At 40.4% G+C, this 53846-nt stretch overlaps 2 protein-coding genes and 3 pseudogenes across 3 annotated transcripts; 3 read left to right on the top strand and 2 right to left on the bottom strand.

Moving 5' to 3' along the window:
- Positions 1–1687: 1687 nt before the first annotated feature.
- On the top strand, positions 1688–2554 carry LOC104598557 (14 kDa proline-rich protein DC2.15 pseudogene; annotated as a pseudogene).
- A 4431-nt stretch (positions 2555–6985) lies between these two features.
- On the top strand, positions 6986–8054 carry LOC104598558 (uncharacterized). Its single transcript, XM_010260684.3, has one exon. The coding sequence runs from the start codon at positions 7157–7159 to the stop codon at positions 7832–7834; it is 678 nt and encodes a 225-aa protein (XP_010258986.1). The 5' UTR covers positions 6986–7156; the 3' UTR covers positions 7835–8054.
- Positions 8055–18971: 10917 nt separating this feature from the next.
- Positions 18972–19746, bottom strand: LOC104598559 (14 kDa proline-rich protein DC2.15). Its single transcript, XM_010260685.2, has one exon. It carries the CDS (start codon positions 19635–19637, stop codon positions 19230–19232), a length of 408 nt encoding a protein of 135 aa, XP_010258987.1. The 5' UTR covers positions 19638–19746; the 3' UTR covers positions 18972–19229.
- Positions 19747–26752: 7006 nt separating this feature from the next.
- On the top strand, positions 26753–27556 carry LOC104598560 (14 kDa proline-rich protein DC2.15 pseudogene; annotated as a pseudogene).
- A 3682-nt stretch (positions 27557–31238) lies between these two features.
- On the bottom strand, positions 31239–31947 carry LOC104598561 (14 kDa proline-rich protein DC2.15 pseudogene; annotated as a pseudogene). The gene has a single exon (XR_016077734.1). The product of XR_016077734.1 is annotated as a 14 kDa proline-rich protein DC2.15 pseudogene (transcript).
- Between the last annotated feature and the right edge of the window lie 21899 nt (positions 31948–53846).

Raw genomic sequence — 53846 nt, 5'->3', positions numbered from 1 at the left:
GAATTATACTGAGAATCGTTAGTTAAGTAAAAATATCAACCGATCGAGGGGATAAAGCAGTGCAGATGCATGTGATGAGTCAGCATCACCGTGTCTTGTCCTCCCATGGTACCTCAGACACAGAGAGCTCTTGAAGCAGACAACTTGGACGGTTATGGCGGAGTCGGCATGAACATGGAGACGGGATCTGCTCTTCACACTTGGGCGCCTCACATGCATATACATGATGAGCTTATTTTACTCTTGCCGCATACAGTCATACACCCTTGCCGCGTGGACCCTTGAGCATTCAAGCCGCGTAAATGATTATCACTACGACCTGCAGCTGCTTCAATAATCTCTAATCCAGCGTTATTTGTTTCTCATGTGCTTGCTTCATGAACCCATTAAGCTAGTGTTGTTTTATTTAAATGCAATTATTTGTTTTCTTTGATCGTTCATAATAGATAGGGAAGCTAGGGGAAGCTTCAGCTAGAGATCAGTGCGGCCTTGTTGTAACAAATTAAAGGAATGCAAATAAATGGAGATTTTGTTGATCTGGTTCAATTTTTTTGTTTCTTTAATTGGGCCTACTATGTGGAACATAGTATTCTTTGGTGTTTAATATATGATATTTGGTTCCATCCATGAAAAAAAAATACTCTTCTTTCAACCCATATGACTGTGTGGCCCCCCCTTTGCACATGTGTACAACTGGAACTCTTCCACAATTTGGTCTTTTCATTTTTCTTTTTTTGATTGTGACTCAGTGAAGCGGTCCCTCCCATGATACTACTGCTTCTCCATCACATCTTGTGGGTTTCTTCAGTTGATTGGGATCTAAAGCTTGAAGTTTTCATGATCGCTTCTGATCTCCTTGTTGAGTTTGAGCCTGCTTGAGAATGTTTCCGTGTTTGGGAATATTGACTGATCATTCATTTTATAAAGAATCTCAAAATCAAGCCGGACCCAGACAAAGCCACCGAGCTGATACAATTGAATCTGGTTTACTTGACAAAAAATATTACTAAGGCAGAACAATAGCATTGAGAGAGAGAGACAGAGAGATGAATGCATGGCTCCTCCTGGCGGCCTGGTCCCCGCCCATGTGTTCTTGTTTGATTTGGCCTGACCATTTTATCACAAGGTTGCTGTCCATAAATTCGAAAACTCAGATAAGTATAACAGAGTAGCTGAGTAAGTAAGAACCACCGGTCACCGACAATCACGGTTACATGACCCCCCTGTCAACAACCGCCCTAGAAAGCCATAAACTTAGAACGTCGTGAAGTGATTTTACTGTAGCAATCGCAACCGGCAACTGTACTTGTGAGTCGTAAACAGTGTCTGGACTCTGGATATATACAGGTATTTGGTACTTGTATACTTGATCCATTTGTCACAAGCTAGCATCGGAGTGACTCATACACGGATATAGTAGAAATGAATCGACGATCTATTTAATTTTCTGCATGAAGGTTTAGATTTAAGTGAGTGTTTTGTATTAACAACTGATTGATTACAGTGCAGAGAAGTGCCAAGTGCCAACCAATCAGTCCGGAAAGCTCCAAAGAATGCATTCCTCCCAAGCTGCACAGCCAGCTAGTTGTGAGACTGTGTGCTAATCCTAGCCAAGGTGGTCACATGGGTCTCTTTGGATATTTTAATCCCAAACGAATCACAATTTGCACCTATAAAACCCTAACCCACTTCACCATTCTGATCACCCACCACCTTTGATTAAGCGCACAAGCACCAGTACTGTCTAACAAACCCTGCTTCTGCCTGTGTGTCCCTGAAACTGAGACTGAGATGGCTTCCAAGGCTGCATCCATTGCCCTTCTCCTCGCCTTCAACCTCCTCTTCTTCACTCTGGTCAGCTCTACCTACGTCCCTTGCCCACCACCCCCAAAGAAGCACACCCCAAAGCTCCCCAAGCCAGGGCCCAAGTACCCTCCGGTTTATCCCAGTTGCCCAAGGGACACCCTGAAGCTTGGTGTCTGTGCCAACCTCTTGAACGATTTGGTGCACCTTGTTGTGGGAACCCCACCAAAGTACCCTTGCTGCAGTCTCATTGAGGGTCTTGCTGACCTTGAAGCCGCTGTCTGCCTTTGCACCGCCATCAAGGCCAACATCTTGGGCATTCACCTCAATGTCCCCGTCTCTTTGAGCTTGCTCTTGAATTACTGTGGAAAGAAGGTGCCCTCTGGCTTCCAATGCGCCTAACTGGACTCTCCTCGATCTTGCTCTACTGCTTCTTACTGCATGCATGCTCTCTGGTATCAGCAAGTGTGAATTACCTATTCTATATTATTCCTTCGCCCAAAGGGGTTTTAGTTTCCTTGTAATTCCTGGTGTTCTCTTCTTTCTTTCTTTCTTTCTTTCTTTTTTTCTCTCTCTTTTTTTGGGTAATCAATCTCTTCTTCTTTGTTTTGTTTGGTGGTCATGAGAAGGCTCCTCACCTTCTCTACATTATTCTGTAGCTTTCTGAATTTAATAAGCATACCAGTCTGTACTCTGTGGCAGTAAAACAAGCAAACCCTTCAGAATGAGATGAACTGCAGAGTTTATTAAATGATGCCGGTGTTAATTAAATTGCATGACTTCTTTCTAAGTTAAATGGCATTTATTTTGTTTGTCATTTTTGTGAGGTGCTAGGTCTTGTGGTTACTTTTGAGTTCTTAATTCTTTGAGAGTTAGCTAGGTAGGAATAATCTCATCACATTTAATTTAGTCGATAACCATCGTAATGTATCATGCCCAAAAACATTCCCAACAGACCAGACCATACTTTGTATGTGGAGCAAAATTTTTATCATTTTATGTTACGAAGAAAGAAAAGACCGCTGTAGGTGGGAAAACTTTAGGTGTTAGGGATGTTCTTGGGCATGACATGTTATCATAACTGCGGGGAGGGGAGTAATTGCATTCAATATTCTTTTTGACCAAAAAGATAACTGAATGATTTAACTTATCATGTTTAAAATAATTAATCCATGTATAATTTTAGAAAATATTTTATTCAATAACAAGGCAAAAAAAAAAGGTAAAAAAGAAACATTGTATGGTTAGAGAGGTGAATTATAAAGGAAAAGGTGTGAAACTAAAGGCAATGAGCTGAGCTTTGAGTCCTATTCATTGGCTCGATTATGAAACGAGCTAAGTTCGAGTCTACTAGAGTCGAGCCCGCGTAATAATAATAATAATAAAATTATTAATTATTATAATTCTTTTCTTTTTTAAATATCAAATAAAAATATTTTTATATATAATTTTTTATTTTTATAAAACATTTTTTCTCAAAATTGAGTTTGAGCCAAGCCGGATCAAGCTTATGAATTTTTTACTTGAGTCAAACTCGAACTTAAGGTTTTGGCTCAAGTCGAATTTGAGTTTAAGCCTTGTAAAATAGCATATGGATTTGTACTTCATCAATTCTAATTCTCATGGGGTGTAGTAAGAAATACTTTTGTAAGAGGAATGATAATTATAAACACGGATACTTGTGAGCATAATTAATGCAGAATAAAGCAAAACCAAAGCACAAAGGCTATATTTGGTTTGAAGGAAAAGATAGAGAAAGGAAGGAAATGATAGGATACAAATTTGATAGAGAAAGGAAGGAAATGATAGGATACAAATTTGTAAAGGCTTCCTTGTATAATGGCATTGACATGTGTAACACACATCCTTGGTGCAAATGCAAAGCAAACCTCGCACAACAAAGCAAATGAAGTTCACACCCTTGCACTATCAAGACACATGATAGACACATGCAGGTCCAGGAATGAAACGGGATCTACTCCCATATCTGCACGTGTTAACTGATACTGATCAGTACACTATCATCTAACGAGAACATTTGTCTCGATAAAAGAATGTGTCTTTCACAAAAATGTACACATAAAACATTGAAAGGGAAAAACCAAAAGAGACAAATAAAAAAAAAAAAAATATATATATATATATATAAACTTGAGAAGGGCCAAACCAGATTTTCTGCCCATTATTCTCTACATGCAGTGAATTGCATGTAGGAAATCTGAGTTCCAGAGGACTGGGGCTCGGTGGCCACAAAATGGCTATAAAAGGGAACACAGCCTCAATTTCGAATATTGGAAATGGCAATATTTTCTGGCATTTTGTCCCCAAGCAAGAGGGATTTCAGAAATTACATCTCTTGTTGGCTTGTCATGGATGTGCTTGGCCGGTTTTTAAAGGATCTTTAAAGCATGATTTTCAAAACGCACAGGAAAACTTGGGAATTGGTCAGGTGACTGGTTTTGTTTTACCTTATAACTGTTATTTTTCCAAAAACTGTTGATTTGGTCAGCAAAGCACTGACTTGGGTGGTTGAACCATTTAACGGTTTAGCCGGTTTTTATTTTATTTTTTTTTTAGAATGAACTGTCCATTCGGTTCAAATAGTCGGACCGTTCGAATTGAGAACCAGACCCCTACTTTAAGAACCTTGCTTTATAACATTGCTAAAAACATCTCCATCACCATCGTTCAAAATTTGCAAAGCAACCTTAGAAAGGATAAAACTTAGTTTCGGCTGTAATATTGGGTTAAGCAATATTAAATTTTTGTTGTAAAAAGTAATAAATTTTTGAGTCGTGAATGGGGAGACAGAGAGATGTGTCTCTCCAGACCAAACACCAATTCGAAGAGACACAAATAGATGAGGAAGAGCCCGGCTCTACGCACACATATGTGAAAAGGACCCTCAATTAACCCCTCCCCCCCCTCTCACATGCATGTAGTGGTATATAGTGTTTTTCTTTTATGAATCCCTATGCATAGAGAAAAGAAAAGAGAAGAGAGAAAAGAGAAAAGACAAAAACAAAAAAACAAAAAGAAGGGAAATGAAATTCTTGACATTTTGAATCTCCCTCCAAGAATTTTTCATAAAGACCCAAAGTTCAACTTGAATCCAATATAGTTGAAATTCATCAAATGGGGAAATCCAATTTGCACCTATAATTTATTGGAGCACTAGAGAAGTGTTGAGGTTTGTTTCTTTGTATAACGGGCAAGTTACCATTACATGTAATAAACAGTTCCTTGTACTTTTTAGGGAAACTAGAATGGAAGTTGGCAGCCTTGTAACTTGGTAAACAATGGCATATGTTCATGGCGGTAAATATTCACCTAACAATTTCCCTAGCATATTCTCTATCGTAGGCTACTTACAGTTTCCTGTTCGAGCTCATCAGGTGTGTACTGGCTTAACTTCAGATGTTGGTAAACATTCACAATATGTTCATGGTGTTAGCTCTCTCTCTCTCTCTCTCTCTCCAGTCAGGTCAGTAAAAAAATAAGCCACAACTTCATTGGTTTACTGCAATTGCAAATTTTGATATAAGACCAAAATGAAGCAATACTATTAAAGTGTACTGCCATACTACAATTCTCAGTTAGGAAGGAGTACATGCATATAGAAATATCTAAATTGCAAAACCTTATATTTTATATTATTTTGTATTGTACATATTTGTATTTATACTCTTTTCAAATTGAGCCAAGTTGTTAGAAAATAAAAAACCTATTAAGCAGGGGCGGAGAGAGGGAGACCCAAGTGAGTCATCTCCCCCAATGGTCCAGAATTCTCCACTCTTGAAATAGAGTTTTCTATGTAAAATTCCCCTTCCCAAACTCCCCACCTCCACCCATTGACAGTTATGCCTTGTCAGCAAATCTCCAGACTCCTACGTGATTAAGAACTCATCCTCTCTTTACCTTATCTCTGTTCTGTTATTTTTATCTGCTCCTTTTTATCTTACTTTTAATATTGTATTTATCTATCAGAGTCCATCAAAATCTTGGATCTCTCATTTTTTTATTTTTTTTGTGTGATCAAATTACCCCAACTTAGAATTCTTTCACCACCCATTCCATTCCATTTTAGGTTTTGGCCATCTTCATAAAAAAATTTCTTACTCCCCCTGCTATTAAGCTTTTAGTTATTTATTGATTGAGGTGGTATTACAACCTGCTTGACCAAGTGTTGTAAATGTTTTATCTTCATCATCCTATCAATTTAATATGGTTGTCTCCATAAACTTTCACGTGAAGGGGCATACTAGAAAATAAAATTCAGAAACCTAACGGTTAGTTAAACATGCATGCCCGCCAAAACTACCTCTTTACCATATAATGCTGATGCTTGCTTTATCTTCATGTACATATTACAGTGAGCTCACTTTTGATATAAAAGTGTTGTACCGCAGGGCTAAAGCCGAGAGCCAATAACGCTTTTGATGTATTACAATGGCTCCATCATAACGCGCGTCACTTAATCTAATTCAAAGTGAGCCTTACAATACATCAAAGGCCTTGATCTTTGCAACCTAACCCTACTCTGAATGGTGTACATGTTTTCCCTTGATTTTAACTTTTCTTATAAAACACCAAAAAAAAAAACTTTTTATTAAAAGTTAAAACAAACAAACTTAAAGACAAAAAAGAGAACAGAAAGTTCACGTGTCTCCTTCGATAAAAGGACCCAACCACAAAACAGAACCTCAGATGAGAAACCCTAACTGTTCAAGTCTGATTTGTTGTTCCATCTTCCTGCATCCGACAGCCCACTGATTCACCACTAACCAACTTGCACTCCTTAGGTAGGAGGACCCAAGAGAAAAGAGGCCCAGCCCAAAAATAATATTAATATTATTTAATAATAAAAGAAAAGAAAAAGGAGCCTCACTGTACGTAAATGAAGGAAGAAAATCAACAAAGAAATATGATATGAATCAAGGTATTAACGGGAACGGGAATTGATGAAAAACAGGAAAGAAGACAAGAGAGACCATGGAAATCCGTGCTGAGCGCAAGTTTTGAAATCAAAGACTGTTCACGGATTTAACTAGTCACGGATTGGTTATTGAAGTTCACAACTGGACAAATGATATATACTCCAAATTCTCCAATTTAACCGAAGAAATAAAGAAAATCGTTTATTTTCGGGTGCCTACACAGCACAGCAGAGAGTTTCTAATTCAATAAGTTTTCCTGGTTCTCTCACCCTCGTTCTTGGTGCAGAAACCAGAAAGAAAAATGTCACGGGCTGTTCATACAGTGTTACAATTCATCTATAAATCTTTGCTTCAAACCATTAAGCGAGCAAGCAAAACAACACTTGCAATCCTGAAAGCTTTCGAGTTTAGGATTCATGGGTCCCAGAGTTACAGCAAGCTTCTTCGTTTTCATGATCTTTACGTTACTGGCGTTGCCACCGATATACGCTTGCGGATACTGCTCACCACCTCAGCACCGCCCGAGATCGCCAAAAGCCCCCCATCGCCCACCGTACCGTTCTCACCCACCATCCCCACCGCAGCATGGCAAAGAGAGACGTAAAGTGTCACCGCCGACCAACAACTCGCCAGTGCCGCCAGTTATTGTCCCGCCGATTATCATTTCTCCCCCAGTGATTACTCCACCTGTAACCATTCCACCTCCGTCAACCACGTACCCGCCTTACACTGGTAACCCTCCTTCAGGAGGTAGCAGTGGTGGTGGTCTTACACCACCTTCTGGAGGTGGAAGTGGACTTCCAGGGATAAATCCTCCACCTTCAACCAGTCCGACATGCCCGATCAACGCGCTGAAACTAGGGTTGTGCTTGGATGTTCTTGGCGGGTTGGTGCACGTTGGATTAGGGAACCCAGTGGAAAATACTTGCTGTCCGGTGCTTGGAGGTCTGTTAGAACTTGAAGCAGCTGTTTGCCTCTGCACTGGTATAAGGCTTAAGCTTCTCAACCTGAATATATACATTCCTCTCGCTATTAAAGCCCTTATTACCTGTGGAAAGAACCCTCCACCTGGTTATGTATGTCCTCCTCAGTGAACATTTTGTTCGCAGATTTAGCTGGTTTAATTGTTCTCTTTATTTTTACTTTTTTTTTTTTTTTTTGGGGGGGGGGATTTAGTCTCATTTCTGTTGTTGTATTAGGGTTATTCCTTTCTTCCTTTTTTTTGTGCTTAGAATTACAAGTAGGATTCTAGGGGAATATGGTTCAGGAATGTCTGACTTAATTCTCGGCATTATTATTGGTTAAGATGAAAAATGTGAGATAATGTCTAACCTGATTCTCGCCATTTTATTGGTCGAGTATCATCTCTCTCTCTCTCTCTCATGGTTCCTTTATAATAACCCTTTTGGTTTTATTTAATTTGCTGGAAGTTGCATTTCCATTAATGGGTTATATGAAAGCTTCCTGCTACTTGCTCTCTTACCAAAGAAAAAGAAGTAATGGGAATATACACACACACTTCTAATATACCTCTCGTAAAAACTAAAATATTCCCCTTTACTCCTGTATAGTATGGAAAATTTGCGTGAGTTACAACAATGGATTCATCTCATACATTGCATGCATATATTTTACAAGTGAATATAGATCTACTTTGGTTAAATATTTCCCTTCATTAATTGGGTTTTGATTTGGTGACACCCATTCTATATAATTAAAGGTGGCACACAAAACTATCCTTGGTATTAGTTTTTTATCAATATTGTATAAAGGGGTATCTTTTGTCTTTTCACTTGCGATATACCCTACTTTATCAGACAATATATGTAGCCAACTCAGTCCCCTTTCTATTTCTCTTTTTTTAATCCGATAGATTATTATACATTGTGCAGTTCTTGCTTGCACTTGTTGCTATTCTTGATTCTGCATCTATCTTTTCTCTTGACTCTACATTCTTGATTCTACATTTCCCTTGAATCCCTACCTTTTTCTTTCAAAACAAACACATCCTAAGGGAATCTATGATGCAGTGCCTAGCCACTTGCATATTCTACATTTCTTTAAGGTAAGTTATTTAAACTTCCCTTATGTCTTTTGGATAAATGCGTGAACTTCCCCTCTGGCCACTTTGATCTCTCCAAAATTTTTCCTTGACATTTCAAAGAAATTAACAGACCCCTTTGTTAGTTTGACGTTAAAAACCTAATAAAAATGATAATGCCATACTTTTAATTAAATAATTTAATTTTCAAATTAGCGCATGGATGACAATATTAAGAGTCTATTGACTAAAATACCCTCAAAAGCATTTCCACATATTATATTTCATTGCAAACTTGGCCTTTTAAAAAACAGAGCCAAGTTTAGTTTGAGTGGCTTTGTAAGCTTGGAGAGGCAAGTGGGTTCTGTTTGTTTCTTCGGTACAATCAAAGGGTAAAGTCATAATTTCTCTAAAATTTCATCTTCACCATACCAATGGAAGGCACTTATTTATATAATTTCTCTAAAATTTCGAGGAAAAAAGGTTAAAATTATTATTTTGTCACAAAACACAAGGGTGGTTTGAGTAATTTACCCTTTTTTTATATGGGTAAATTGCTGAAACCTCTCGTAAAGTTTGGTAATTGCAATTACATTCCTGAACTTCTTGACACAGTTGTAAATAGACCCCCTTTATTACTTGAAGCTTTACATTTGAGCTACATTTGAGCGATTGATATGAAAATTTGGAAAATAAATCATTTTCAGAAAAGAGCTTGAAAGGGTTTGAAGTAATGATTGATATGAAGAGAAGTTTTAAAAATAAACATTTTAATTAAAAGTAACTGAATGATATTTTGGACATTTTCATGCCTCTTGTTAGAGGACTCTAACAAAAGAAATCTACTTGCAATTGTATTAAAAAATTAAGAGTAAGTGTTTCAGCAATTTACCCTTTTTATATTATAACATGAAAACTTTCAGCATAATTGCATATATACTTTATCCAATTGTTATTAGTACTTTGCGGCAGGTAGTTGTTTATATAAAGCATAACACAGATTTCTATTGACAATTAGGCATTGGCTAAAAGACAAAAAACATGTTCAATATTTTCAAATTGTAATTGGTGACCTAGGACACAATCAGTCTTCAAATGTTATCTATTTCTTACAAATACTAAGTAAATAAGAAATAGTTGTAAGCCCACATCACATGAAGCAACATGGGAGTGCAGAAAATCAGGATTCTGGAATCATATATATAAATTGGTTCACGAGATGGAGATGGTGGTCAATAAGCACTGTTAGTTCGGCCAAAGTAACATCTTATATTAATAAACGGCCCCAATTATTTTATGACAAGAGAAAAACAGCCTTTGGAAAATATTAAGCATTATTTTATCATTTCTTGACTTTAGCCGGCAGATTTTTTCTTGGGTGTTACATCAACACCTCATTGCGGTTGGCATTTATGCTTTTAATTCCTTGAAAACTTTGAGATCCTCATCCACATAAATATGTTACCCTAATTGTAATTGCAGTCAGGCTGGCATGCAAGGACCGCTGCACCATCGATTCTTCATCAAAAGCTGGGTGCAGCTGAGTACATCGATCTACTGTTCTACGCCAGGCAAGAATACATCGATCACTTTACACTAAGTTGATTACCCAAAATACAAAAAAAGCACACAAGACGGTTGTCTTGCCGATGTATATACAAACTTTTATTCAGTCCCTTATTAAAATCGCCACTGCTAAGCGAGTCTGGCACTATAATCTACCCATGAAATGATTTGAAGCAAACTTTTAAGATATCTGCTGAAATATATAATTATTTACTATTATAAGGGTTTTAAGTGAATAGTATAATATCACATCAATACTTCTTTTCTTACAGAGATGATAATAATAGGATAGGATTTAGGATTCAAAACTGCACCACTACTGAGACAATTCATCTATCACACCAATTTGGTTGTTGCTCAATTGGTATTAAAATAAGTGTGTGTAATAGATTTGGACATCATATATGGCAACCCATCAATTTTTGGAAAGCATCTAATATGGATCATTTTAATGTCCTTTTTGGTCTTCCCCTAGCCCTTTTAAGTCTTTTTTTTCATTTTATCACCCATTAGAACTATCATTCAAATAACTTTATTTTTAATTAACCCTATCCTCTATAATTTTTTCACTCATATGTATTTTTAAATGAATTTCTATCATGCACATTTTTTTTGGACATCTTGGGTTCTTGACTATCTATCCAATACTCTTCTCCTTAAAAGATGATTACTTCTTTATCGACTTATACATGGGTCAACCACATATCTAGTAGGGTTGTGGTAAACATTCATTCCTTAGCCTTAGTGGAATTTTGGATATTGTCTGTAGAAAATAAGCATATCTTAGGAGCTGGTTTGATTAAGATATTATAATACATTTGCTTCAATTACCAAGCTCACTATGTATCTCAAAATTCTTTTTTTTATTGAAAAGAATGAAGAGGTCCCAGATGGAAACTACAAAAAGGATTCAACCAAGATTGAAAATAGCGCATCCCTCCCTTGAGAATGAGAATTCATTCCAGCCAATTGTGATTCCAGACTGAACCAAACAGGTAAAAAAGGAAATAGACCATTCCAATTCTGAATCTAGTTTTGACTGCAAACCCAGTTGAATACTTTTGGACATCAATATTGTTTGTTTTGTAAAGGGGATTAAGCTTCTGCTTTAAATGGAAAACCTTTGTTTGCAAGTGTGTGCGAACTGCGAAGAAACAACAATTCCAATGCTAGAGGTTTCGACCACAACAAGCTAACTTTAGTAGGGAGACAATGCACGATTTCAGCACTACCTTCAGCGTCGAAGGTATCAACAAAACTGAAACAATCTTACCTTTTTGCTTCATTAGAAGACGATGCGGCTTCCAGCCTTCCACTACCATCGCATAAATTATCCACTAGAATGGTATAACCATTTCTTTTTCTTCCTTGCACAAGCAAACAATCTCTATCTCTAGTCCCTCTCTTCTTGCTTAATCATTTTACGTTTTCTCATTTTTATTGCTTGTGTATTTTTTTGTTTAAGTTGGTTTTCTTCAATCTCTACCATCCATATCTCTTCTTTCTTAAATTATATTAACTTGGAGTGAAATCCGAAATCCCATGCATCCAATCAAATTCGAATTGAATTTGAATTGACCACCTATACATCCAATCAAATTCGAATTGAATTATCGAATCAACTCGAATTAATTTATATACATCCGATCCATATCTAATCCGATTATAGAATGTTCCTCATGTGCGTGGCTGAGACATGCTATGAGGTTGGTATGAAGAACGCTATGTGAGCAATGTATCCAAAATTCCAAATTCCTTTTATTTTTCTTTCTTTTTTATTTTATTTAGGTTAGTATGAAATTTACCATCTCTAAACTGTGATAAAGGTCTACCATGGGAGGGTTAATTACATGTCAGAAAGTGCTGCACCAATCACGTAACGTAAGTGGTGATGAAAAACAAAATTGCATGATGAACTGAACATTGCATTGACCGGAATGGCAGTCCTCTGACCGGCTATCCCTTGGATCTGGCCTTTTATATATATATATATATGGAAAATTGTCAAAAACTTAATGAGTTTTCAGAATTTCTCTTAAACTCATCATAACTTTTCAAAATGTCTAAAACTTACCATGTCATTAATTTGACGTTAAAAAGACTAATGGCTGTTAATATATTATTATTTTAATCTTTATAGAAAAATATAAAATATATACATATATTTTAATATTTAGATATGAAAAAAAAAGGAAAAAGTTCAAAAAATATTTTTAAATATAAAATACATAAAAAATAAATTGCAAAAAATATAAATAATTATAGAAATTACGCACAAAATAAAAAAAAATATTTTCAAATTATAGAAACTACAGAAATTGAAAAACAAAATCAGAAAATAAAAATTGTAGAAAAAACACCAAAAATTATAGAAAAATACAGAAATTGCAAATAAATAACAAAAAATACAAAAAATTTTATAGATTGCAGAAAATAGAAAAATGTAAAAAAACATTAGAAATTATAACAAAACACTAAAATGTTAAAAAAAAAAGAAAATTGAAAAATGAAAAAGACCCTTTTTCCTCTAACTCGTGCCATTCAAGGGTGATTTGGTCATAAAAATTGTTATTTATGCTATCATGGACACCTCTATTAAGAAACATTAATGGTGCACTAACGGAAGGTAAGTTTTGGAAAATAAAAACTTATATATATATAAGCTCAACCCCAACCCATGTGTTTTGGTCCCCATCCTAGGCTCCTAGCCTCCCAAACAATTTGTGAAAGAGACCTCTAGAAGCAACTAGTCAACTACAACCATGCAGTTGTTTTTGTTACTGGCTGTGGTAGAGATCAAAAAAAAAAAAAAAGCTACAGATCCAGAAATAGAAGGCTTTAAAATTCAGATATCACCAAAAATACTGGCTGTGTTAATGGAGAATACATCTATCACTCACTCGTTCTCTAAAGTCACCAATTTGAATCGAAGGTTCACATGCATGTTTTTGCATTATCAAATTGTGTTGTGTCATCATTTAGAGTTCCACTTTCCAAATAAAACTTTAGGCTTTGTTTGGATCCATTGTAAAACGTCATCAGTGTAAAAGTACATTGATGATGTTTTACACTGAACCGTATAATAGGTAACCGTCACATTTTGAAAATCGTGATAAAAAAGTGTAAAGTTTTACATCGATAAAATCGATGTAGTTTTACATTGATAATCGAAGTAAAACTTTATGTTTGATGAGGTTTTACATTGATTCATGATGTAAAACTCCACTGCATCCAAACGTCAATAAATCTAAACCAGAATGGAGTTTTACATCAATCTTCATTTATATACGTTCCAAATGCCAACAAAACTGAACCGATGTAAATTTTTACATCATTCTTGATTTACACCGAATCCAAACATAGCCTTAAGTGCATAAATCAAAGGAAACGAATTACAAATTCAAGACATTGTGATAAATCAAGAAAAGGGATTGTTAAAGTTTATTGAATAAATTTGTAATCCTATTCTTTAGGAAGTTAGGTAGTGTTTACCAATTCTTTAAGAAAAAGCCATGAGCTTAGGAGTTGTTAGTCATGGATTAGTTGCTACCTATTTTTCTGCTACGTGCATCTCTGATTTAGTTGAATTTAATGGTTTAAATTCATTAATAAAATTATGCTCTCCAGTAAATAGATTAGCTTTGCCTTTTACGTGAATTCTAAACAATTTTAAGCACTAACATTTGGTATCAGGGCCAACAAGGGTTTTGGGTTTATTTTGTTCTTTTGCAGACAACTAGCAGGTGACAATGGCATCAGATAACAGCTATGTGCAACCAGAAATTCCTCGCTTTGATGGTCATTATGATCATTGGAGTATGTTGATGGAGAATTTTCTGCGATCCAAGGAGTATTGGACTATTGTGGAAACAAGTGTAGCTGAACCAGCTCCTGGAGGAGTATTGGACTATTGTGGAAACAAGTGTGGCTGAACTAGCTCCTAAAGTTGTATTGTCAGAAGCAGAGCAAAAGAAACTAGAAGAATGGAAGTTAAAAGATCTCAAGGCAAAGAATTATTTGTTTCAAGCAATTGATCGTTCCGTTTCGGAAACTATTTTGCAAAAGGATACTTGTAAACAGATCTGGGATTCCATGAAGAAAAGTATTAGGGCACAACAAGGGTGAAAAGGCAGCAGCTTCAAGCTCTTCGCAAAGAGTTTGAGATTCTTCACATGAAGCAAGGAAAGTCTGTTGATGAGTATTTCTCAAGAACCTTGGCAATAGTAAACAAGATGTGTATCCATGGTGAAAAAATTGAAGATGTGGCTGTGGTGAAAAAGATTCTTCGATCAATGGCTCCTAAATTCTCTTATGTGGTTTGTTCTATTGAGGAGTCAAAAGATCTTGATGAACTTTCAATCGATGAACTGCAAAGTTCTTTGCTTGTGCATGAGCAAAGAATGACAACATCAACATGTTCAATCGAAGAACATGCTTTAAAGGCTTCAACTCATGGTGAAATCTCTATAGGGAGAGGATCAAATATAGGTCGTAGTCGAGGCCATGGAAAAGGACGAGGAAGAGAAAGAGGTTCTTATACACCAAATTCTCGGGGCAAAGGTAGAGGACATGATCACCACCAGCAACCTCTCAACAATGACTCAAAGTTTGATAAGTCCAACATCGAGTGCTACCACTGCCACAAGTTTGGTCATTACAAGTCTGAATGCACCGCAAGCTCTAACAATGACAAAGGAGAGCATTCCAACTTTGCAGAGAAAAAGGAACAAGAAACACTCTTGATGGCATCTCACCTCAAGGAGGAGCTTGAACTAGACATATGGTATATAGATACAGGATGCAACAATCATATGTGTGGTAACAAGTCTTTCTTTTCCCATTTAAATGAAAATTTTCATTCTACTATGACCTTTGGTGATCATTCTAAAGTAAATGTTATGGGAAAGGGTGATGTTCAAATTAGGACTAAAAAGGGCAATGTTGAGACTATATCAAATGTTTTTTATATTCCTGATTTGAAAAGCAAGTTATTAAGTATGGGACAACTGCAAGAGAAGGGATATGAGACAACAATCAAAGTAGGTGCTTGTGAAATCTATGATCCAAGAAGAGGAGTAATAGCTCATGTCAAGATGACTTCAAACAAGTTGTTTCCACTTAAAATAGAAAGCATTGAAACATGTTTTAAGGCTGATGTAAATGAGTCCACATGGCTTTGGCATTTGCGATATGCCCATTTGAATTTCAAAGGTCTACGGATTCTTTCTCAGAAGAAAATGGTATTTCGCATCTATGTGTTTGCTCCTACCATGTAAAACTGGATTCTTGGATAGTTTAATGGTTGAACTATTATCACAATATATCCGTATACTCTCCTGCTTGAAACAATGCAACAATTCAAGTATTCTTTTCAACCAAATAGTTTGACACACACAAGAAGTTGCTGCTATAAACTCTGCTTCTATTGTAAACAATGTAACAACTTGTTGTTTCTTTGATGCCCATGAAATAGCCCCTGAACTCATCATAAAGACATGACTAGAAGTTGTTGTTAAGTACATAATATCAACAAACTCAGTGGAAACTCCAATTGAATCAAGTTTGAAGCTCACGAAGGACTATGAAGGAAAGAAGATTAATAGTACTTTATACAAGCAAATTGTTGGAAGTTTGATGTACTTAACAACAACAAGACTTGATACTATGTTTGTTGTAAGTTTAATTAGCAGGTTTATAGAATTTCCAACTGAGCTTCATCTCCTTGTTGCAAAGAGAATCTTATGCTACTTGAAAGTGATTATGCAGGAGACTTAGAAGATAGAAAAAATACTTCTGGTCATGTCTTTATGATGAGTTCAGGGGTTGTTTCATGGGCATCAAAGAAACAACAAGTTGTTACATTGTCTACAACAGAAGCAGAGTTTATAGCAGTAGCTTTTTATGTGTGTCAAACTATTTGGTTGAAAAGAATACTTGAATTGTTGTATTGTTTCAAGCAGGAGAGTATACAAATATATTGTGATAATAGTTCAGCCATTAAACTGTCAAAGAATCCAGTTTACATGGTAGGAACAAACACATAGATGTGAGATACCATTTTGTTCGAGATCTCACAAAATGAGTCATTGAATTGGTTTATTGTCGCAGTGAAGACTAAGTTGCAAATATACTAACCAAGCCTCTCAAATTGGGTGCATTTGTGAAGTTGCATGATTTGCTTGGAGTTGTTTCATTTTCTAGTTTAAACCGAATGCTGATTGTATAACATTCAGTTTAAGGAAGGGTATTAAAGTTTATTATTTTGTTGTTATTCAGCAGAATAAATTTGTAATCCTATTCTTTAGGAAGTTAGGTAGTGTTTACCAATTCTTTAGGAAAAAGCCATAAGCTTAGGAGTTATTAGTCATGGGTTAGTTGCTGCCTATTTTTCTGCTACGTGCATCTTTGATTTAGTTGAATTTAATGATTTAAATTCATCAATAAAATTATGCTTTCCAGTAAATAGATTAGCTTTGCCTTTTACGTGAATTCTAAACAGTTTTAAGCACTAACAGGGATGCAGCAGCTCATTTTATTATATATCATTTCTTCCTATTCAAGATGACAATGTCAAGGATCAAAAAATCGCAACATATTAGGGTGACCCAGTCGATCGATTGGCGTCCATTCAAAATTTAAATATGAAGGAAGGTGCAGGAACAATTTGCATAACTGTAGGCTCTCTCTGACAAGGTCATAGTGGACCTCACATTCACCCTACTCTGTCCCTACCCGTTAATACCCCTTTAATGTATATAAATGTAATATCAAAAATAAAATGCTTGAACATTTTGGATTTGCTAATTTTTTTTTTTTTTATCTGTGCTTAAACTAAACAGGATCCATTAATGTGCTGTATTTCAACCTAATGTACTGATTACAATCACAGCCATGCATTTTTCTTATAGGTTATTTTTTCTTTCAAACAGACCAGAAACTTGAGATCAAATTCTGAATATTCCTTTGTTGTATGGAATGTCTTGATTAATCAAAATTTGCCCCTTATATATATTGGTTCATTCCTTAATATGCAAAAGGAAACAAAAGTGAAAGGCATCCAAAATATTCTTTTAACTTTAAGTCAATATAAAGCAATAATTTCCTTCACCAGCTACATCGATCTGTGGCACTAATATTTCTATACCCAAGTTGCTATAATCCATGATACTTCAACAATTTCGGCAATTGATCCATCACTATCTTCATTCTCATGCCTTTCTTATAGTAGGCGTCTTTTAAACATTCTTGGTGTTTTCTGATATATGGAAGCCCTTACGCCACTTTTGGACCAAGTTCTTGAGCATAATGAGAATTCTGTATTTTACCAACAAATTAAAAAAGAAAAAAAAAGGGTTCGATTATGGTATGGAAAATATATGATATCTGAAAAAACTTTTGACCAGTCAATTGAAATCGTAAACGTGATAGTTAATCAGGTGTTATTTATCAAAATTCATGGGTGGATTTTGATTGGTTAAAATTCTTCCCATACCATATCTTTTCTGTATCATAGATTTTTCCAAAAAAAACGAGAACTTTATATGTATTAACTTTTGTTTACATAAACAGAAACCAAGGTCTTGTAGCTCAGTGTGCCCAGCACGGCAGATAAGTGTTTCACAGAATTACAGTTTCAATCTCTGCAGAGAGAATTAGGTGTGAAGTTGGAATTAAACGTTAATTAAGAGTGGCTGCTGCATTTCTTCTATCACTCAAATGATAATTAGAGACTTTCTGTGGGGGGTGGTGGGATGTTAGACGGGTATGGAACAGAGAAGCAGATCAACTGCCTAAGAAAGTGTTTAGTCCCCTCATGGAGGATATGACCTTACTGCCACTTGGATGTGTTTGTGTACTACCCTACATCAAGGTTTTTGAACCGCCGTTGACTGTTTGGTTGGTTGGACTGTTTGGCCCAGTTCCGTTTTGCCCTAAATTCAGTCTTTTCCCAAAAACCGTTGAAAAAATCAACAATCCATTGATCTGGTGGTCGATTCATTCAACGGTTTTTGACCATTTTTTATTTTTAATTATTTTTTTATTTGTTTGTAATAATGGACTGTCCATTCGAACCAGGCAATCGAGTCAAACAGTTCCATTTTTGATAGTCAGAACAGTTCTATTTTTGAATCATTTTTTAAAATGTTGCCCTACACTGATTAATTAGAAGATACAAATTGTCGGTACCATAACCAATTGAGACATCCCTTTAGAAAAGATCCCAACATATCCAAACTGGATATTTATAATACTCTGCTGAACACTGAAAAAACATCCACCTTGCATGCAGATTTTTTTTTTCTTTTTTTATTTTTTGGATAATTATCTTAAACTTTAATTATATAGCATCTAATCGCACATTGGGAATAATATTTTCTTTACATATATGTTAAATTCATAAGAAAATATTTCTTAATGTATGAATCTACTTGTATAATCTATACGAGTCTGGATCTGCTAGTAATTAACAAACAAAGCTAAGTACATCATAGATATATAACATGCATTCTTACACATGGCAAATTGTAGGAAACAATTAATATTATTTTAACTTTGAGAGTTATAAGGCTTATGAGAGGTGGGGTCTCCATCTCTAAATGAATATCACTTGCCTCCGGCCGGCATTCAGAAAGGAAGGAATTTTACTCTTATTACAAAATCAAATAAATGATCTTGCAAAGCAAAGGTTTATAAATACATAGCAGATAGATAGAGAAGTACAAATTGGCACTCACATATTTATTAATTATTGAAGGTGAACCAACCCAATAATAGATAAACGCTAGGTAGCTACAAATTAAAGCCCTTCTCCTAGTAGCTATGCCAGGAGCTCATCATAACTTGGTAAACGCCACACACAGAAAGGGGGGGGGGGGATTTGCTTAGGCACATTTGAAGCCAGTAGGAACCTTCTTACCGCAGTTGTTGAGAATCAAGCTGAGAGAAACTGGGACATTGAGGTTGATGCCCAAGACCTTGGCTTTGATGGCTGTGCAAAGGCACGCAGCAGCCTCAAGATCTGCAAGGTCTTTGATGAGACTGCAACATGGGAGGTATGGTGGGGTGCCAACACTGACGCTTACCAACTTAAGCACATTAGCACATACACCCAGTTTCAAGGCATCCCTAGGACAGGTGCCCTTGGCTGCAGGGATGGGAGATGTTGGAGTTGGCTTAATTGGCTGTGGCTTTGAAGGGCTAGAGCAAGAACCACAGGCAGATGCAAAGGCAAAAAAGACAAGGTTGATTGAAAGAAAGAGAGCAATTGATGCAGAGCTCTTGGAATCCATCTCCCAAACCCTAGCTAATAATACTAATACTTGGTAGTAGATAGGTTAAGTAAAATATAGCTGGGAGAAGCTAGGGTTATTAGGTTCTCTGGGGTGGTGGTGCAGAGAATTGTTGAGTGGTGGGTATTTATAGAGTGCAAAGGTGGTGGGCTTTCTATTATGTACATGAATAAAAATAATACTAAAACATAAAATAAATCCATGCATCCATGTGTCACCATGGATTTAGCTGGCAATGCAACCGATTGTACGCAATCTTTTTTGGAGCTTTCTGTGGTGGATTCACAATAATAACTTGCCATGTTCCCTATTCTAATATATATGTATTACACCCCTTTGGATCCCTTTTTGTTTATCGATCGTTACTCTGGTTAAGATGGCTGTACTACAACTTCCAATCTGCTGTACTGATCGGTCAGTGGAAGGCTAAAGGCTAACATATAGAACATTTGATGTTGTGGGGAACAAATTTGACATAAGCTCCCGGCCCCTTCCCCTTCCCCATATGAAATTTTATGCTATAGTTTATTTACTTTATTTGAGGTGGATTCAACTGATGTTGAAACTCGGTTACATCTAACTGATGATTTTTCTTTTACCCTCTTTCTTCCACATTTTAAATTCTGAGGTGGATTGAACTCAAATTACCACTTTTTCTACTTCTCTGACAGGCTTTGACTTTAGAATCCAATTCCAGTCATAGTCATGCATCTTTCTCGATTGCCACTCAGCATTAAGTACTGGATCAAACATTTTTGTACATGTCAATCCAATCGAAGAGATTTTTCGGATTGATTACTGCAAGTTTCTTGACTTAATGGTAAAAAACACATGGATTTCCAGTTAATGTGGGATTATTCTCATGTAAACAATATGTAATTAATGATATTGAGATCACGCATGCAAAATATATAGAAATAGAATAGTTCATTCCTTGGCGTGTTCTGATTAGCTGGATGTAAGTGTCACGAGAACTCAGACCAACCCTCTTATGGGCTCCACCGGAACATTATTTGAACTGGTTTCCGGCCAATATCCACATTATTTCAACTGGTTCATTGTTAATTCATTGACCCCTTTAAGCCGTGTGGAGCCATGTTATATAATGTTTGGCTGTAACATACTAGACTAATCATGCTGTGACTCTACAAGTACCTTCACATTGAAATCACCATGAGAGTAGTTGGAAGCCAATGGATTGATGTATTGCAATGCACTGGTGATGTATTTTTTTAGCTCCAAACTTTATTCTAGGTGGAGGGGCAGCTATCTTAAATTTTATTAACCATTTTCAAAAGGAACATTATAATAACAGGGGATGACTCATAATTCATGCATACATAGCTCTATCTCAGGCCCACCCAACAAAAGCAAAGCAAAGCAAAGATGTATTGCAATGCATTGATCACCTTAAGTGGGCATCTTTCACCAATGCTAGGACATTTCCCTCTTGTAGGATATGGGTCCACCTAGTATTCATTCTTTGCACTAAGTTCTTAATCCTGTGCAAGATGTAAACAGAATTCCAAGGATAGTCTAATTTTCCCATCATAATGTCAATAATTACCTTGTTATCACTTTCTACCTCAATCTCTTTATAGCCTCTTTGAAAACATAGACTTAGACCATCATACAAAGCTAACAATTCTGCTTGAATAGAGGTAGACTAACCATAATAACAGTGAAAAGCATATATGAGAGTTGTAAAAGAGTTTCTAAGTAAGCCCCCACCTCCTCCTTCACCAAGATTGCTACGACAAGCCCCGTCTACATTCATCTTGTGAGCGAAATTGCTTGGAAATTTCCAGGTAACCCATCTATATCTGTTTAATTTGTCTTGATGCTTTCTGAAGAATGTTCAGCACCTGAAGTAAAAGAGGGTTGTTAACTTGTTATCCATATTTGAAGGATCATTGAGCATTGATGTCCCTCTACCATTTCTTAATATTTTCTACACGTAAAAGGAATGAGGAACCCTTTCCTTCATATATATATGTTTACATCTTCTTTTCCATATGGTCCAAAGGATTATAGAAGGGGCAATACAAATAACTTAATTCACATAAGTATCTATTTTACAAGCATTCCACCAATAAAGGACCTGATCCACTACTTCAGATCAAACTTTAGAAGCCATAACTTGAGTGGAAAATAAATGATTAAATAGCTCGACCCTATGATTACCACAACAATTGCACTTGGCAGCCAAATAGACACCCTTCATGATATGATCTCATCAACTAGAACAATACCATGCATAAATCCCCACATAAAAATAGCTATTTTAATTAGGAGGTTAACCTTCCAAACATATTTAAACTAGTAGATGTGCCGCCCATGATTCCAAATAGATTTTGTAGTGAAAGCGCCACTTTGATTACATTTCAAAATTTACATGTCACCTTTCCCTATTATCCATTAACAAGAATTAATAGCAATATCTTTCATCTCTAACATCGCTTTCCAAAATCTAGTAGGAAGGAGTAGTGAGCAAAATTAGAGGTGTGGACATTATATGTTTTGATTTTATAAATTTTTCCCACATGCTCTCTTTTTTTTAATGATTTTAAACCACACTTTTAACCTGAAAGACTTAACAATATCAAACATGGATTGCAATCCCAAACCCCCTTCATCAATAGGGTTACAAATTTTTGTCCATCCAATCCTATGTTTTTTGTTTCCAAAATTCAAGGCTCCCCACAAAAAAAAAAAAAGCAAACATTCTATGAACCATGGGGATCATGGTTTTGGGAGGAGAAGCAGCTCCAAGGACATTAATTAGTTAAATTTAGAGGAGATGCTTAATTAAAGTCAAACACCCTCCACTAATTAGAAGTTTGGCTCTCCAACCATCAATTTTGTTTTTTATTTTTTTGCAAAATAGGTTCAAATTAATTCGAAGACATTTTTTTCCAATAGGAGCACCTAAGTAAATAAAAGGAATATACTTTTGAGAGAAACCTGTTACCTGTTTGATCATATTCACCTTTAGAGCATACATGTTTTAATGAACAATGAAGCAAGATTTATCTTTATTCACCAATTGTCTTAAAGCCTTCTTAGATGCTGTAATAAATTGCATTTAAGTTCGCTATGATGTCACAACCTCTAGGAAGAGAAGAGCAAAAAAAAAAGCAGCATATCCATTTTCATAAATAAAACGCAAACCTCTTTTGCTATAATAATTGAAGTGTAGTATTTGGCAAACACTTAATGTAAAATATTTCTTTAATGGCCTTAATAGCATCCATGCCAACAATGTTCCAGCAACTAGTGTGAAGAACAAGCCATCAAAAACATTTGGACCTGGACCACTTTCATGATTCATAGTAAAAATTGTTGATTTGATCTCTTCTTTAGTAGGAATACCGAATACGAACCAAACTTTCATTGTCTTCCTTGGTGATTAGACGAGCAATAGATTGAAACAAAAAAAAAAAATCATGATTCATAGTATAGCAACAATAGGCTCCTTCGATTACGGACACTTTTAAGATAATAAATTGCTTGGAAATTTCGACCAACTCCACAACCGTGAAAAAGCCATTAAAACCAAGATTGTTGCAATTTGAGAGGCTCTACCATCTTTTGTAAGGGGCTCCATTAACATAGTTGTGGAAATCTTATGGATTGGAATTAAAACTAGTTCTAACTTGCTCCAAAGCACAAGTTTCAGCAACTATTTCTGTAAAAGATTTTTTTTTTTTTTTCTTTTTGAGTCATAGAAGGACAATTAGAGCTGTCATGGGGCCCCGATGGGGCAGCCATGGGGGGCGATCGAAGCTCTCAGGAGGAACACAAAGCATTCAAAACTCAGCACTCAGCACTCGAAAGGGTAAAAAGCTTCTTTTTTTTTCTTTTTTCTTTATGTTGTGTTTGGTTGCAGTGCAATTAGTTTGCACTAGTGCAAATGCATGAGAGTACAAATGAAAAAAATGCAATTTCTTGTTTAATTTTGTTTTGGGTTTTATTTAATTCTGCTTCATGTCTTAATTTACTTCATTTATACTACAATCAAACAAAATAATCTAAATTTTGAAACAAAAATAAGTCATAATTACACTTAAATTATTTGCACTGCCCTAATTTATATCTGTGCAAATTTATTTGCATTGCAACTAAGCACAGCCTTAGGCTCAGTTAGGAAAGAATACAAATACAAATATGTACAATACAATTACATACAAAATTATACACAATACAAGTTTTTGCACTCTATAAATTTGTATTTGTACACCTTAAACTGAGCCTTAATGCCAATTGTTTGATCACAGTTTATAGCCACGAAAGCCATTCATAGTCTGCTAGCTTGTGTGTTTGATCACAGTTCATAGCCATAAAAGTCGTCTGCTAGCTTTGTAAAATTTGTAACCACTCTCGGAAATGGACCCAATTGTCAGTCCAAAACTTTTCTAAAGTAATAATAGCCCCTAAGCTATTATTTTTGTGTATTTTATAGAATATATATTCAATGTTTGGGAATATTTTATAGAATATCCCCCCTCTTAAGCTATTATTTTTTAGAAATTATCAATACATTTTTATCATGACCACCCCTCCACCGACGGGAGTAAATTTTGGATTAAAAAATATATATATAGAATTTGTGCATTTTCCATTTCCCTTCATGATCCTCTCAGGTTCTGCCTTCGATTTGGCTAAAAATTGTTGTTCACTTTATGATATATTGTCTTGGGCATGTATGTTTCACACGTTTTACACAATTAATCTATTATATTAAAGTGGTTGAGATCCGATGGCTGACTCGGTGCACCATGTGTCAATATATGGGTAAAAGACTAAAAGTAGTTCAACCTGTCGTTGTTTTGGCTGGTTGAACTATTCTAACTATCACCCGATTAAGATACCGTTTTAGTAAAATTTAAAAATAATTAAAAATCAAATTAATTGTCTGATTTGGATTGTACATTAAATGGGTATATAAATTTTGGGGGCCCATAACTTTACATTGAGGTTATCTTTTTTTGGTTTTGTATAACTTTTTATCATCCATATGTCCCAAGGCACCATGGTCTGACCCATTCAACCTGGATGATTGAACTGATAACCTACTACCTAAAGACATAAACGATTTAACCTTAGGATTGGATTTTAAAACATTGGGCAAATGGATCCAAGTATCAGATCAACCCACTCCGCAGGAGGGGGGAGTGGCTGGTTGTGTACACGTTAATTCGTGCACGCTCAGAACATTTGATTTTTGGGCATTGCTTCATATGTGGATGTTATGCAGTTTATTATAAATATAAATAGTAACAGTATAATTCTTTTAAGTAATTTAATTTCTAAACCTAATTATCATTAGGATGATCATTTATGGCCCCGCCGGGCCCGTCCACAATGCGGGCCTAAGCCACAACTGTATCGACCCATAATGTTAAGGGAATCACAATTGAGTTAGTTTCACTTGTGACTCGCAAGACATCTATACTTGCAGGTTGTTTGGACTTGTGGGTTGTGACTACTCAGGACTCGCAGTCATTCAGATTCATTATAGCTTGGAATTGCAAGTTGGACTTGTTGGTGGAATTCACGAGTTCACATCTCCGCCCCACAGCACATCCCCGCAATAATGAGTCTAAATACATGGTGGTGATCGGGAGATGTTTCCAATACATGGCGGAGATGTGCTGTAAGTGGGGCGGAGATGTGATCTGGAAACTCACAAATCCCAGAATCTCAATACTTAGGACTTGTAACGGGGATTCATGGAATTCATGATATCCATTACTTGGTAGTTTTAAACACCAACGACTCCGGTGAGGCAGTGGTGGTGATCAGGCTCCAAAAGTCCAAAGGAGAATAGCAATGCCCCACAGACGTTGAGTTACATCAATCTCCCCATTACATAGAACAGAAATCTTAGAATTCACATCTGTGTCCCACAGAGTGCGCCCGACATGCACAGGGATGTCTATGGCTTAATTCGTTTGTGGGAGGGTGGAGGATAGAAGAAAGAAGAAGAATCTGATTAATGTGTTAACGTGTGAATGAAAGAAAAGGAGTTGACAACTTAAGTTTGTTATTAGATTTAAGTACAAATTCAAAGAAGAATTAAGGTTTAGGGTAGTAGCGCCCACAAGAGGCGCTGGCTCGTCGCCCGTGATACATTTCTTTCAAAACAAGTTGTAAAGGACCTGTCAGCAACATGACAATGGCCACCACCTTGTTTTTTACTGCCGAGTGCAGAGAGCAGAGTGCTCATCAGTACTACCAACTTGATGATCGAATTTAAGGCCCATTTCATTTATCTAAATATATGAGGTCAGCAAATTATTATAGTAGCTGCCAATTTCAGAACAGAAGAAAAATAAAACTGCTAGCTATACCGTATTGTCAAACGTTTGATCGAAATTCTCTCCACCTTTGTTTCGTTCCTCTCATAAAGATATTAGATACTTGTGGTGGAAACTGGTCCTCAAAGACTCAAAGTTAGGGTTATGGGGGACAAAGAATAGACCAAACAATGAAACCAACAAGCCGAAATAGCAATTTTATTCTTGGCACCTATCGCTTTCGTTTAAAGGAACTGTATATGAAGGAAAGGATCCGCTGCACCTAATTAACAAACTTTCTGGTTGTGCCTCTAGTGACACTGTTACATACCCTGAATCCTATGTTATTAGCTAGGGATAGATAACAGTCTGAAGAGTAACAAATTGCATTACTAGAAGATGGAATTGTGTTACAGAGCAATATAATCAGGAGGTGCATGTGTAGCCTCTACCAATGGAGTATGTACATTATTTGTCTGAGTGCATGCATGGGAATGGGATGGGACCACAATGTCATCGATGAGATCAAACCCAGTTAAAGGGATCTCCCATTTAATGGACTAGACTGATCAGCATTACCAGGCTAATCTCACGGGACAAATTCTTTGAGAGCTTCAAAGCTGGGAACATGGAGAATTTTACATTCCCACCTCACAAAATTCCAAAGAGGGGGGTATTATTGCTAGCTTTGCCAGCTAAAACCATGGCCAGCTAGCCTTGCATCACATGCGCCCCAATCTTTATTCTGCTACTACATCTCCTCGTCCTGTTAATTCGTAGGAGTGCTGGTTGCATTCTCTATAAATAGAGCTTAGAATGTTATGCCAGTCGGTGCCTTCACCATTGCAAAGACTGACTGTTAGAGACGCAGAGTGAGTCTGTGAGAGAGAGAGAGAGAGAGAGAGATGGATTCCAGGAGCTCTTCCTCGGCTGCTCTTTTCCTTTCCCTCAACCTTGTCTTGTTTGCAGTGGTGAGTGGGTGTGGTTCTTGCGTTAAGCCTACACCCACTCCACCTACCCCAACAGGGAGCTGCCCCAAAGATGCTTTGAAACTAGGTGTGTGTGCCAAGTTGCTTAATGGGGCAATCGGGGCGGAAGTCGGCAACCCTCCTGACCACCCCTGCTGCGCGCTGCTCGAAGGCCTCGTCGACCTTGAGGTAGCTGCCTGCCTTTGCACCGCCATCAAAGCTAACATCCTGGGCATCAACCTCGACATTCCCATTTCACTCAGCTTACTCGTCAACACTTGCGGGAAGAAGCTCCCATCCGACTTCCTATGTGCCTAAGTCATTGGGTCATTGCCATTCGTTTCGTTTCGGAGCTAGCTAGGGGTTCGTTAATGATTTGATGATTCCTAATCATGTTTTAATTTATGTCCACATTAATAATTAGTATGCATGGTTTCATTAGGATGTTGTTTCATTCACCTCTTCAACTTCAAGCTAAGTCAGTGTTATGTTCGTCAAGAATCTATGCTAGTTACGTTGTTTTAGTTTAATTTCTCAGCACCAGTTTGTCATTGTAATTTATTAGGTCGTTTCAGTCTGGACTATCGATCTAGTCCTTCAAATTTATTTGTTGAATGATGCTGAGACATTAATTAATGGTTCATTTCTCCAAGACTACCTGATTATATAGTACTTGGCAAACGATCGAGCTACTTGGAAAACATAGACGACAAAGATGGGAATTACGGGAACAACTTGGATATTGTAAAAAAGCACCATCGAATAAACAAAGACCACACACACACAAGCACCTGTCTTATTAACGCAGGGAAGCCCTGATGGATTTCTGTTTTCTACTTCATTCTGGATGCTGTTAATGAATATTTAATAAAACCGTTTTATTGTTTCTGATGCTGTTTCTGTGTTGTGTTGTATATTTCTCAAGCTTAGACAGTTCAAGAGCCCAATTAAGTGAAAACCGCAAAATGTGGTATCACAGGATGGTATGGTTTGAGATTGAATCATGAATTTGTGGGGAGTAGCACAGAGCGCTGATCGATGTCACATCTATATATTAATTCTACTTTTAAATTTGATTAATTATTTTCAATTTGAAGTTGCACGGTTGCACCACCTTTGTGCAAGTTTGCAATTCCCCTTCACCAATTATACAGCTAGAAATTAAAATCTGTGGTTTCAGTTTTTGGGGTATCATCTCTCTCCTATTTTGGTGGTGGTGGTGGGGGCACTGCTCTATAAAATCCCTTTGTGGTGCGCGGTAAAAATTTCGAGCCAACAGTGAAAATGCGGATTAATTCCAGTCTGTGACAAGTCACAAGAAAATTACCAAATATTTTAGGTATATATGTATATATATAAACCTATGAAAAAAAAATTATTAGATTTAGATATATAATGGCGCTATGTTTCCATCCATTATGTAGAGAAAACTTTGGCTGTCCATAATCGGCGGTACAGGCAGTCAAATATAAGGTTACAATTTTTTTACATTGAAAATACTGCATAGAGAGATATTTTTAATATAAGGTTGCAAGAGGCTATTCTAAGGGTGTGAGCACAGGTCGTATGTTAACTTGTGGTGGGGAGATACAGTTTTGGCAGCCAATGCTCTTGAACTTGGACAGCCAAAGTTTGTCTTTACCAAAAATTATGTGGCACAAGGGAATGTGACAAGTTGCAACAGAGCTCATATCTACCAGTGCTACTTACCCACTAAGAAGCTACCTACACGTGTCCACAACACATTGCAGCCACGCAATGGAGCTTCTCTCAGCTACTGCTACCTTCACTGCAGCCACGCATTGACTGTAATGATTATGTCACCCATAAAGATGCTAACCAAACGTAGGCTTTCCTTTGGGACAGCTATATTCTTAATATGTGGTTTTAGTGTCATGTGTAGGAATGGCAGTGGGCCAGGAACGCTCTTTGAAACAAATCTCTATTTTCGTCCTCATCCTCATCCTCATCCTCACCGATAAAAATGATCATCCATCCCTAATTTCTAATGGAGGTGGATTTTTAATGGAGACCCGAATTTTCAAAATTTTTAAACTAATTTTTTTTAAATAAATTTATTTAAAATAAGATTTTTAAATATAAATATTCCTTCTTAACTATGAAAAGAATCTCTTGTTTTGATAATTAAAATTAAATAACAAAAGGAAATGGTACATGAGAGCCAATTTAGTTGCTAACGTCGGAATCAAATACCAAATATAATCAGAATTTTAGTAAGGCTGTGTTTGGTTGCAATACAAATAAATTTGTACTGATGTAAAATTATGACAGTGCAAATGATTTGAGTGTAAATTTGGATCTATTTTTGTTTCAAATTTTAGCTTATTTTGTTTGATTACATTACAAATGAGGTAAATTAAGGCATGAAGCAGAATAAAGTAAAACTCAAAACAAAATTAAATGATAATTTACATTTTTTCCATTTGCACTCACTTGAATTTGTACTAGTGCAAATAAAATTGCATTGCAACCAAACACAACCTAAAGGGAACATTTTACTTTAGTATCTTAAACTTTGGGGGTAGTGTCAATTTAGTACCTGAACTTTCATACGCGTCACTGTAGTATTTAAACTTTCAAAAAGTGCCAAATTGGTCCCTGTCGTTAACCAGTCGTCAATTATCCGTTGAAAATGTCAAAACTACCCTTCAAAAGAAAACATTGTTCATTGTCTTCTACCTTGAGATTGAACCTGTTATTTTAAAGAAAAAGAGAAAAAAAACATGAAATATGATAGAGGGAAACAATAACTGAAAGCAAAGAAATAATTAGACATAGACAAGAATGTGTTTCAGATCTAAAGGTAGAAGACAATGACTTCATTAGTCTAGAATGTCAAACACCTCAATTGTTCCATCTCAAGGTAGAAGACAATGAACAGTATCTTCTTTTGAAAGTTAGTTTTGACATTTTCAACAGATAACTGATGGTCATTTAACGGTAGGGACCAATTTAGCACTTTTTGAAAACTTAGGTACTATAGTGACATATTTGAAAGTTTGGGTACTAACATGACACTACTCCCAAATTCAGGTACTAAAATAGAATTTTCCCTTTTATAATATTTTAGAGGAACCCATTCATGAGATTTTCACATCTAGCAGAACCTTCTTTATTTAATTTGTTAATGAGTATTGTATGTATATCTATATTATTATTTTGATTAATGAAAAAAATTGAATGAAAATTAAATTTATATTCAAAATTTATTCTCATTCTTGTTACAAAAAGTTTTTTTTTTTTTTTTGAGAAAAGTGTTTGATTTGTAGCAAAATTTTCTTATTCTGTCCATTTCTACCCATTTTTGTTCATTTTCGAATTTTACTATTGAAAAAAAAAATGAGCAAGAATGAGAATTGAACCAAACATGACATTATTTTTTTTTTTTTTACTTTAAGGCCCCGTTTGTTTTTCGGTAAGTTACTTGCCTAGGTAAATGCAGTTACTTGGGTAAGTTTTCCTGAGAAACACTTACCCGAGTAAAAGCATTTACCCATGTTCTTTTATTTCTTATGTAAATAAGGCAATGACCATTTTAACCATAAAAATTCATTATCAAAAGGGGCATTTTTGTCTCATTCAAGTATTGGCAACTTCCACCCTAGGTGGGAAAGTTATTTGCCCACCTAGAAGACGGGTATCACTTACCCAAGAAAATAAACTTTCCTTGGTCCCCACATAAATCTGAAAAAAAGAACATAGGATTTTTTACCAACATTTCCCCTCTCAATGGGATTTTGGTTCCCATTGACCAAGAATCCTGTGTTCTTTTTTTTTTTCAGATTTATGTAAGGGCTAGGGAAAGTTTATTTTCCTGGGTATTACTTACCTGGGTAAGTGATATCCATCTCCTAGGTGGGCAAATTAATTTTCCCATAGGGGAAAGTTGCCAATACTTGTATAGGACAAAAATGCCTATTTTAATGATAGAATTTTTATGACTAAGATTGTCATTGCCTTATTTACATGGGAAATAAAAAAACATGGGTAAATGTACTTACTTGGATAAATCATTCCTAGGAAACACTTACCCAAGCAATGCATTTACCCGGGCAAGTACTTACCAAAAAGAAAATGGGGCATAAAGGTTTTCCTAGACATGGGAATGGATATGGTGTCCAAATAATCCTTCAGCCTCCATGATAGTATTTGTTTTGCTCGCTACGACATTTTCTTTACATTATTCTGATATTTTCTTATCGTCTAAAACAATTATAGAGACAAGGTAAGAGAGGTGTAGTTTTATTAGATCTCAGAAAACGTGAACCGATTGATCAAAACCATGCATTAAATAGAGTGTACACATCTGGAGATAATGGAAACAATTAAAACTATTCCAATTGAATCCTAATCCTGGACAACCTCCCTCACCCTAATCTAGAAAGCAACTATGTAACTTATTACAATACCATTCCCCAACTATATATACGAGTAAGATTACAAATGATGAACAAAGCAACATAACCTACATACTCCATATTCAGGAGGCTGAGACGTTCATGAACAACTTAATTAGTGAAACACCAAAAAAAAAAAATGAAGCATAAACAAATTAATCAACAAGATTATCTGACTAGTTAGGCACACTGAAAGCCCTCAGGTGCCTTCTTCCCACACGCATTTATTACGAGGCTTAGAGCAACAGGTATTTCGAGCTTGACTACACCCAACACATTGGCTTTGATAGCAGTACAGAGGCACAACGCAGCTTCAAGATCAGTGAGATCGGTCAACAAGGCACAACATGACTCATGGGGTGGGGTTCCCACAAGTACGTTAGCCAACCCTAACAAGTTGGCACATACACCCAACTTAAGCATATCTTTAGGGCACTTGGATGGCTTCTTAGGGATGGATGGACTCGAGGGGGGACTGTTTGGGGTGTTGTTAGGAGGGCATAACACCTTATCATCAGAGGACACACAAGTGAAGAAAACCAGGTTGAGGAGGAGAAGAGCAGCTACCTTAGAACCCATGACAGCCATCTCGAACACAATAATGCACAAAGCTTACAAGGCTTGGTATTTATAGTGAAAGTTGGGTTTTATTGATGTCTGATTGGATTTAGACAGACTAGCTAACTACCTTTAAAATGTCAATGCCCACATAAAAATAATTGTCTCGGTTGGTGGGATTCAATCTCATCTTCTTACCATTGGATATTGGATCGGTGGTCTCCATGCTCCATTGTAGGCAATGCAACCAAAGAGGCTTTAAGGGCCCATAGGCCCATTATCCGCTTTAATGATTTTGTACTTGTAAGAGTGGGTTCCAATGTTTGTTCTGCTGTGAACCACCAACAGTCAACACAACGTTGGGTTTCTACTTTGGGGTTTTTATTGTTCAGTCGACCCCAACAAACTTTATTACAATTTTTACAGTTGGAACAGTGACAAGTGGGGGAACGGATTAAAATTTAAAGGGGATGGTGAATCATAGGTGAAAGTGTTGATAAATAAAACGGAAAAAATAATAAAAGTCTCTGAGTGGACTGAATTCTAAATTTTTCTTTTATTTTTCCTACATAATAATGCAATTCTGGAGAGCAGGAAAGTTCCCCTGCATACTTGGGAAATGGGCCAAATTCTCCTTGTTCTTTCTTTGGTAGAAAGGGAAAAAATTGCAGACAAATTCCCCTCTAACTCGTCATACTATCTGGGCCGGGAGGGCTTCTACATTTGGGATGTGTTGTGATAATTGAGATGCAATAGTTGAGCACTGATGTTCCAGAGAAGCTATTCAGAATAACTTCATATTTGAGCAGTGATTTTGGCATTCAGAAAACCCATGTTGCCTCGCCCGATTATTACCATGTACAGATTTTGGTATTCTCATGTGGAACCCAACTTGAAATGCCAGAAGCCACATCCCAAAAGCCCTCTCAAACGGACACTATGACAACCAAGTTATTACAATGTGTTTTGGCAGTTCCAATAACTCCAAAGCATAAAACTTAGCTAGCAAGGCTCACTCCTGTATCACTGTGTGTACATACTTCTAGTGGCTTGTGCCAGATCAAATAATGGGGAGTGATTTGGGCACATCCCTTTATTGATACAGGGGCATCCTTATGGCTATTTTTGGTTTATAGAAAATAAGGGAAGCAGAAAGTTGAGGAAAAGTTATTAAGGCTGCATTTTGAAGAGGTGTAAAACGTCATCAGTGTATTTTACACTGAATCATATATATAATGATCGTTGCATTTTGAAAAATTAATGTAAAAAAAATGTAAAGTTTTACATTGATGTAAAACTTTAAAGGTGATTAGGTTTTACGTAAAACTACACCCCATCGATCCAAACACATATAATACTGAACCGGAGTATAGCTTTACATTGATAATAATTACACTATTCTACCAAATGCATACAAAAGCAAACTGATTTTACATCGGTTCTTGATTTACATCGCATCTGATGGAGGGTGATTTGGCCCGACCTCGTAGCTCAGGTACACGTGGGCGTGACCTTGCTCAAACAATGACTCAACATGACAGCATAACGGACGTGAGCACAACTCGGTGGGGAAGTCCCACCGAGTTCAGCACGGCAACTCGACAGGGAAACTACTTGTCGAAGGCCGCCTCGCCCACACCTCCTCCCCGGGGTTAAGGCACTTCGGGGGGCCCCGAGTTCGGGGCACCCTGACCCCTTTTACGATCCGAGCTCCTCCCAATGGACCTCGGGCCACTCCCAAGCAAGAACGCACCGATTCTTCTTCGGACGCCCCGAGGCACAAAGACCTCGGGTCGGCTAGCTCGGCATAACCGGCTGCAGGCAGCCCGTCACTCAAAGGATAGCCCAGCTCAAGGCAATTCCCAGGAGAACAACTCGGTATACCATAGGAGGGCTTCTTGCCTGACCGCCATACCCGACAAACCTGCAAATTGCAGACATGTCCCCTCGCTGCACCTGCCACCTTTAGAAAGGCGTCCCACACCTGACAGGCACGTACCCTGCACGACGGCCTCGCGCGTGCCACCTCAGCCCTGCCCGTAACGGTTGTGGTAGACTGACAGTGGCGGTTATACCTGCCCTGTCAGAAGTCAGAGGGCCTGGAGCAACGGAATTCAGTTATAAGGAGCTTATCCTCAAGGAACAAGGTATCTTGAATAATTAGCGCAACCTGCACTCTTAGTTTTCGTTCTCTTCCAGCTTCTTGCACACAATACTAACTTATGCATCGGAGTGTTCCTGCCGGGAAACCCCCGAGAGTTCTTCCTCTTTCCTCTCGTTTCAGGTATATCTCAGGAGCCACGCGAGCGACAGCTAGGAATGACCGGATTGTGCTACATCAATTGGTGTCGTCTGTGGTAAACGCTTCAAAAAGCCTTTCTCTCTAAACTCTTTCAGTTCTTTCCCTCTTCGAAACAATCCAACGCTCATGGCTTCCTCCAACAACGTCGGACGAAGCACGAAAATAGATAACTCCAGGGAGCAACCCCAACTTCCTACTGTCTGTATCGGACAGTTCACCGTCCCCCTCTTAGTGGACGGAATCCCCAGCTTGAACGTGCCCCTCACAATGGCACTCGTCATCGTCCCACTCCTTGGTACAGTCGGAATGACGTTCACCGAACCTTCGGTCGTGCCCCAAGCGGCCAGCCCGAACCAGCTGGAGGACCTGATGCAGTGCATGAGGGCCATGCAGGCTCAAATGCAACAGTTCCAACAACTTCAGCTCTATCAACAGCGCGTACTGCACCAGGTCTCCCAGTATCAGTATCAGCAGCAGTTCCCCCAGCTGCCCCAACCTCGGCTTCAGCAGCCTCAGCTCCCGCCTCCGCGCCCAGCCTCGCAGCAAGCCAAGTCTCACCGCCAAAGCGAGCACCCCTCCGGCCGAGGAAAGGCCCCCCAAAATCTCCCAAAAAATCAGGCCTCCCCCCACGGCAGACGGGAGAGACCGACTACCCCGATCTCGCCGCAGGCGGATAGGTCGGGAGGACCCCGGCTCGGCAGGTCTACATCGCGTCGACAGTCGAAGTTTGGAACCCGATCCTTGAAAACCAGTTCGAGATCCTGCCAACTGACTCCAAGCAGGACCCTTCTGTCTGCAGCCATCACCAACAGACCGGGCTACTCCCTGCGCAAACCATTCTGGACAGCACGAAGGTGAGCAGCACGAACGCCGAGCCCATCAAGAAGTAGAGACGCCGCCGCCGAGCTCGCCGAGCTCGCCGATCTGTCACCCGCGATTTGCCCGAGCTCATGGGCAAAGAAGAGGTAAGCTCGACCGAAGCCAAAGCTCCCCTCCTCTCGGTTCCGTCCCCCCTCTTGACAAGTATGACGGGTCATTCAACCCGAATGATCATGTAGATGCCTTTCAGTCACAGATGCACCTGGCGCGAGCCAGTGAGTCGTGCATGTGTGTGGACTTCTCCACCACTTTTAGAAGAGCAACCCGCACGTGGTACCGGAACTTGGCACCCGAGTCGATAAGAAGTTGGGCACAGTTCGCACAGGCCTTCACGTCCCACTTTGTCACCAGCAAACGGTGCCTGCGAACCAAAGAAAGCATCTTCAACGTAGCACAAAGAGAGGGAGAGTTCATCAGGAGCTATATCAAGCGGTTCAATGACGCTTGTATGCAGATACCACGCCTGGACCCCGCCGTACACCTTGCAGCAGCCAAGAAGGGCGTGACGCACAAAGAGTTCAAGTGGCACATGGTCGTCAACCAACCCACGACCATAACCGAGTTTCTAAAGCTTGCGGATAAGTTCATAGCCACCAAAGAGGAGATCAACCAGAAGGGCGAGGGCGCACCCAAAAAAAGAAAGAGAGAAGGAGAGCCTTCCAGTCAAGGGGACACCCGAAGGAAAAAGGAAACAGTTTGGGGGGCAAAGCCGGGTCAATTGTTCCGAGCTCCTGCACCGGACCGAGCTGATTATACCCCACTGAACACGAAGCGGGCCAAAATCCCGATGGCGATCAAGGATGCCCCGTACGCGAAGTGGCCACCCCGTCTGAGGGGGAATCCCAATGAAAGGAATAAGAGTCTGTATTGCAGTTTTCACAAGGACCACGATCACAGTACCGAGAGTTGTAAAAACCTCCGCGACGAGATAGAGGAGCTCATCTATCTCGTCGCGGACATTTGAGAAACTTTGTACAAAATAATAATAATAACAATAGTAATAGAACAGGTCAGCAAGGGGAGCACGGTAAAGATGCTCCCGAGTCCAGCAGCAGGCCGGCCGAACAACCGCAGAGGCAGCCTCCAGAGTAGAGGCCAGTTCGGAGGACCATCCACATGATAGTGGGAGGTTCGATCGTTGCGGGTTGCACTTCAGCAGCAGCTCGGACGTCAGTTCGTAAGGCCACCCGGGAAGAGCAGAACCCCCCAAAGCGGCCGAAGACGGGAGACCCAATTTTCTTCACAGAAGACGATGCGCGAGGAGTCCACTACCCCCACGATGACGCGCTCGTAATAAAACTAAGAATCAACGACTTTGAGGTCAGGCGTGTACTCGTCGACTCAAGCAGCTCGGCCGACATTCTGTTCAAAGTCGCGTTTGACCAGCTCCAGTTGCAGAGAAGCGACCTAAAGCCCGCAGACACTCCTTTGGTAGGCTTCAACGGAGAAGAAGTCCGGCCCCTTGGGAAAATAACAGAACCTGTAGAAGTCGGCACGTGGCCTTGTGTGGTCAGATTCAAGCACGACTTCTTGGTGGTCGCGACCCCCTCCCCCTACAATGCCATAGTAGGTCGACCGATCACCCATGTCCTACGGGCGGTGATCTCCACTTACCACTTGGCTATGAAGTTTTCAACAGATTTCGGTGTGGGAGTAGCGTGGGGCGACCAACTTGAGTCCTGCAAGTGCTACGTTGCCACCCTAAAGGGGAAAACCAAGGTGGCCGATGACCTCGAACTGGAACGACCCACGGAGCAAGGCGAAGAGCGAGCCGCGCCCACGGAAGAAACAGTCGCGGTCCCGACCTCAACAGCAGACCCAGCTCAGACGCTTCAGATCGGCACTTCCGTCCAGGAGCCCCTACGATCCGAACTAGTAAGTTTTTTACTTCAAAATTTAGATGTTTTTGCATGGTCTACGGCAGAAATGCCCGGTATAGACCCCGAACTCATAACTCACAAGCTGAACACTGATCCTGTAGTTAGGCCCGTTAGACAGAAGAAACGCAACCTAGCCCCGGAACGGTGGAAAGCAGTTGACGAGGAAGTCGAGAAGCTCCTCGCAGCGGACTCCATAAGAGAAGTCCACTACCCAAGCTGGGTAGCCAACCCAGTCTTGGTAAAGAAGGCCAACGGCAAGTGGTGCATGTGCGTCGATTACACCGACCTGAACCGGGCTTGCCCGAAAGACTGCTTCCCACTCCCCAGAATCGACCATTTGGTGGACACGACCTCAGGGCATGAGTTGCTAAGTTTCTTAGATGCCTATTCGGGCTATAACCAAATCAGGATGGACCCGGTGGACGAAGAAAAGACTGCCTTCATCACGGAATTCGGTTTGCACTGTTACAAGGTTATGCCCTTCGGTTTGAAAAACGCAGGGGCAACCTTTCAAAGGCTCGTAAATAAATTGTTTGCGTCGTTAATCAGCAGAAAAGTAGAATGCTATGTAGACGACATGGTCTTCAAAACTCAATTCTCACATGAAATTAATACAAGACTTGCATTCTGTTTTGGAAATTTTGCGTAAGTTTAATATGAGATTGAATCCAAACAAGTGTGTGTTCGGTGTGACCTCGGGTAAATTTCTATGATACATCGTTAACCGACACGACATTGAAGCCAACCCAGATAAGGTTGAGACCATCTTAGACATGAGACCACCACGTAAGTTGAAGGAGGTTCAGAGGTTGAATGGCCGCATAGCCGCCCTGAGCCGCTTCATGTCCAAATCGGCGGACCGCTGTCTGCCGTTCTTTAAGGCAATCAAGAGCAAAGGGTTCGAGTGGACCCAAGACTGTCAGCTCACGTTTGACGAGCTCAAGAAATACCTCGCTAGTGTACCGATCTTAACCCGACCCGAGGAGGGCAACATTTTAGAACTGTACCTCTCGGCGAGCGATGAAGTGGTGAGTTCAGTACTAATAAAGGAAGTAGATCGGGTCCAACAACCCATCTATTATGTTAGTAAAGTATTGCAGGGAGCAGAGATGAGATACCCGGAAATAGAAAAGCTAGAGTACACACTGGTAATTGCAGCTCGGAAGCTCCGCCCGTACTTCTAGGCTCACATTGTTATCATTCTCACTGACAAACCTTTGAGGCAAGTCTTACTTAAGCCCAAGGTCTATGGTCGGTTGACGAAGTGGGCCATTGAGCTCAGCGAGTACAATCTCCAGTACAAGCCGCGAACTGCCATTAAGACCCAAGCCTTGGCAGATTTCATCGCCGAGTGCACATTCAGTTCTGAAGCCCCCAAGCCGGTTGAGCACGAGGCTCCCAATCCAGGTGAGCCCGAAGCTCCCAAGTCGGTCGAGTCCGAGCCCCGTGAGGTAGTAACCAGTGTGGCATCTCTCCTAGTTCGGCCAAGCCCGAGCTGGGATGAGGAGCCCTGGATCCTTCACGTAGATGGCTCCTCAAACCAGCAGGGCAGCAGAGCCGGAATAGTTCTGCACGGCCCAAGTGGCACGAAACTGGAGTACGCGCTACGCTTTGAGTTCGCGGCATCTAACAATGAAACGGAGCACGAGGTGTTGATAGCTGGACTAGCTCTAGCCAGAGAAGTAAAAGCCAAACACATCGTTATCTGTAGCGACTCCCAGCTTGTGGTCAACCAGGTCACCGGCGAGTACGAAGCTCGCGAGCCAACCATGATCGCCTACTTAGCCAAAGTCAGAGAGGCCCTGCTCAACTTCCAATCACACTTTATCAGACAAATCCCTAGGTCAGAGAACGCCGAGGCTGATGCCCTGTCCAGGTTAGCCAGCACCAGCGACATCACCATGAGAACCGTGTACATAGAGGACCTGTCTCGGCCTAGCATTCTCAGGGGGCAGAGGAGGTCACTCCCGTCGTTCAAGCAGAGTCGAGCTGGATTGACCCGCTTGCGAGCTTCTTACTACACGGGACCCTCCCTGCAGACCGCAATGCAGCTAGAAGGGTGCAGCACCGGGCAGCCAAATATGTCATGATAGACGAACAACTATATCGGAGATCTTACACGCTCCCCTACTTGCGTTGCTTGTGACCTACCGAAGCCAAGCTCGTACTCCGCGACACCCATGAGGGTCTGTACGGTGAGCACTTGGGGGGCAGGGCCCTCGCCCAAAAGGCACTTCGACAAGCGTACTATTGGCCAACAATGAAGGCAGACGCTATTGATCTCGTCAAAAAATGTGACAAATGCCAGAGACATGCTAATATTCACCACCAACCTGTTGCCGACCTCAAGTATCTCACCAGCCCGAGGCCCTTTGCGCAGTGGGGCATCGATCTACTCGGGTCATTCCCGCCAGCAACGGGTGGAAGGAAGTTCTTAGTAGTAGCAGTGGACTATTTCACCAAGTGGGTAGAAGTCGAACCCATCGTGACGATCACAGTCCGAAATGTTCAAAACTTCTTCTGGAAGAACATCGTGTGCCGCTTCGGATTACCTCGGGTATTGATCTCCGACAACGGCAAGCAGTTCGAGGACATCAAATTTCAAGACTGGTGTCGAGACATGGGAATCCAACAGAATTTTACTTTAGTCGCGCACCCTCAAGAAAATGGTCAGGCAGAAGTCACGAACAGAGCCATCCTCCACGGACTAAAGGCACGGCTGGACCGAGCTAAAGGATTGTGGGCAGGTGAACTACCCAGTGTCCTATGGGCCTACCGGACCACGGAGAAGACCGCTACGGGAGAAACACCCTTCAATCTCACCTACGACACCGAAGCAATGATCCCCGCAGAGATCGAAGTACCAACGCTACGACTAGAAGCATACAGTGATCAACAAACGATGATGAGCTACTGATGGAGGCCCATCTCACCCCTAGGGGCGGCAGCTCCTAGGATAAAGTCAAGAGTCCAAGATAAGTCAAGAAAGGATAATAGGATAATTCAAGGTCCATTAAGACTCTTCCAAAACTCCAAGACTTATCAAGAATCCAAGATTATCAAGACTCTTCCAAGATTAGCAAGAATTCAAGACTCCAATCAAGATCCAACAAAGACTCCAAGAAGCATCAAGAAATCCAAGACTCCCAGATTCATGCATAAGGAGAGCCAGGGAGATCGGACGGTGGAAGATCAAGCCCAAGAAATCCAAGAGGGTTCGACCTTATCAAGACAGCAAAAGAGGATCAAGATCAAGATCAAGACTCATGTTCTTTCCAAGTTCTTTTACAATTCCCAAATGTATTATAAATACTGCTATTTTCCCAAAGTTATTCATCAATTCATACTTCAGATTTCAGAATTTCTTCAAGTTCTCTTCTTCCTATTTTTGCCACCTTTTCTCTCTCCTAGAGAAATCGGTGTTATTCGCTAGGTGCTAGCGAACGCCCGGTGCTTGCATAGCCAGCTCCGGTTCTCATTGCGTCCATGCTACGTCAGGTGGTATCAGAGCAGGGAATTCGCCCAGTCATGTCCTACCCAGACGGTAGCAGTCGCAACCCACCCCGTGACAGAGACTAGGGGTTCCCAGCTGTTTGGAGAGCAATCGAAGAGCAGCGTACAGCCACACGTAACATCGAACGGCAGTTGGCTGAGGTGACTGAATAACTACAAACCTTGTTACGGGAGGTTGTCCCACGAATCCGGGAAAATCCACAGCAGATCGCAGGAGACGACCACGACAGACCACCCGTTGCTACTGCGTCCCGACGTCCAGTTCTTGACGACGACAGTGATGATGATTTCGAATTTTGTGGTGCTCCAGTTCTTCCCGACAATGACAGAAATGGTAGAAATTGGCACAATCAAGGTAATTTCAACCCCCGTAGGAATAATGATGAATTTAAACTCAATGTAGATATTCCTACTTTTAGTGGAGATCTTGGTATAGAGGGACTTCTGGATTGGATCACAGAAGTCGATAGGTTCTTTGATTACATGGAAAGACCAGAGGAACGAAGGGTAAAATTAGTAGCTTTCCAATTAAAGGGAGGCGCATCTGTTTGGTGGGAACGGATGAGAGAGACCTGGATGAGAGAAGGAAGGGGTCATGTTCGAACCTGGAGGCACATGAAACAATTAATCAGAGGTAGATTTTTACCTCCTGACTATGAACAATATATGTTTGAATCTTATCAGAGGTGTGTGCAGGGTTCTCGTAGTGTTAATGAATATACATCTGAATTTTTGAGATTAGCTTAAAGAAATCAATTATCTGAAAGTGATAACCAGCAGGCAGCCCGTTATCTAAGCGGTTTAAGACCGTCTATCAGAGATAAAATTGGGGTACAGATGGTTCTTAGTGTGCAGGAAGCAAGGAACCTAGCTTTGAAAGCAGAATTAATGTTCCAGGACAAGGCACACAGTGATAATTATCGCCGGTACAGTGGGAGCAACAACAGACCGGCAACTGTCGACAGGAACATATCAGTTCCGACAATACAACCTTCTCACCCGGCAAGTACAAGTAACGCCGGTAAGGCTACTACAGGAGGACATACTCGAGGTAATCCTTCCAACCCTCCTAAACCCAGTAACCCTTATGCAAGGTCTGCTCCTATTAAATGTTTTAAATGTAATGAGGTTGGACATAGATCCAGTGACTGTCCCAGGAGGAAGGCAATTAATATGGTAGAAAGGGAGGAGGAAGAAGATATTGAGGAGGAAGTATATTGTGGACCTGATGGGGAGGATGAAGAGGGTCCATATGAACATGAGGAGTATACTTGTGTGGTAAGAAAATTAATGTTGTCCCAGAAAAATAAGGATACTTCTCAAAGGCACAAATTATTTCGTACCAGATGTACTGTCAAGGGAAAATTATTTAATTTAATTATTGACAGTGGTAGTCAGGAAAATATTATTTGCAGGGATGTCATCCAACAATTACAGCTGATTCCTGAAAAACATCCCAACCCATACACAATTGGGTGGATCAAGGAAGGAGGCGGCGTACGAGTGGAAGAACGCTGCAAGGTACCTTTTTCAATTGGTAAGTACCATGATGAAGCATATTGTGATATTGTAGACATGGATGCTTGCCATATTTTGTTAGGGAGGCCTTGGCAATTTGATACAGATGCAAGGCACATGGGTAGGAAGAATACCTACCAACTTGAAAAAGAAGGTACACGTTATACTTTGTTACCCATAGCAGAAAAAAAATATTGCAAATACTCCAAAGGCACATGAGAAAAATTTCCTTACCATCACCCATCATCATGCTGAATTTGTTAAAGAATGTAAGGATACTCATGAGATACATTTGTTAGTAGTAAAAGGAGAAAATGTTAATGGAGAAAATACAATTCTAGCTGAAATACAGGGACTACTGGATGAATTTAATGATGTAGTTCCAGAGGAGTTACCAAATGAACTCCCTCCCATGAGAGATATACAACACCATATTGATTTTGTTCCAGGCGCTAGTCTACCTAACCTCCCACATTACAGGATGAGTCCTAAGGAGAATGAAATTTTACGAGAAAATGTAGAAGAATTATTGAAAAAGGGACACATTCAAATCAGCATGAGTCCTTGTGCAGTACCTGCCTTATTAACACCTAAGAAGGATGGCAGTTGGAGAATGTGTGTCGACAGCAGGGCCATTAACAAGATCACCATTGGGTACAAATTTCCCATTCCTAGGCTGGACGACATGCTGGATCAACTAAGCGGAGCTGTAGTTTTCTCAAAAATAGATCTCAGGAGTGGATATCATCAAATCAGGATCCGTCCCGGAGATGAATGGAAGACAGCCTTCAAGACTAGAGATGACTTGTTCGAGTGGTTGGTCATGCCCTTTGGACGAACCAACGCACCCAGCACTTTCATGAGGCTGATGAACCAGGTATTGCGCCCCTTCATTGGTAAATTTGTGGTAGTCTATTTTGATGATATTTTGATATACAGCAAGTCTATCACTAAGCATGTGGGATATATTAGGGAGGTCCTGAAAACATTGAGGGAAAATAAATTATATGCTAATTTGAAGAAATGCATCTTTATGAATGATAATTTATTATTCCTGTGATTTATTATAAGTAAGGATGGTGTGAAAATAGATGAGGAAAAGGTGAAAGCCATTAGGGAATGGCCGACCCCATCCACTGTCACAGATGTCAGGCGATTTCATGGGTTGGCAACCTTCTATAGGCGTTTTATTAAGAATTTTAGTAGTATCATGGCTCCCATTACTGAATGCTTGAAAAAGGGGAAATTTCAATGGGGGGAAGAACAAGAGCAAAGTTTTGTTCTCATAAAAGAAAAGTTATGTACTGCTCCTGTTCTTGCCTTACCAGATTTCAATAAATTATTTGAAGTTGAATGTGACACCAGTGGAGTTGACATAGGGGTTGTATTGTCCCAAGAGAAAAGACCCATTGCTTTCTTTAGTGAAAAATTATGTGAAGCCAGGAGAAAGTGGTCTACTTATGACAAGGAATTTTATGCTATGATAAGAGCCTTGAAAACATGGGAACACTATTTAATTGCAAAAGAATTTGTTCTCTATACTGACCACCAGGCCCTAAAATATCTTAGTGGGCAAAGGCAATTAAGGAGTGATTTACATGCCAGATGGTCTGCTTTCCTAGGCAAGTTCCCATCTAAAATTGTGTATAAGATAGGACAGCAAAATAAAGTGGCTGATGCACTCAGTAGGCGTGTAGCTCTCATCAAGACCCTCAGCGTTGAGATTGTGGGTTTTGAGTGCATAAAAGACTTATATGCCCAAGATGAAGACTTCCAACAGGTATGGGAGAAATGTGTGAATAAGCAGTCAACAGAATACTTCTTTATTTATGACGGGTTCCTCATGAAAGGGGAGCAGCTATGTATCCCTTGCACCTCCCTCTGCGAAAAGATCATCAGGGATTTGCACGGGGGTGGACTAGTAGGACACTTGGGAAGGGACAAAACAATAGAAGCTGTTAAGGGGCGATATTACTGGCCGAAATTGAGAAGGGACGTGTCTACCATCGTAAGAATGTGCTATGTTTGTCAGACAACTAAGGGACAAACCCATAACACAGGTCTCTACATGCCCCTACCCGTTCCTACTGCTATATGGGAACACTTGTCCATGGATTTTGTGCTAGGCTTGCCAAAGACCCAGAGGAACATGGACTCCGTCTTCGTGGTGGTTGATAGGTTCTCAAAAATGGCGCACTTCCTCCCATGCAAGAAAACAGCAGATGCATCCGCAACAGCCAAATTATTTTTCAATGAGATTGTTTGCTTACATGGGGTACCCAAGACCATCACTTCAGATCGTGACACACGGTTCCTCAGTCACTTTTGGATGACCCTGTGGAGGATGTTTGATTCATCACTTAATTTCAGCAGTACAGCCCATCCGCAGACAGATGGACAAACAGAAGTGGTAAATCGAACCTTAGGGAATTTAATTCACAGCATATGCCGGGAACGGCCGAAATAGTGGGACTTCGCCATAGCCCAGGCTAAGTTCGCCTATAACAATGCAGTGCATAGTTCTACAGGCAGATCCCCATTCTCCATCGTGTACATGAAGGTCCCTAACCATGCACTAGATTTAGTGAAACTACCCAAGGTACCCAGCGCCAGTATCTCAGCAGAACAGATGGTAGAACAAATCCGGTCCGTCCAAGACGCTGTGAAGCAGAAGCTAGAGCAATCCAACGCCAAGTACAAGATGGCCACAGACAAACACCGCCGACCTCAAGTGTTTGATCTAGGTGATGAGGTTATGGTCTTCTTAAGGAAGGAAAGAATTCCCATAGGTACCTACAACAAGTTGAAGCCTCGGAAGTATGGTCCATACAAGATCGTGAAGAAGATTAATGATAATGTATATAGTGGACCTACCAGATCATATGGGTATATCCAAGACCTTCAACGTTGCTGACCTTCACCGGTACCTGCCAGAGATAACACTTGCCTATCTTCGTCACGACTCGGGGTCGAGTTCTCTCCAAGTGGGGGAGAATGATGGAGGCCCATCCCAAGGCCCATCTCACCCCTAGGGGCGGCAGCTCCTAGGATAAGGTCAAGAGTCCAAGATAAGTCAAGAAAGGATAATAGGATAATTCAAGGTCCATTAAGACTCTTCCAAGACTCCAAGACTTATCAAGAATCCAAGATTAGCAAGAATTCAAAACTCCAATCAAGATCCAACAAAGACTCCAAGAAGCATCAGGAAATCCAAGACTCCCAGATTCATGCATAAGGAGATCCAAGGAGATCGGACAGTGGAAGATCAAGCCCAAGAATTCCAAGAGGGTTCGACCTTATCAAGACAGCCCAAGAGGATCAAGATCAAGATCAAGACTCATGTTCTTTCCTAGTTCTTTTACAATTCCCAAATGTATTATAAATACTGCTATTTTCCCAAAGTTATTCATCAATTCATACTTCAGATTTCAGAATTTCTTCAAGTTCTCTTCTTCCGATTTTCGCCACCTTTTCTCTCTCCTAGAGAAATCGGTGTTATTCGTTAGGTGCTAGCGAACGCCCGGTGCTTGCATAGACAGCTCCGGTTCTCATTGCGTCCACTACGTCAGCTACGTACCAACCTCGATCTACTCGACGAAATAAGGGACCTCGCATACATTAGGACCGCAGCCTACCAGCAGAGAGTAGCTCGGTACTATAACGCCAGGGTCAAGAAGCGGAACCTCCGCATTGGCGACCTGGTCCTTCGTAAAGTTACGGTACCTGAGCCCGGCGCTGGCAAGCTCGGGTCCAACTAGGAAGGTCCTTACCGAGTGAAACGAGTGCTCTAGGAAGGAACATACAAGCTCGAGACCCTCAAAGGGAAACAAATACCTCGAGCATGGAATATTGTCAACCTAAGACAATATTATCTGTAAGAATCGAGTAGGCCACGAGCCACTCCCCAAGCCTAAGGGCCAAAATACCGAGCTAACATGACCTCGGCACAGAAGACCCCAGTTGCCACTTCGACCTGGGTGAAATCCAGGAGTGGACTACGGGTCCCTCCCTAAGCCTAAGGGCCACAAGAAGACCCCAGTTGCCACTTCGGCCTGGGTGAAATCCAGGAGCGGACTACGGGTCCCTCCCTAAGCCTAAGGGCCACAAGAAGACCCCAGTCGCCACCTTGGCCTGGGTGAAACCTAAGGACAGACTACGGATCCCTTCTTAAGCCTGAGGGCCACAAGAAAACCCCAGCTGCCACTTCGGCATGGCAAACTGACAAAAACCTCGTTATCTCTAACCCTTAAGGGAAAGACAGCTCGGGTATGAACCCTACGGTGTCTATACCCTTGCTGCTCTTACTCAGCTGGGTAACCCGATAGTCCAGGGTAACCCGCGCAACCCGAAGTAACACAACTTCACTCAGTTGCCCTTACCGCCAACTTGGTGGCTTGACAGCCTAGGTATCCTATACATTAAATTGACCAGCTAGGAGTCCACTCACACTAGAAATGTTTTTGCACTTAGAGATACTCGAAAGAAACTATATTTCATTAAAAAGAGAGTTTAGGTACAAGAATTTTTACCCGGGCTCAAAGGCTCAGGATAGTACATTCACAATTCAGAAAGGGAAAAGATTAAGTTGCAAATATAAGAGCAAACTACTTCGGGGGCTCGCTGCCTCTATCAGGGACCCCCTCGGGGACAGTGTCTGGACCGGCGTCCTCTGCTCTATCTTCGGGACCTTCATCCTCGGAATCGGGGTCATCTTTTGACTGATGCACGATGTCGTCAGTAATCCGCGAGGTAGTGATGGCGCTCATGTCCAGCTCGGGGTAGAGGTGCCTAATCAGCCACCGACTGAGCTTGAAGCCCTTACGGTAGGCCTCCGTCATCACATCGTCGAATCTCGAAGAGTTGACGTAGTCAATGACGGCTTGGGTCTTGGCCTCCTCAAGAGCACCTTCGAAGATTGCAGTCTTCTCCCTTATGTCCTCCTGGAGGTACCCCACTTCATGCTCCAGTTTCCCCTTCGCCTCCTTGAGGCCTTGTACCTTGAGCCTCAGAGCATCCCGCTCAGCCTTGAGGCTGCTCACCTCGAGCCCTAAGGCCTCCTGACTGACCTTGAGACCATTCACTTCGGCTCTCAACTTATCTTTATCTCGAGCCAGCTCTCCCTTCTCTGACATTAACACCTCGATGAAACTCTTTTGAGCCGAGGCGTCGCTCTCCAAGCGGTGAACCTGACAACGAGCTGCCCTCAACTCAGTATGGGCTGCGCGAGATGATTCCTCAACCTCCAGAGCCCGCCTCAGATGTTGATCTGATAGGAGGGTCAAGGCGCGAATGGCGGAGTTCACCTGCAAAAGGGAGAACCGGTTAAGAGGGAGACCAAAAAAAAGAGAGAAGAAGAAAGAAGGGGGACTCACCACCATAGTATGAGTGGCAGCTTGGGCGCCAAGCTGACCAGGAGTGAGTTCGGCCCACTCGCTGACCTCCCCCGAGAATGCAGCCAACTTACTCTTCTTCAGGCTGCATTGGGGGTTCAAGACGGATTGGCTCCCCTGACCCTCCGAGCTGGAAGCCGTCATCTCCACATCGTGAGTGGAGCTCTCGGAGGTCTCGGCGGCAGCTTCAGCAGGATGAGCCCCGGCAGTAGCAGCGTTAGCCTCGGTGACGCCTTCCCAGGCAAGTCGGGTAGGCTTAGCAACGGGCTCAGCGGGCTTAACGGCAGGTTCCGCCATCACCTTGGGCCCCTTAGGCACAGCCCCCTCTTCCAAGTCTACGACGGGCATGGCTGCCACCTCGGGCCCCAAGGTAGAGGTCTACGAAAGTCGAGGCTCGGCTGGAGCCTGCGGGGACCCAACGCGCGCCTTCTTTGCCACGCGTTTCTTCCTCTTCATCTGGTGGAAGAGCTTCTGGTTGTCTATTTTTTCCACCTCCATGGGACTTGCGGTGAAACACGACATCAGTAACCCGAAGCAAATGTAAGAGCGGAAAGCCGAAGTGGGGAAAACCTACCCGGACTCAAGCCCACTCGGACGAGCTTCTCCTCAGAAGTGAAGTCTTTATAATGCAACCCGAGCTGAGCTAGTGACTGGAGCTCCTTCTTGGTCTTCCCGTCCAGGATGACACCAGGGTCTTGAACGGCTATCCTCCAATCGGTGGGGAAGGGCCACCCCGTGCTGCTCCGGACTACGAAGTAGTCCCGCTTCCAAGCTGGGACTTTGCTCGGGAGCTTGTGCATGAGTTTAAAACCCGGGCGGGGGGACAGGTAGTAAGACCGCCTATGCTCAGGGAGAGCGCCCGAAGCGCTCTTCTTTATAGCCAGAATTGTACTAAGAACATCTAAATCTATGGAAAGGGAACGATCAAAACAAAGAGAAATGGACCCCACCACATTCCGTATGGAGTTCGGGTGGAGTTGGTCCGAGGTAATGTTAAAGTGTACCAACACCTCAACAATTAGAGGGTGAAGTGGAAGTCTGAGCCCGACTATCAGTTGCTCCCTGAAGATCACGATCTCGTTGGGACCGTGCTCCCATGGGAAGTTGCCGGTGGAAAGACTATATGAGTACTCGCTAGGGAGGCAGAACCTCTGTATGAGGTCCTGAAGCCTCTCCGAAGTCATTATGGAAGGCCCGAACTAATCTGGTTCCCGACCTCGGTGGGAGGTAGACGTCAGATGACCCGAAGCCACCCGTACTTCGGACGGCTGGGTAGCAAAGGGGACATCCCGAGCCGAGGTACCTACCTCGGGCTCGTCGATGAGACTGTCTACACTAGACGACATACCGAACTAACAGAAAGAAACGAACTAGAAGGGAAAAGGAAGCTTGGGAGGACTCACCAAAGAAACGCAACCAGACTGGAAGAACAGAACGAACAGGAGGACCCAAGCTAAGAAACCCCTGGCGCGAGCTCAAACGCTAACGATGAAGGCTTTGTGGCGAAGAAAATGGCCAAGGGACCCCCTATTTATAGCCGCAACCGCGGGTTCTTCGAGGCAAAAACGATTTAGCGCATTTTTTACGTCCGCGAAGTCCAAGTCGCGTGAAGTCCGCACGTAATCCGGACGCGACTCGAATCTCTTTTCGGTCGAGCCAGGCGCTAGACCGGTACAGCTGGACGGAACGCGCGACAACGCAGCACAAACACCGACGCCAAATCCACCCGGCGCGTCATGACCTCCCCGCGCTGGGTCACCGTCGCCAGCGCAGGGAGTGGGGGGCAATTGATGGAGGGTGATTTGGCCCGACCTCGTAGCTCAGGTACACGTGGGCGTGACCTTGCTCAAATAGTGACTCAGCATGACAACACAGCGGATGTGAGCACTTCAGCACGGCAACTCAGTAGGGAAACTACTTGCCAAAGGCCGCCTCGCCCACACCTCCTCCCCGGGGTTAAGGCACTTCGGGGGGCCCCGAGTTCGGGGCACCCTGACCCCTTTTAAGACCCGAGCTCCTCCCAATGGACCTCAGGCCACTCCCAAGCAAGAACGCACCGATTCTTCTTCGGACGCCCCAAGGCACAAAGACCTCAGGTTGGCTATCTTGGCATAACCGGCTGCAGGCAGTCCGTCACTCAAAGGACAACCCAACTCAGGGCAATTCGCAAGAGAACAGCTCGGTATACCATAGGAGGGCTTCCTGCCTGACCTTCGTACCCGACAAACCTGCAAATTGCAGGCATGTCCCCTCGCCGCGCCTGCCACCTTTAGAAAGGCGTCCCACACCTGACAGGCACGTACCCTGCACGACGGCCTCGCACGTGCCACCTCAGCCCTACCTGTAATAGCTGTGGCAGACTGACAGTGGCGGTTATACCTGCCCTGTCAGAAGTCAGAGGGCCTGGAGCAACGGAATTCAGTTATAAGGAGCTTATCCTCAAGGAACAAGGTATCTTGAATGATTAGCGCGACCTGCACTCTTAGTTTTCGTTCTCTTCCAGCTTCTTGCACACAATACTAACTTAAGCATCGGAGTGTTCCTGCCGGGAAACCCCCGGGAGTTCTTCTTCTTTCCTCTCATTTCAGGTATATCTCAGGAGCCACACGAGCGCCAACTAGAAGTGACCGGATTGTGCTACATCAGCATCCAAATGCAGCCTAAGGAATTTTGTGAAAAACTTTCCCTTAATTTTTTTTTTTTCATTCTTATTTTCTATATAAACCAAACACAATTTAAAGGTCAATGTTTCTAATGACAAAAATCTTACATACAGATGTCTTAGGGGTGGCTTTGATCTTTCAGTTTCTTGTATTTCTTGTATTTCCATAGTTCTTGCATTGCCCATTCATTTCCATCAGCATTGCTACCATCATTATTTAGCTCTTTATTACTTAATACCTAATAACGTGATTCATTACTACTTCGCAGAAGACTTCCCATCAGCTTCCTTATTGAAACTTGAAAGTTGGGTCAAATTTTCTTTTCCTTTTTTTAACCCCGAATTTATTCCAGGTGGAGGGGCAGACATTTAAAAAACTAGGGTTTTTATTGTTCAGTCTACCTCATGAGTTTTTATTGGTTTGTACAGTTGGAACAGTGATGGGTGGAAGAATCCATCAAAATTCGGGGGGTGGGGTAATGAATCATATCTGGAGTCATTGATAACTAAAACAAAAATAAAATAAAATAAAGATTCTTGAGGTAGAGCAAACCATAAGGCTATGTTTGGTTTGAAGGAAAAAGTAGAGAAAGAAAGGAAAAGGTAGGAAAACCTATACAAGATTTGGAAAGGTCTTCCTAACTTTCCCTACTTTTTCCTTCAAACCAAACATGGTATAAATTTCTCATAAAAATTTATTAAATAAACCACTGAGAGGACATAGCCCACTTTACCCCAAAACCCAAGATACAAAAGCTCTTCCTAACACTCTTAGGCCCATTCAAGGAAAAAAATATACACATACATACCTTGGAATAGGAAAGAAAAAAATATATATATATTCTCTCATGTAAATGTCATTGTTGTCGAGTCAAATTTTCATCTTAAAAATGAAAGAAAAACAATGAAATTTAAGATTTTTTTTTTTGGAAATATTAGGAAGAAAAAACTAAAAATAATTAGGAGCAGATTGTTTCCTAATAAGATTATTACCAACCATAGTTCTGTAATCTGCTTGAACTTAAGCCTTGCTTAATGGGGTGGGGTGGGCACTCGTATAAATTGTAATGGTGTTATTAAGGGTGAAACCAATAACAAGTTTTGATTAAAACTAAATTATGAATGATAGGCAAACATGGGACGCCCCATTTGTATGAAACACTGACATGTTCACTGGTATATCCCCTTTGCATGATCATGTCATTTGGCTTTGCATTATCTTGTCTTTTCATAATTGGTGGTTAGACACCTATAGTATGGTCCATCGCTTTTAGGTTAATTACTTAAATACATCTTATATTTTTATTAAACTATGTAAATATATCCTGTTCTTTTTTGGGACAATTACTTAAATATACCTGTACTTTTATTAAACTACTTAAACATACCCTGCTCTTCTTTGTGTTAATTACATAAATATACCTTTTGATTTTCAAAATTACTTAATTATACCATGTGGGGTGGCATTTGAAATTCAAAATTTATCACATCTTCTTTCTCTCTTCTCTCCCCAATGGAGGGGATGCCAATATGCCATTGTCTTCCCTTTTGGCATTCGAGTGAACCAAACTAAGTTTAAGATAAAAGCCCTTAAGTTTGAAACACTAGTAGCCTCCTTTTTTGGTTGAGTCACAAGTGGGGGTTCATCATACAGTCCTGCCCGCCAAACCAAACTGAACCAAATTGAAACTTTCAGTTTGGTTTGGTCTAAACATAAAAACAGTTAAATTTGGTTTGGAATTCTTTAAAATTTCTATTTACAATTTCAGTTTCAATTTTCTAAAATTTAGAAATCAAACCAAACCATAAACAGTAATCTGAAATAAATATATAATATAATATGTGTGATGTAATAAACATATGATATATAATAAAATAAATTCTCAAGGTTATATTTGATAAAAAAAAAAAAACTATATTTGATGATTAATGGAATTGACCTTAGGGTCTTATAAATACATCACTCTAACCAAATTTGATGCTTACATAGCATACAATTATGATGATTCAATGATTTTATGGTGACAGATGTGATTCAGTCCTCTAAATCTGAGATTAATTTGTGATTACAACAACAAAAAGAAAAGAAAAAAAAAAGAGGAAAACAGCAAGAAGAAGAAGAAGAGAGTTCGATGGATTCTCTCTCTCCCCTCACTAATATTTTATTAATCAGACTTAATCAAGGTTAATTACAAGTCTACCCTTAAGTGGGTGGCCAGCTCATCAATAAGACAATAACTTAAACAAAAATAAAAAGAAGCTAACAGGCCCATCAACACAAATAATAAAAGAACACTTCTTAACAAGAGAACAAACATTAGGGCCCATTCGGCCCAGTCTCTCTATACTCCCCCTCAAGCTGAGCATAGATATCAATCATGCCCAACTTGTTTATAGTGTATCAATTTTCCTTTTGAGGCATCTTTGGTCAATACATTAGCCAACTGTTCTTCTAAAGCAATAAACGACAAGCAAACTTTCCTGGAGTAACTCGCTCTGGTATAAAATGTTTATCAACCTCTATATGCTAAGTTCAGTCATGCTGAATGGGATTATGTGCAATGTTGATAACTGCCTGCTTGTCACAATACAGCATCATTGGCTTCTCACATTCAATACCCAACTCTCCCAAAAGTGATTTAAGCCACAATAATTCTAAAACTCCAAGTGCAAGAAACTCGAACACTTTGTTTCTTTCTACCAATTTCTTGAATGCCTCTACATCTTTGATCCTCTCACACACAACTATTTCCATAACATCAATCTCTTGCCACAGTGACATTAACATGGAGTAGTAAACTGCCACACTCTTCTCCCCCTGTCTCAAATTGTTCACACCATTCTTTAACTTATAGGCTCTTAACAACATTTATTTCTAAGAATATGTTTTAGTAACACTATCTCAAATCTCTTTGGCTGAAATCATTCAGAGGTAATGCTGACTTATGTGAGGATACATAGAGTTGATTAACCATCCAATCACTATATAATTCTCATGCATCCATTTTTCATATATAGGATCAGTCTCTACAGGTTTCTTCTTACTTCCTGTAAGATACCCTAATTTACCTCTACTGTTAACATAAATTTGTATGGATTGTGCCCAAACTAGGTAATCTGTTCCATCAAATTTAATTGTAGTTACACTAGTAAAAAAGGAATCTGTCGGACTAACCCTGGAAACTGTAATCTGCTTCAACTCACTTCTAGATTTCTCTATTGATCAAATGAAAATCAAAAAACAAGTTTTTCAGTCTTTATAGACCTATCTGAGGTCGGTCCAGTACCCGAAGATTCAAAATCTAGGGTTTCATTGCACCCGGCTGCTTGAGAGAAAGAGAGAAAAAGCAGGCACTCCTACTAGAGCTCTATAGACTTCTTCTAAGCTCAACCACCCACTTCAAGAGGTCAAAACGGACCCTCCAAGTACTGAGTGCCACACATAATCCTTCTCCTCAGCATGTAACTGAAAATATTTCTAATCAGCTAAAGTTTTTAGCAAAAAAAATAATAATAACAGCTTCACTTCTTGGCAATCTGTAGTCAGATTTCGACTCTCCAAACCTTCTAACAACTAGGCAAAAAGTTCTTTGTTCAATTAGAACTTTATCTCTCTATACACTCTTCTAATCAAAGGGTGTATGGGAAAAGGAAGAAAAACAAAAAAAGGAGGAAGGATCGCTCTGATACCAAGATGTGATTCAGTCCTCTAAATCTGAAATTAGTTTCTAATTACAACAACAAAAGGAAAATAAAAAATGGAGAAAAACAATAGGGAGAAGAAGAAGAAGAAGAGAGTTCGATGGATTCTCTCTCTCCTCT

The sequence above is a fragment of the Nelumbo nucifera genome, chromosome 6, assembly GCF_055504915.1.
Source record: "Nelumbo nucifera cultivar China Antique chromosome 6, China Antique-T2T, whole genome shotgun sequence".
Taxonomy (NCBI): domain Eukaryota; kingdom Viridiplantae; phylum Streptophyta; class Magnoliopsida; order Proteales; family Nelumbonaceae; genus Nelumbo; species Nelumbo nucifera.
This window is presented reverse-complemented; position numbering and strand designations above follow the sequence as displayed.

What these genes read in the sequence shown, in the direction of transcription:
- LOC104598559 (XM_010260685.2), bottom strand. Translation starts at nt 19,637, where the DNA reads ATGGATTCCAAGAGCTCTGCATCAATTGCTCTCTTTCTTTCAATCAAC.
- LOC104598558 (XM_010260684.3), top strand. Translation starts at nt 7,157, where the DNA reads ATGGGTCCCAGAGTTACAGCAAGCTTCTTCGTTTTCATGATCTTTACG.